Source organism: Bubalus kerabau, unplaced genomic scaffold, assembly GCF_029407905.1.
Source record: "Bubalus kerabau isolate K-KA32 ecotype Philippines breed swamp buffalo unplaced genomic scaffold, PCC_UOA_SB_1v2 scaffold_94, whole genome shotgun sequence".
NCBI classification, from domain to species: Eukaryota; Metazoa; Chordata; class Mammalia; order Artiodactyla; family Bovidae; genus Bubalus; species Bubalus kerabau.
In genome coordinates, this window is record NW_026577948.1 from 36,027 (window position 1) to 108,115 (window position 72,089).

Consider the following 72,089-nt stretch of genomic DNA (forward strand, 5'->3'; position numbering starts at 1 on the left):
TTAACACTAACCGAATAGCCAGTGAAGTCACAATATCGTGAAGGATTCATTATTATTTTCGTGTGTCATACAATCATATGCAATATACGAACTGCCAAGTCTGCATTCTATGCCTTCACAGAATCCCCACAAATCCTAAGACATGGCTTCACCTTTAATAACAACTTGGTTAATGTCAACTATTAGCTGGACCAACAAACAACGCATACATTATCTTTTTTTTTAAATGACCAAATTATAGGAAAAGTTTGGTCAGGAAAACAGAAACAATAAGGAATTAGAGCACAGATAACCACTGGATGAGCTGGGAGAACAAAGGTTATGATCTTTTGGCAATGGTGATGTCACTGAAACTGAAGAAGTCAAATACCAGGGGTCCACAGCCTCTGCTGGAAGCTGCTGGCTGTGCTGCTCTTATTTGGCTCCAACTGTCTGTCGCTACAAGCACTTCTGGAAACTGACGGTCTGTTCTCTTGGCCTTCCAAACTCATACCTGATGCTCATTGTAAACATTACTTTAATGATGAAAAATATGACATTGTATCTTTTTCAGAGTGCCATATTAAGAATGCATGGATATTGGATTCTCTTAAATCCATGGCAAAAATTACATTGTCTGCAATGTGGAAAGTGATTTGAAAATATAATTTTATAAAACAATGATGCGTAGCATCTTTATATCTCACACCTTGGGTAAACAATAAAGCACACATTTAAAAAATCTGAGTATTTTCTAATAAATACTGTTATTTCCTTTTCCTTTTCCAGTATTCTTCCTATCTTACCTTGCCAAGTAGTTTTATAAGGTCTTGAACTTCTAAGTTATTTAAACTTTATAACAATCCTCTTAGACAAGTCATCATTCATTTTATAGATTAAGACAATAAGCCATAGAGAGACTGAAGAATTTGTCTAAACTTATACAGTATGCAGTTCTAATTGACCAAGCAAGAAGTGAAGGTCAAGAAAACTTAAGAGAAGCCCCAGAAAAAGACTAAATATCAGTTATTATGTGTTTCCACTGTTTAAATGCCTGAAGATCATGCATGGTGAAAAGCTATATCTCTTGTATTAATGTCCAACACATTTAAATAGTTTGCTATGTTTTTCTTCCACTCAAGTGCCTTAATAATGATAATAATCATAACAATTTGGGTTTCCATGGCATTTAATTTTTTTACAAGTTATTTCATACTTTTAATGTGTGAATATACTCATAACAGCTCACTGTTATCAGTTTTGTTCACCTGGGAAATTAAGCTTTAAAATCAGAATTAGTAATATGGTATTTATATTCCCTTTCCTTTGGGAATATATATTTTATATATATATTTATCTATATATATATATAAAATTATTATAATCATATAGGCATGTACACTAATTACACATAAATATCCATGTTTTCCATAGGCTTCAAAGTTATGTAATTACTTATCGTTTTCTATGCCTATATACAGTGAATGGATTAATTATACTTTTAGATTAGTAACTTTTATAGACATTTAAAAATCAGAACGTAAGCAGTTTTTAACCACGTTTTTGTTTTTTGTTGATGTTGTTACTAAATAAACCAGAAATGTCACCTATTTTTATGTAGTTTTTAAGTGCATTGGCAGAAAAATGCCCCAAAGATATATACAATGAGGGAAAATGTATTTTTGCCTTTGGTTTAGCAAATAATACAAAGGGAAAGAACATGACATGCGGTATTTCTCAAAATTATTTAATATGTACCCATATTTTGGTGGAAAGAAAATATGTAAACTTAGGGTTCAGATCAGATCAGATCAGCTGCTCAGTCATGTCCGACTCTTTGTGACCCCATGAATCGCAGCACCCCAGGCCTCCCTGTCCATCACCAACTCCTGGAGTTCACCCAGACTCACTTCCATCGAGTCAGTGATGCCATCCAGCCATCTCATCCTCTGTCGTCCCCTTCTCCTCCTGCCCCCAATCCCTCCCAGCATCACAGTCTTTTCCAATGAGTCAACTCTTCGCATGAGGTGGCCAAAGTACTGGAGTTTCAGCTTTAGCATCATTCCTTCCAAAGAAATCCCAGGACTGATCTCCTTCAGAATGGACTGGTTGGATCTCCTTGCAGTCCAAAACTTAGGGTTACACCTGACTTAAACATGTATTTAATGTTACGTAAGAAGTTCAAAACATAGACCTGGATATAAAACCCATATGCTTTTACAGCTATATAACCAAAACTAATTTAAAAATTAATTATAAACACTGTAAAGTTAACGATATTCAAATTAAGAACATTGATTTAATGTCACAAATAATATTTTGCTGAAACTTAATTGCAATAACCAGCTATGCTGGGCAGAAGTTGTTTTTTAATTCAGCATACCTACAAGTTTGTACTCTGTGATAGCTAAGTTTTCTTACCAGTATTTCTATTCAAACTGTGGTGGACACTTCACCCTCCTAAATCACAAGGCAGAGTGCAGAATTTGCAATTAATATACCCTGTCATTGCCTCATTATTAGTAGAATGTGGCAATCTTTCCTTTTCTCATTTAAAATAATACTATGTAGATTCAAAATATCTTTAAGCGCAAAATTTAAACCAAGAGGCAAATAATCAGTTCATATTTTTCAGTATAGTTCTTAATAAAAATATAATATTATGTATTTATTCACTTATATATTAAAAATATTGATTAAATGCCTACTTTGTATCAGGAGCTGGATACAGAGGAAAATTTATACAAAATCCATTTTCTCATAGAGCTAGCATTTTATTGTAAGAAAAAAGGAATTAAAATAAAATCTATGTCTATATCTTTCTATATATCTATATCTGTATATTCCAGAACTTTTAAAAATCCAGAGTAGAGTCTCTCTTTTTCCTTGTAATATTAGATATATAAAAATATACAAGTGATGTATCAAGGTATAAACATGATGTCTATAAATAGTTATATTATGCCCATTTATAAATTATAATAATATTCTGTGGTATCATTTTTAACAGCAAAAACTGATAAATATCCTAAATGCCAATAAGGAGCAACTAGTTGATTAAACCTTAATGAAATGGAATATAACACAACCATAATAAAATGTACTATAACAAAATGGAAAGCTGTGCAAATTTTATTATAAGTTAAAAGGCAAGGACCAGATTATGTTATATCATTTGCTTAAAAACGGTTCATATCTATCAATTCATCTATCTAGATATTTAGAAGGAGCCACAGTGGCTATCTGCTTGCAAGATAGAGAATGAAATATAAGTAGAGACATTTCACTGCATGCACATTTCTCTACTTTTTGCTTTGTGACTCATGAGAATTTTCCAGCTATTCAAAAGTTGAATAAAAATATAGTTTTATAAAGATTTTAAATTGTAGGGTTCAGAAAGACCAGATGGAGCAACATTGTAGTGCTTGCATTGAAATATGAGGGGTGAATAAAAAAAAGAAGAAATATGAGGGGGATAGCAGTGGAGAACTGTTAAGAAGAGGTTTTCATATTCAAGATAGCTTTGGAAAACCTTCAAAGGCGTTGGCAGCCTATGGCCCTTGATTGAAATCAGGGTCAATGTCTGTTTTGTAAATAAAATTTTATTGGAACATAGCTACATCTTTTTTTTTTTTTTTTATAGATCGTCTGTTCCTGCTTTCACACTGTAACAGCATAGTTGAGTACTTGGACAATTATTGCCTGCAAACACTAAACATTTGCAGTTTTCGCTTTTACAGAAAAAAAGCTTGCTGGTCCCTGATGTAGAGTACAGAATTTTATAATGGACAATCTGTGTGGTATTGACTAATGATGAGAGTAAATACTGACTTCACCATTTTTAGTTGAAGCAAAGTGGTGAATAAATTTGCCAGTTATTGCCACATATTCAAATAGGGTAAGGATCACTTGGAGAGGAACAAATTCAGGGTGAGGAAGAATAAAACTCAGGATCTCAACAGGATATTAGTGAATTCCTTGAGTGCATCTGTATGATCATGTAGGTCCACAAAATTCTGCTGGAGAAGCAGTTAAGTAGTAGGATAGAAAGTGGATAATTATAGGTTCTAAAACTAATAACCTTTTGAGTAAATCACTTAATGTTTGCGATTCTCAATTTTCTCATGAATATAATAGTAGGTTCATCTTAATAATCACTAAAGTCCTTTCCTAAACCAAAATTTGTTAAATAATTACTGAAATTTTACTATATAAGTCCACTAGGTGCTGCTTTTAAGGATTTTTAAGTTAGTGAAAGATGCAAGATATCTAGTTAGGACAATAGGTAATCTGTCCACTGAAGGTCACAGGTAGATAACACTTCATTGTGAAGATTTTTATTCAAATAAATACATTATCAAGCATTTTAATTTGCTTTAAACTGTATCATATTGCACTTTAAAAATACTTACACTTACAACTCAATAAGGGAAAAAAGTCACCACTCCGGGAGGTGGGGCAGGAGATGTGTGTGGAGAGAGTGGGGGAAAAAAAAGGAAAAAGTAACCAATCTGGATGTCACATAGACTGCCATCAAGCTAGCATCACACCTCCACTTTGCATTTATTTTGATAACTTTTCATAAACAGAGGATTTTGATGGCAAGCAATTTCAAAGAATTAATTGGTGAAGAACATAAGGCATTCCTTTGCAAGTATAGCACCTTATTGAAATGTTTGTCTTAAAAAATAAATATAGCAAGAGTGTAATTAAAGCCAGAGAATTTCTCAGTGTTTCTTATCTTTTCTCTCTTTTCATTAGAAACTACAAATTCTTTTAAAAAGCCACACACTTAAAAGAGATTTGAACAGTTACAAAGACAAAGAATCATTTCAACATGTTTAATTGCCAGATGGTTTCTGTCACAACTAAATCTTCAAGCCCTTTTTAGGCCTTTCCAAATTATTGAATACTTTCAAATCCTCCTTGACCTATTTTGTAAAATTGCTGGTCATTATTTTTTAAGACCATGCTCTCTATGATTATTATGTGCCTGCACACATTCTCTTTCTTGTTCTACATACCATGATGAAGAAATCTGCTAAATACAGAATTTCATTATATTCAATTTCCATGAGAGAAGAAGTGAGTGTTCTTTATTAAGGTTCTATAATGACTAAATTTTCATCCTTCCAAATATAAAATGGCAGTGTCATCACTTTTCTACACCTTCATTGAAGTTCCATTTCCTCTGTAAACTTTCCCCCTTTTCTCTATTTGATCAGATTATGTTCTCAGATCAGTCAGGAACTGACTACGTGGAGCTTTATGTGATCACATTATATGAAATTCAAAGTTGCACCAGTTTGTTATCTGAAAAATTATCTTGCACATCTTAATAAGTAACATAAAAAATTTATGAACACATGTGAACATATCTATAACAGTTATTTGCTTTTCTCATCCAGTTCCCTTCTTTATTCTGCAGCACCTTATCATCAAAATTTCCTTTAGTTATATGTACTTCCAAATGTATTATTTATAAGTGCATAGAGAAATTCCTCCTTGGGCATGAGCAAATAATTTATATTTTAAAATTATGCAAAGATATCAGAATATTTAAATTTTGGGAAGCAATCTAAGGTAATGGCATAGTTGGTGACACTCTAGAAAGATAAGTTTATAGGTGAGTTATGAAAGAACAATGTGTTGGGACTTCCCTGTTGGTCCAGTGATTAAGATTCTGTGCTTCCAATGCAGGGGGCATGTGTTCAATTCCTGGTTGGGGAACTGAGACCAAACATGCCACATAGCCAAAAAAAGAAATGACTGCATGTTCTCTCCTGCCAGTGTCCACAGAGAACAGAAATACACCTGTAATAATTTTATAAACAAGTTCAGTTTCATCACCATAAATACTTCAAAGTACAATTATCTCATACTTCATTTCAAGATAGATACATGATTTTCTATAAATAAGCAAATATACCAACATCATATTTTCTTTCTTATGTTTTTATTATAATACTAAACAGGAAAATTTGTTTTTTACACCAACAAAAATATATAAAGATTTCTCAATTTCCTTTTCCTTGCTTTCTCCTGTCCCCTCCCAACCAATCTCAGCATCCTATTCCCCCTCCTTCAAGTTACAAGTATCCTAGAAATTTTGCTATGAATTCACATATCCATTTCCATACACATATTGAGCTATTGTCAACATATCATATATTACATTTTGCTTTATCTTTTTCCTTAGTAATCAATACATGGAAAGTATGTTTCTGTGTAGGTACATATAGGTCTGCCTTATTCAAATAACTGCAGTCTTCCATATTAAGGATGTAACATAAGTCATTTTACTGACCTTTGGTGAAGCAGTGGTAAAGAATCCACCTGTCAATGCAGGAAACACAGGAGATGAGGTTTGATACCTGGGTCAGAAAGATCCCCTGGAGAAGGGAATGGTTACCCATTCCATTATGGACTTACCTGGTGGCTTAGACAGTAAAGTGTCTACCTACAATGCGGGAGAGCTGAGTTTGATCCCTGGATTGGGAAGATCCCCTGGAGAAGGAAATGGCAACCCACTCCAGTACTCTGGCCTGGAAAATCCCATGGACGGAGGATCCTGATAGGCTACAGTCCATGGGGTCGCTGAGAGTCAGACACGACTGAGCGACTTCACTTCACTTCTTCACCCAATCCAGTATTCTTGCCTGAAGAATCCCATGGACAGAGGAGCCTGGCGAGCTATAGTCCACAGGGTCACAGAGTTGGATACAACTGAGTGACTAACACTTTCAGACAGGGCAAACTATGCTACACTTTTTTCTATAGTTCAGTGTACTGGCTAAGAGTATAGGTTCCAGATTCAAAGCTATGTATCAGTTTTGTTCCCGTAAAAATGAGGATAATGAGAGCATGTGTCTCAGACTTATTTTGACAAATGCTAGAATACAAGCAAAAGTATTTAAGTAGGACTGCCAAAACTGTAAGTATTCAATAGATGTGGTAATAGATAATAGATAGATAATAGCTAATAATAGATAATAGATAACTATTATCATATTCATGGTAATAAAACTGTTCATGAATATGAGGTACAGTTTGTTATACTACTGGAATGTTTCCAGTATGTTTCATAATCATTATCTCTCTGAGTCCTGAAAGTGGTACCTAACTCCCTCAGCTACTTCCATCCTAGGGACACTCAGACAAATATTGTCTGTTGAGATTTTTATCTTCTGCTCTTCTGAAAATCTCCCAGTTTCTGAAGTTCCTGTGTGAACCCCAGGTAACAGAGGGCTTTAACCCTGGAGGCTGATAAGAAAGATGACAAACTAGAGAGTGTAAATGTCTAGGCTCTGCTGCCTGTCCTGATACATCTCCATCAATCACTTGTCAAAACTACAGTGTAGTTGCTACCTTTAATAATATAGGGTTTCCGTGGTGGCTCAGATGATAAAGAATCCACCTGCAATGTGAGAGACCTAGGTTCAATCCCTGGGTTGGGAAGATCTCCTGGAGAAGGAAATTACAACCCACTCCAGTATTCTTGCCTAGAGAATTCCATGGACAGAGGAGCCTGGTGGGCTACAGTCCATGAGGTTGCAAAGAGTCAGACACAACTGAGAGACTTTCATCTAATAGTAATTTGTTTTTTACTATTTCTATATATTATTATTTATAGTATTTAAATATTAATTATAATTAACCAATATACATATAATTATAAAATATTGCTCTTATTATACAGATTTCATATAGATAATCTATGTGGGGGATTATTTAAATATATACTTTTAGTGACAGTTTGCTAGATACAAAATTCCAAGTAGGCAGGTGTTTTGTTTTCTTACAGCAGTTTCAAGGTAGCATTGCATTTTTTCCTTTCAGCTTTCACCACCCCCCCATTCCTTTGAGCTTGAAATCTTAATCTTGTTCCACTGAAAAAACCTTAAATCTACCCTTTGTTTTCTTTCTTTTAATTTTTTTCTCTAGTCATTTTACTTTCACCACTTTTACTATGATGCACTTATTTGCTGTTTTCTTTATATTTATATTTCAGTGCCATGGTCTGAATGTTTGTTTTCCCCATAATTCGTATATTGGAATCCCAACCCTGAAATTAATGTTATTAGGAGGTGGGGCCTTTGGAATGTGCTTTAGTCCTGAGAGTGGAGTGCTCATGAATGGGAATCATGCTCTCATAAAAGAGGCCTGAGGAGAGCTCAGCAACATAAACCCAAAAGAGGTTCCCCACCAAAATCCAGCTATGCTGACTTGGACTTCACCTTCAGAATGAGGAGCAATAATTTTCTGCTGTTTATAAAACACGTGGTCTATGATGATTTGATATAGCAGCCCAAACAGATTAAAGCATGTGCCTGTTTGTTTTCTTTTTATTTATATTTCTCACGTTTAAAATCTATGAATGGAAGTTTTTCAGCAATTTTGGAAAATACTTTGATATTACTGTTTCAGATCTTGATTCTGTTATTGTTTCTCTATTTCCCCACTTTGGGCTCTATTTTAAACAGAATTCTAAGACAGCTCTCATTGTTACTGACCAGTGTTCTTGGCCTCCTTAATCAATAGAAATTAATAACAGGCCAGACAAGAAATTTTGGCAAGACTTTAATGGGGCCCTGCTGTAGCAGGGGAGCGTGAACATAAGTAACAGCGTTTCCAAGCTCACTCCCTGAGGTGAGGGAGCTGGTTCCTCATATGAGGGGAGGGTGGAAGGTGGATCTAGGAGTTGGGCCAGAGGAGTGGCTTAGGTAGACTACCCACCACCTTGGTGATGCTGTGTGCAGGGAGCATGAGAAGCACTCTGCTTTTGCTCATGGCTCCTCAGAATTAGCCACTGGGTTTTGGGTCTTTTTATAGCTTGTTGTTCACAATTTGCCTGAACTGCTCATGCACAGTTATTTTTAGTCCTTTACAGTTTCTTTGCATTTTGCTGCTGGAGGAGACATTTGTTTGTCCAAGTGCAAGCACTGAAGCAAACGGTCCCAGGTCCCAGGTTTCAGGTCCCAGCCAGTCTCGGCATCATCTCCATTTCCTGTTGATACTACCATGGTTATATCATGTTTCATATTTACATTTTATACACAATTAACCTTACAATAGATCAAACCAGTCCATCCTAAAGGAGATCAGTCCTGGGTGTTCACTGGAAGGATTGATGCTGAGGCTGAAACTCCAATACTTTGGCCACCTCATGCAAAGAGTTGACTCATTGTAAAAGACCCTGATGCTGGGAGGGATTGGGGGAAGGAGGAGAAGGGCACGGCAGAGGATGAGATGGCATCACTGACTGGCTGCACATGAGTCTGGGTGAACTCTGGGAGTTGGTGATGTACAGGGAGGCCTGGCGTGCTGCGATTCATGGGGTCGCAAAGAGTCCGACACGATTGAGCAACTGAACTGAACTGAACCTTACAATAGAAAGATTATCCAATTAGGCTTAACTCATTCATATGAGCACATTAAAAGAAGAGTTTTTTCCCAGCTGGTTACAAATAGGAAGTCAGATATTAGAAGCCTGGAGGAAATTTGAGTCTCCTGCGGAAGCTGTAATGTGACAGAGCCTGTGAGACTGGCCCAAGGCACAACACTGCAAGCAGAATGTAGGAGCTGAGAGTATTTTCAAACTCATAGCCCGCAAGAGAAAGAAGCCCTCAGTCCTACAACCACAAGGAACTGAATTTTGCCAACTAACTCAATGAGCTAGTTGATGTTATTTTCTAGAATCTCCAGTGAAGAGTTTAGCTCTGCTGAGGCCACCTAGATTGCTAACCTACAAAACTGCAAGATGCTAAACAGATGCTGTCTTAAGGCTTCTAGATTTATGGTAAGCAGAAAATAAAATTAAAGATCTTTTTTGTAGTGCATAGTCTTTCTGTCCTTCCTCCCACAGACAGGGAGTGCTTCCCTGTGTTCTCCGCTCCCATAATATTTCATATCTACACAAACATCCATGCATTAAAAAGAATCATAAATAGATCATTGCTTTATCTTCTTCAGTCAAATGCAATCTCTTGAAAGATAAGAACCATGATCTTCACTTTTTTTTTTTTTTTTTTTAGCTTCCAGATATATCAGGTTGGCCAAAAAGCTTATTCAGGTCTTTCTGTAAGATGTTATGGAAAAACCAAATGAAACTTTTGACCAACCCAATAAATAGCCACACCTGGCCATAGAGGGAATTTTGTTTGAATGAAGTCTTTCAATTTCTTTACATAAACAAAATTTATTGAAATATTTTGTCTTTAAGAGATCAAATTTTAAAGTGGTAAGTTTTGTCATTAATGTAAGCTGAAAATCTTCAATAATTGGAGGGTTCAAGTACTCTAGGATATAGAGATCCAGAAAAAAAAAAAAAGATTTTCTTTTAGCAATTTAGGTTTGCACGCACAGTTATGCACCAAATACACAAATACACATATACAAAAGTAATTCCAAATACTTTTATTATTATTAGATAAATTATATTCTCTCTTTCCCAAACTTGCTAAAACAATTACAAAAGATATTTACTGGCCATCTTCTCCATATGTATTTTCTCTTTTAGTTGACACTTACTAACTGACTATTAGTCATTTATCAATATTTTTAACCTATTGGAAGACTCCCAAATTCAGAGCAATTTACCCTGATCATTTTCCCCAGTGCTGAATTATTTTGAACTTCTGAAGCATTTTTATGTGACTTTAGATACATAAAATACATCAAACTGAAACTTTTAATGAAACTTTAATGAAGTGATAAGATGACTTTTGCAAAAAAAAATGTAAAAGTACATTTGTACCATTAAATGATGTAAGAATCATATCTAGTCTAAATGAGTTGCTTGAAAAATCAAAGAATCATCAATCTAATACTTTCTTTAAAATGATTCTTCAAACTCTATTTTTTAAAGCAAAATAACATGTTTCAATTCAGTTGTGATTTTTGCAAGCATTGTTATCAGCAATCAAGGTTTTAAATAAAAAAAAAAGGTTTTAAATATACTAACTCTCAAAAATGTTAAAGTACAATTTCATATTTATTATTTTATTTTAAAATTTAATCTGTGCTAATGAAGCACTCCAATGCCATTTTTATTGTAAACTGATATTAATACTTTAAGAACATACATATCAACATTGTTAGGATCACTAGTGTGATCAAATTTGCATAAAACAGTGATTGATGGAATTACATTATTACATGCTTACTTTCATTGAAGCGTATATATAACCTTTGAGATTCAATATGCTTTTGAGGTTTTCAGGATTGCTGTGAAGATGTTGCTGTTATTATGTTTTCTTCATATATTTCCTCTCCAAAAGACCTATTGCAAAAGGACTAAGACATCTATTATTGAAAGGAATCTTTTTCCAACATGATTGGCAAAATAAATAAATAATTCACTCAAGTTAGCTTGTTCTCTTTTATATCCTGTGTATTAAAAAGGAATGAGAATGCATAAACTTAGGTTTTCTTGACACTCATTCTGGCTCTGTGTAAAGATTACTAGCATATATAACAAAATCCAATAGATTCAATATTTAAGTTGTTTACACAACTGTTGAATTCACAGTATGTAGTTATCTAAGGAAGTTCTGCACTGTCAGAAAATTCCTGGACTTGATTAGTGTGGTTGATTGTGATGAGAATCTGAAATTCTTGCTGGGACTCTATACCTAAATTCTTCCACCATCAAGATGGAGAAATGAGTTTCCATACCTGGAAGTGGCAACACTTTCCTCCATTAATACTGTATCAACACATATGAGGCTAAAGAAAACTTTCTTGGAGCATATGTATGCTCTAGAGTTAAAAAGATGATCATTCATTCTTTTGAAAATTGTTTCAGCAAAAGGGGAGGGCAGTCATAGATGGGTAAGATGAGAATTAGGGCATAACATTTATATCTCAAAAAATTCACTGCATCCAGTTGATTATCAACTAGGTTATTTTTTCCGTTTCAGTCCTTCATGAAGTCCCATCTCTAGATGAAGTGGGAATCCACAGCATGGCAAATCTCCAAGTCTACTGAACAGAGAGATCTGAGCTAGAAATCTAATACTCTTTACTTTATTCCCTATGGAAATATCCACTGCAAAACAGAAGAAAAAATGTCATTTCAATTGTAATAGCAAAATTTGTTTATTCATGTTTTTATATTTTTGTTGCTGTTTAAAAAGCATACCTTCTTCAGACAAATGCAATTCTCAAATTTAGAGAATCCTATCAAGTATATCAAATATTCTTTTTGTTGTCTTTGCCATACGTTATAGTATTGCTGTCTTGCTTTGTGATCTCGTTTCTCTGGTGAGTCATTCAATAAAGAAATGTTCTAGAGAATAACTATTATTAAAACTCTACAGATATTCTCAGGCATTATTTCCCTGATAGTAATTTGTAGAAAAACTTTTAGAAGCAGAGAGAGGTGAAAATCACCACTATAAACAAATTATATTTTAGCTCTTTAAATTTAACTAGTGAAGTGAGAGTGAAACTTGTTCAGTCATGTCCGACTCTTTGAGACCCCATGGACTATATAGTCCATGGAATTCTCCAGGCCAGAATACTGGTGAGTAGCCTTTCCCTTCTCCAGGGGCTCGTCCCAGCCCAGGGATCGAACTCAGTTTTCCTCATTGCAGGTGGATTCTGTACCAGCTGAGACACCAGGAAGCTCTAAGTTTAACCATGTACAGCATAAATAAACTGTGTGCTTGCGTGTGCGCCAGTCTTCTCTGTTTTCGACCCTATGGACTCTAGCCTGCCAGGCTCTTCTGTCTATAGGATTCTCCAGGCAAGAATACTGGAGTGGGTTGCTGTGTGTGGGTAGAGAGCAAATAAGCCAAGAGGCGTGTTCAGGCTCTCTCACCCCACGTTTTGTAAATAACGACTATGTGAAAGCTGAGCTCACTGATAGCACTGCACATGCGCGTCAGGAGGCACTGGCTTGGTCACGGGTTACTCTGTGCAGTACGCATATGTGAGCCCTGTCTAAAAACGGTTCCATTACTGTCGCATCATGGCTGTGTTGATGGGGTCAGCCATGAGAAGAGAGAATACAGTGTGTCCTCGGCTACGGCTGCTGTGCCAAGCAGGAGAGAGGTTGTGTTGTGTTAGGTTACGCCATGGCTGCTGATACAGCTGCTGCATTAGTCAAGAGAAAATAAACCTGTCTTCAGTCCCTACCGGAGCCTTTTAGCTCACGGCTGGCCTACCCTGGTATCAATGAACAATGCGCACAGTGAGATACCGTGAGACAACCGTCATCACAAACAGGATCGCCAATACACTGCCCTCCTCCAGGGGATCTTCCCGACTCAGGGTTTGAACCTGCATCTCTTGCATCTCCTGCTTTGACAGGTGGATTATTTACCACTAGTGCCACCTGGGAAGCCCCAAATAAACTGTGTGCAAATTATTACATTTAAATTATTTTGCTCTATTTGAGAAGCTATTAAATAGCAGTATAAGTTTAAACTTGTATCTGCTATTCAGCAGCCACTTGTATAGGGAAAAAGTGGATTTGAACAATATTGCATCACTATAAATATGTGGAAAGATTATTACAATGGTTAAGGAGTTGAGCCAACAGATAATTTTTCTGGAAGCTTTCAACCGTCTCTGGGATTGATTCACATTTGTGTTTCAATTTTATCATTCTACCATTTTAATATTAACCTACAGGAAATATATTTATTAAAATTTCAACTTTGTAACTACTAGGCGTTTGCTATTATTCTCACTTTCACTACTCTTAGCCAGAAAATAATGGAAGTTTTGTCCAAAGTTAGTTTGTTTACCTTAACTTCCAAATCCTACTCTTTTATAAATGTGTGCAGTTTTGAAAGTCTATAGCCCATGGGGTCACAAATAGTCGGACATGACTGAGCGATTTTCACTCACTCACTTCAAAATGGCAGGCAGCCATGAAATGACAACTGGTCCCTATACCTGTTATTTTGTCAATATTGTTAAAGAAAAAAATTATGCAAAATCATCAACTACATGCCAAAGAAATTTGGTAGACTAAACTTTTCAATGAAATTTTTAGGATATTTTTCCTCTTTTTTAATTAGAGGATTATTGTTTTAAGATATTGTGTTGACCTCTGCCATACATCAACATTAATCATCCACAGTTATACATATGTCCCCTCCCTCCTGAATCTCCTTCCCATTCTTCTATATGTCAGTCCAAAGACTACGTAATCAAATTAGACACAAACCACAAACCCAGAAAAGAAGTGAGCTATATATTTTAAATAAAAATCTATTAAAAAAAAAAACTTTATTTCCATAAGTATTACTTTCTGGAGTACTCGGTAAGGTAGGCTAGATATTCTATAGCACATCAACTAATATACTTTGAACACTAGTAAGATTTTGATCTTATACTTCCCTTGATATCTCTACAGTGCTGTAGACAGTATTTTCTGGGTTCCTTCCCCCCCCCAACTGTGTCCTAAGAAAGTGTACATAAGAATAATTTTCTAAGTTGTTTTAGGGCTAAAAATATTTTTATTTCTTCCTGTCTGATTAATACTTTCTCTGTTTATGTAGTTCTGGCTGGAAATCATGTTTCCTTAGAAATTTGAAGAGGCTGTTATATTTTATTCTAGTATCTAATGCTTGTGCCTTCTGCTTCACATGCTTCAATAGAGTTGCTAACCCTGAACCTATCCCTTTCAGAAGGTTTTAGCATCATTGAACCTCACTATTCTAAAGAGTGACAGTGATATGTTTTAGCCACAAATAATTTGTGATGTAAGCCACTATACTGTAAACAAAACAAAGCAAAATATAAGCAAAACAAGCAAAAGCCATAGAAAGCTAGTTTCCACTCAACATCCCATAGAAAATATGAGAGTGGAAATCATAATACCAGACGAATGGCTGATCTTCTCAGCATGCAGAGGCTTTTCTCATATTGTGAGAAAATCCTCTTTTGGTAAAAAGTTGAATATTGAATTTCCATTAGTTTTGTTCATTTTAAGAGTTTTTGAAAATGTATAGATCTTAGTTATGAGTTGAACATAATTACTGAATCTGAATTTTTAAAAGAAAAGTTGACTTCAATTTCTAGATCAATAAAAAATTCTTTTGTTTCTTCCAATTTAAAATTCACAGTTTGACTTTTTATCAATTTAACTGATATAGACATATTTGTCTTCCCTGCTTCCTTTTTCAAGGTACAAAATGATTATTGAAAACAAAGATTTCCTTCTCCAAGGCACACATGAAAATGTAAACTAGCAGATGTGTTAAATTCATTTTTTCCTGTAGCTATGTAAGTTTTTGCTATATTTTAGTTTTAAATAACTTTTCTCTGTTAGCAATAATTTCTACATGATATTCACATTTTCTAAATATTTATTATAGTGTCTTATTAATTTTCTCTAATTCTTCAAATATATATTTCAATTGCAGACTAATTAATAATTTCTCCAATCATGGACTATGTTTACGTTCTTAAAATAACTTTTGTTGCATGCCTTTTTGCTCATCTTAACATATTAAATGAGAATTATCTAAACTTCTTTAACGCTCTATGTCAAACTTTCCACATGATTTGGACATTACTTCATTTCCAAAATATATAGATATTATTTTCTTATGAACTTTATATTGCTTCAATTCAGTTCAGTCGCTCAGTTGTGTCCAACTCTTTGCGACCACATGGACCTCTGCACGCCAGGTTTCCTTGTCCATCACCAACTCCCGGAGTTTACTCAAACTCATATCCATGAGTCAGTGATGCCATCTAACCATCTAATCCTCTGTCATCCCCTTCTCCTGCCTTCAATCTTGCCCAGCATCAGGGTCTTTTCCAAGCAGTCAGTTCTTCGCATCAGGTAGCCAAATGAGTTTCAACTTTATCATCAGTCTTTTCAATGAATATTCAGGACTGATTTCCTTTAGGATGGACTGGTTGTATCTCCTTGTTATATTGCTTAGTAATACTATTACTCCAATTAATTCATTAAAAGGCATCAGAACTTAAGATATTGAGTGTTTTTTGACTGTTGTTGTTCAGTCACACAGTCAGGACTGCAGCACTTTTGCCTCCTTGCCCCTCACCATCTCCTAGAGTTTGCTCATGTTCATTGCATCAGTGATGCTGTCCAGCCATCTCATCCTCTGATGCCCTTTTCTCCATCTGCCTTCAAACTTTCCCAGCATCAGAGACTTTTCTAATGAGTCATCTGTTCACATCACGTGACCAACATACTGGAGCTTCAGCTTCAGCATCAGTCCTTCCAGTGAATAGTCAGGGTTGATCTCCCTTAAGATTGACTGGTTTGATCTCCTTGCTGTCTAAGGGACTTTCAGGAATCTTCTCCATCACCATAGTTTGAAGGCATCAATTCTTTTCACTGTTAAGTTTTTTCACTGTAACTATGAAAAATGATTTTTTAAAGATGCTGTATGTTTGTATTTTTTGCACTTAAAATGTGTCTAATAACATTAATGGCCAATTTTTGTTGCAACTATAACTTAGTCAAACTTACTTCCTCCTGAAGACATAAAGATACATACAATTTTATAATTTTCTTATATTTTTAATATAGGATGGTTTAGCATCCCTATAAAATATGCAATATAATACTTAAAATAATTACTTAATACTTTTTAAAACCCAACTATATATCCAAATTATTTAACAACTAAAAAGTGGAAAAGTTTGGCGTTTTAAATAGTAATCAGGTCAAATGGTGGTAGAACTTATAACCTGATATACACATATATATACACTATTTGGTTTGACAAGATGACATTTACTATGGATAAATTTTCCCTGTCCAGTAACTTTACTTCACCTTTGTGAAGTCAGATATTTGGCTTTTGACAACAGAATGACTACTTCATTCTCTAACAGGTGGACTTAACAAAACTCATAGACATTGATATAAAATCTATATTCTCTGATTATTAATATAAAACTTTAGAAAAATAAAACTCCCCTACATTTTTCTGTACTCCTTCAAAAAGCACTAGCTTCTGAGCCATGGAAATATATACTATATATCTTATGTTTATATAGAATAATGGTGGTGGTTTAGTTGAGAAATCATCTCTGACTCTTGTGACCTCATGGACTGTAGCCCACACGACTCCTCTGTCTATGGAATTCTCCAGGCAAGAATATGGGAGTGGGTTTCCATTTTCTTCTCCAGGGGATTTTCCTGACCCAGGGATCAAACCCATGCCTTTTGCATTGGCAGGTAGATGCTTTACCACTGAGCCTTCAGGGAAGCCTATATAGAATATATAGAAACATATATACTTACAGTATGTTTATATAGAATAGAGTGCTTTTTTTCCCCCCAAGAAACAGCTCACATACTCTAAAACTTATATTTGTAGTCATTTTTTTGGTTAAATTCTCTGATCAAAATGGTTAATGAAACTTCTCTGTCCATTTCTGGGACAGCCACGTTAAAACCAGGTGCCAGGAAGACTGGAACAATATCTATCTGGTATTTACATGTCAAAAAATCAGAGACTCCAGGGTCTGTCTGAGTCCTGAAGAAATGTTTTTGTATACCAAATAGTTGGAGTTAGAATTTGCAGTATTTATATTTCCTAAGAACTCCTTTAGGAAGGAAGAACAATTGCCTTCTTCTGCTTTAAAAGCAGAGAGAAATTTCTTTCTCATTCTTACCCTGTGGGGCCTCTGGCTACTCCTGTAGTTAATCTTGCTCTCATGACCCCACATTAGGCATAACCACTAGGGCAAGAGGAGCCAATACACTTATCATTTACTGTATGGTATTTCACTGGAAATCTGTCTCTGATTCAGAATACTAAAAATCTGGCAGTAGTCAGATATTTGCTGGTTGTCCAGTCACTAAGTCATGCCCTACTCTTTGGGATCCAGGGACTAGAGCTTGCTGGACTCCTCTGTCCTCCACTGTCTCGCAGAGTTTGTTGAAACTCATGTCAACTGAATCCTTGATGCTATCTAAACATCTCATCTATGCTGCCCACTTCTCCTTTTGCCTTCAGTTTTTCTCAGCATCAGGGTTGTTTCCAATTAGTCAGTTTTTCACATCAGGCGGCCAAAATATTGGAGCTTCAGCTTCAGCACCAGTCTTTCCAATGAATACTTACGGTTGATTTCCTTTAGGATTGACTGGTTTGATCTCTTTGCTTGTCCAAGGGACTCTCAAGAGTCTTCTCCAGCACCACAGTTCAAAGCATCATTTTTCAATAGTCAGAAATAGGACTTGAGTATTTGTGTTGATGAAAAAAAATGCACTTAGTTGAACATTCAAGCAAGGGGAATTATTTTTAAATGTTAATGACATCAAGACTCATTGCCAGAGACTTCATCTCCATGATGGGGATGTATCTGACATAGAGATGTCAATGTCTGAACTTATGGGACAGACACATCCTACACATTAGTTTTGTTTTGTCCAGATTGTTTTCTTGACTAGCCTAAGGTAAATTTATACTGTTTAAATCTTAGAATGTACCTTATTTTTCTTGCTTCAGAGTTTTTGTCCTAGTGTGAGATAAAATAATAGAGTAAAAAAACTCTATCTTCTCTCATGGGCTCCCCCAGTGGCTCATCACTAAAGGATCCATCTTCAGAGCAGGAGACACAGGAGATGCAGGTTCGATCCCTGGGTCAGAAGGATCCTCTGGGAGATGACATGGCAGCCCACTCCAGTATTTTTGCCTGGGAAATTCCATGGACAGAGGATCCTGATTGGCCATCAGGTCACAAAGAGTAGACATGACTGAGCAACTGAACACATTTTCTCTCATGTACCCCTTACAAATGTCTCTCCTAAATTTTCTTATTAACAAGTAGGCCTGAGTGACATTGGTATCATGGTGGCCTCCTTTTTGTCTCCATTGTAAAACAACTGGCATCCATCCATGAGCAAAAGTGCCTCAGTAGAGGCTATGGGACTTGGCACTATGCACCAAGAAGCCTAGGAGGAGTCTTGCCCACCTGTGTACCAGGTAATAGCAAACAGATTTTGGTAAAAAAAAAAAAAGAAAAGAAAAAACTTGAATAAAATCATAGCAATAATAATGCCAGGAACTATGTCTATCTGATTATGTTTTTTCATTTCAATTTGTATTTTATCATTTAATTATTGCTAAAACTGGTGCAATATTCACAACTATAATCATTATGTGATCAAGACATTAAGGCTCATTTTGGTTCACATATATTTCTTCAAATAATTTGTTTAGAATGAGGCGTAGTTAAGACTAAAGGTTTCAATTACTTTGTTTTCAGAAAAAGCCCTGACACAGTGAAATTATATCATAATAGAATTCTAGAACCTAGGTTTTGTCAACAACCATTAATGTTATCTAAAAGTTCACTTAACACCAAACTTTATAAAATGCTGTGTGTTTAAGTTCAGTTCAGTTCAATCACTAAGTCAGGTCCAACTCTTTATGACCCCATGGACTGAGGCACACCAGGCTTCCCTGACCATCACTGACTCCCAGAGCTTGCTCAAACTTATGTCCATCGAGTTGGTGATGTCATCCATTCATCTCATTCTCTGTCATCCCCTTATCCTCCTGCCTTTAATCTTTCCCAACATCAGGGTCTTTTCCAATGAGTCAGTTCTTTGCATCAGGTGGCCAAAGTATTGGAACTTCAGCTTCAGCATCAATCCTTACAATGAATATTCAGGACTGATTTCCTTTAGGATTGACTGGTTTGATCTCCTTGTAGTGTGTGCTTATCACCCTCTAGATCATTTCCTTTGGCACTTTCATTGACTCATGTATACCTTCCACACTCTTTCTTTTGGTCAATCAGTACATATTTATTAATATAATTATTTTTAGTTAATTTTATTGGAGTATAGTTGTGGAGACATCACTTTGCCCACAAAAGTCCACGTAGTTGAAAATATGGTTTTTCCATTTGTCATGTACGGACAGGAGAGTTGAACCACAAAGAAGGCTAAGCACCAAAGAATTGATGCTTTCTAATTGTGGTGCTGGAGAAGACTCCTGATAGTCCCTTGGACAGCAAGGAGATCCAACCAGTCAATCCTAAAGTAAATCAACCCTAAGTATTCATTGGAAGGACTGATGCTGAAGCTCTAACTCCAATACTTTGACTACCTGATACCAAGAACCAACTCATCAGAAAAGACTGTTATGCCAAGAAAGATTGAGGGCAAAAGGAGAAGGCGGTGACAGAGGATGAGATAGTTGGATGGCATCACTGACACAGTGGACATGAGTTTGAGCAAACTCTGGGAGATGGTGAAGGACAGGGAAGCCTGTAGTGCTGCAGTCCCTTGGGTCACAAAGAGTCAGACATGACTTAGTGACTAAACAACAACAGTTTGTACTATGTTAATTTCTGCTATACAGCAAAGTGAATCAGCTATACATATACATTTATCCTCTCCTTTTTTGTATTTCCTTTCCATTTAGGTCACTACATAGTACTGAGTAGAATTCCCTGTGCTATACAGTATGTTCTCATTATCTATTTTATACATAGTATCAATAGTGTATGGGGCTGTCCTGGTAGCTCAGCTGGTAAAGAATCCGTTTGCAATGTGGGATACCCGGTAACCTAGGTTCAATCCCTGGGCTGGGAAGATCCTCTGGAGGAGGGCATGGCAACCCACTCTGGTATTATTGCCTGGAGAGTCTCCCTGGACAGAGGAGCCTGGTGGACTACAGTCAATGGGGTTGCAAAGAGTCAGACACAACTAAGCGGCTAAGCGCAGCACAGCACATCGATAGTGTATATATGTCAATTCCAATCTCCCAATTCATTGCTCCCCTCTTTACCCGCTGGCTACCCTTATGACTGTTCTCAGTACTTCTCTATGTTCAGAAAGATGTATGCTTCCCCCCTGCCCATGGGTCAATATGCTTGTTCTCTACATATCTGTATCTCTGTTTTGCAAATAAGATCATTTATATAATTTTCTAGATTCCACATATATGTGTTAATATGTGATATATATATTTTTATTTCGTTGTTTACTTCACTGTGCAGCAGGATCTAGGTTAATCCACATCTCTAGATTTTTTTAGGGATGAGTGATATTCTGCCGGGGTCCAGCCCCGGCTGATCCAGGGTATTCGAAGGAGAGACGGCTAGGCGACCTATTCAAATGTTAATTAGAGATAATAAAGAGGAATAGAATGAGGATAGCTCAGTAGGAAAATTCAGTGGAGAAAAGAAGCTGAGTGGCTTGGTTTACGCGGAAAATCAATATAACCCGTGACACCAGGTTAGCTCTGACCACGGAGGCCGCAGGCGCCCTCTCGAATAGCGGAAGGTGCCCCACCTTAGACACCTTCTCGAGTGGGTCTTAGAAGCCCAGGCAAATAAATGGTCGCAGAGGATATCCACGCTCCAGATGGACACTCAGCTGGAAGTTAAAGGGAAGAATGACATGGGGAGACCAAGCGTTGGTGAGCAAGGCCCATAGCTTTATTTTCAACAGGGGCTTTTATACCCTAAGTTACACATAGAGGATAATAGGGGATGCAAAATCAGCAGTCTTTGATGCTTATCAAAAACCAGGGTTTCTTTCCTGCAGATTTATCGTATACAAATGGTTTAGGTGATTTACATCATCTTCTGGCCAGAGGCCTATTAACATTTTATGACTCTTGACAAGGACTTATCAACAAAGACTTATTTTCTCTAAGAGTAATTATTTTAAGGTTTGGCGCCATCTTCCGAAGATAAGATTATGTTCCTATAGGGTGGATGTGTAATGGGTTTACAAAGTAAAGAATTTACTACCTTAAGGGTCTAAAGTTACTAACACCAGGCCACTACTTATTTTTTCTACATACCAACTATATTAATTAATGCACATTCAAGGATACAATTCAGGGGATGTGAAAACTTGGCAACAAACATTGGCTCATCAATGAAATCTTTTACTAGTTTTATTCTGACAGTTTCTAATTCTCTGAGAGGCTCTAAGCTATTTGAATATCTTAAGCTTCCCGTGCCTCTGGAGGCTGGGAGACTGTAAACAATCGTATGCATAGCTGTAGGTGTCCGGGTAAACTTGTCAGGCGAGTTAGAGAGCCATCTGAGGGGTTTGGATTTAAACACTCCTAATTGCCCAGGAACTTTATTAATTGGAGCTGTAAGTTAACTCTTTGACAGAGAGAGTGAGATGGTGGTGGGGGACAGCCCCCAGTAAAGTCAGAGGTGAGAGCACAAAGCAATAAAGTAGGCAGACTCTGGTTTTTTAGGGGGTAGATGCTCGAGAATATCCGGGGGCACTCCCGAGGCTCGATCCCGCCTTTGCGTATGCCGAGCCCCCTTCCTCATGACCTTTGTCACGAGTGGAATGTCTCTCGCCGGCTCCCGGCAATATTCAGTAGTATATATGTACCACATCTTCTTTATTAATTCCTCCACCAGTGGGTATTTAGGTTGCTTCCATGTTCTGACTATTTTAAATAGTACTTCAATGAACATTGGGGTGCATGTGTCTTTTTGAATTATGGTCTTCTCTGGGTGTATGTCCAGTAGTGGAATTGCCGGGTCATAAGATAATTCTATTCTTTATTTTGAACACTTAATTTATTTTATACTAGAAAATAATATCCATCTAGTTAAAACATCTACTATAATATTTTTCTTCCATTTTCCCACTTGTTTTACATTTAAATAATTTTAATCATGCATCATCTGGTGATTTACCATATCTTTGCTAACTTACTATTTTACAGTTATTAGAAGTTCATTTAAGTTTTTATTTATACTCTGAAAGAATAAAAGAGTGGAAAACTCAATCCAAATTAAGAGAATATTTCCAGTCTCCATCTGGATGTCATTCATTGTCTAAACACAGAAATTGTCAAATGAAGCAGCAAAACACAGAACCTGGATAAAATACTATTTCCTGCTGAGCAGACTCTTAGAAGCACTGAAAGTCTTGAAAGAAAAATAAAGAGCGTTGACTTTGAAATAAGTATGATGTTTCATGCTGAGAGAAACCACATTCACAGGCTACATGAACATGGAAAATAGAATTGCAAACCAGAACCAGGAGATAATATAATGCTAGCTAGAGATTCTACCTCCCAGAAAAATAAAAAGCAAAATTTTAGCACTTAGAGAAATTTAAGACATGAGGTTAAAATAAATAGAACAACAGCAACAACCCCTAAGGGTTATACATGATTCCTTTAAAAAGAAGTAAATAAATTCTGTGTTGACAGGTGTATTCCTCTAAAGGTGGATGCCAAAAGTGTAACAGTTGCAAACCTAATTAGATGAGCCAGATGTGAATATGGTGAAAGTCATTTCAGCAAAAAAAGAGCTTGGGCATGCTGGCTTTTAAATTTTCTAATCTCCTCTTTCTTAAGTGAGTGCCAGTGCAAGCATTTTTAATATAAATTTTTCTATCTTATACATCTTTAGAACATTTTTTGTTTATGTTTTGCCCAAAGCATTGGTATTCATTTAGGTGACAGCAGTTTCACAAAATGCTATCTGCCCAGAATTCCATGTAACTTGCATTAATATTACACCCACATACTCCTACAAATAAAAGATGAAAAAGAAAAGCAAATCAAAATAGCTTGAAGATCAATCACTACATAGTAAATTCCCAATAACAATGATCAAATTAAAAGAGCAATATGTTTAAGGATACATTTATTTTCATTATAAATCTTCTTAAAGTGGGATAATATTACCATTCTATTTTTATTTTTCTACTCCTTTCACAAGCAAACCAGACTTCAGTATTAGATGGACTAACAGGTTGAAGAAGTAAAATCTAAACATAAGTGTTTAATATGTGAGATATTGAAGCTGTGAGAAATTAATTGTTGTGTTGTGCTGTATCTGAGAAATGATGCAAAGACTGCATATGAGTCATTTATTAGAAATGTCAAATTTGTAAAAAACTTACGATAAAAAAGTGAAAAATAATACAATTATGGTTTATATTTATGATATAAGCTATACAAGTAGAGCACTTTATTTTTACCTTTAATTGAACTATGCCATGCTTTTAAGATCATATAAATAAAGCAATAAAAATTAAGATGATCTAGAAACTATTTCAGCTTCTAACAGAATATAAGAACTGCTTATATATAAATTAGGTGCCTTTAAGGTGTTTCTAACAGAATCTTTCATATAATAGAGTTCAATCAGTGAATGAAGATAATATGTAAGATTACATAGCAAACAAATTATTGCTATGTAGTTTCTTAAGAATTGATATCTATTCACTTATCTAGGGCTTCCCAGGTGGGTCAGTGGTAAAGAATCTGCCTACAATGCAGGAGACCCAGGTTTCATCACTGGGTCAGCAATAACCCAATATTTTTGCCTGGGAAATCCCAGGGAGAGTGGAGCCTGGCGGGCTACCATCCATGGTGTAGCATAAAGTCGGACACGGCTTAGCAACTCAAAAACAACACTTATCCAATCTCTTCAGAATCTATAAGACATAATTTCTTCTAAAAACTATGAGAGATAAGATACAGCCTTATCCTCAACATACTTATGATAAAGTTGAAAGGACAGAATTTAAAACTTCATAATTTTTAAATAATGCTATATGGCTTGTTATGAATAAACATTTTCTTTAAATCATACAGTGTTTTGGAAAACCTTAAAGAAACTATAGGTTTAAGGGTATACGAGGAAGAATAGTTAATATTTACTAAGAGAATGCAGTTGAGACAATAAAGCATGAAAAAAAGGCATTGAGGACCAGTGTGATGGTCTGAAGATGAGTGATCTAGATGATACTAGAGATCACATTAGACCGAGTATCACATGTCTGAAATGGCAGTTTGAAAGCTCTGTATGATGACAGAGCATAGATAACGGCTAGTTGCCTGAAAACTGGAAACATATTTTTGGTTTCCAGTCTGTCTCTCCCACTTAGCTGTTGAACATTGGACAACTTGTTCAAGCTCTCTGTGGCTCTGTTTTCCAACACATAAAATAGGTGCAATAATGCCTTCTAGCTCATGGGATTGTTGTGAGGATTAAATAAATTTGTATGTGTGAAGTGCTTAAAACAGTATTTGGCATTAAGAAAGATAAATACTAGTTATTGCAATTATTTAGCACTCTATGTAAACATATAGCTGATTCACTTCGTTGTACAGCTGAAAATAACATATTATAAAACAATTCTATATCAATTTAAAAAAATAAACTAAAGATCTACTATTATACCAGGAAAAAAAAATTAAATATGTGTGTGCTTCACGGAAGCAGAACTTCCTTGAATAGAAATGTGAGGACTTCTGTAAATTCTTTCTTCCATAAAATTAATAATAAAAGAATCTTGAATGAAAATCAAAATGAACTTTTTCAGAACTCTGAAAATTAACCAAAATTTTATAAGAATTAGGACAGTATTTATTTATTTGAATAAATGCCCAACAGATGTTTTATTAAAGAGGATATGCAATGTTTAAAACATTGACCAACATAATTACTTATAGGGGAAATGAAAATTAAACCTACAATTAGATAACAATTTAACCTCTACTAAAATATCTATAGTAAATAAGGCAGATGATAGTCAAAGTGGGTGAGAATATGGAGAAACAGAAACTTACTTATTATTGCTTGATGGGAATGTAAAATGGTGCAGTCACTAGAAAGTAAGTCTGGCAGTTTCTAGAAAAATTAAACATAAAATGACCACATAACCTAGAATTTTGATGAATAGGTAGCTAACTGACAAGTGAAATTTTTGTCCACACAAAACTTTGTATGTGATTGTGAAGAAAAGCATTATCATAATAGCTAATAACTAGAGCGACTTCACTTTCACTTTTCACTTTCATGCATTGGAGAAGGAAATGGCAACCCACTCCAGTGTTCTTCCCTGGAGAATCCCAGGGATGGGGGAGCCTGGTGGGCTGCCTTCTATGGGGTCGCACAGAGTCAGACACGACTGAAGCGACTTAGCAGCAGCAGCAACAATCTAAGTGGAATGGAGAGATAAAATGTGTTTTGTCTATAAAATGGAAAATTATTCTCAATAAAAGAAAATATCATCATATTCCATGAACTTAAAAAATGTTAAGTGACCATATACAAGGTACCACATATTATATGATTTTATCTATATGTATATATTCTGAAAGAAGCAGATGTATAGTGACAAAAAATAGATTAGTGGAAGTCTGAGGCTGGGCATAGGATGGGGACTAACTGTATATGGATATTTGCAATCCCATGGACTGTAGCCTGCCAGGTGCCAATGTCCTAGAAAATGTGATTTTCTAGGCAAGAATACAGGAGTGGGTTGCCATTTCCTTCTCCAGGGCATCTTCCTGACCCAGAGGTGGAACCATCTTCTCCTGCTTGGCAGCTGATTCTTTACTACTGAGGTGTATAAGGACATGAGGGATTTTTTTTTCCCCCCTCTGGAGAGATAAAAATGTTCTAATTTTTGTGACAGGTGAAACACTCAGTAAAGGTAATAAAAATTACTGAAATGTAATACTCAAAATAGATGTAATTTCTGTTATGTTAAAAACCAATATATCTGCTTATAAAAATAATGTCTTAATAAGTTTATGGAAGGACATGAAAGCCAGAAGTAAGCTTTAGTTATATCTATCCTTATTTTGATACTATTTTAGAATGTGCACAACGTTATGATCTATCACATTTCATCTCACACTGCCCAGTAAGATAGAAATAGCATCTAACCAAATATCCTTTAAATGATTATTAAAGAGAAAGTAAATATAGACTGCAATAGTTGAACCCAGCTGCCTACCTGTACTTGGGTTTCATTATTATCTAGATTGTATTGGATTGAGTTGGAGCTAAATGCAAGATGTAAATTAAGAAAATATTATAGTAATTCGTATTTTCTGTGTCAACACCACCAGGAAAAATGGCAATACTCCAAAGGCACTGCTTTAATAATTAATAAAAATGACAACTTAAAGTCAATACTTGTATAATTAGTCATACAAAGTATTCGAATATTTATAGCTCTCCTTAGCACTCTTTGTGGACACGCTTTGTTCACAAACGAATAAGGATTTACCCTTATGGCTCAGTGGTTAAAGAATCTGCCTGCAATGCAGGAGCCACAGAAGATGTGGTTTTGATTCCTGAGTCACTGTATTCTTGCTTCAAAAATCTTATGGACAGAGAAGCATGGTGGGCTACTCATCCAAAGGGTTGTAAAGGATTTGAAATGACTGAACACAGTCCCTCTGTCTCTCTCTCAGAACCATAAAAATGAGCAATAGAATAACTGTCTGTATAAGGTATTTCAGAATGAATTTTACACAAATCCCAACATGGATGCCTATATTTTAATTTTGCACACTGAATTCAAAATGTGCAATTACTACTTTGATACTATTCCAATCATCATTAATTCCGTAAAATTTAATGAAGGTGCTGCTGATAACCCAAGCTTCTAAATGGAGGTAATATTTTAGAAGTAACCTAAGATTTCAGCTGGAGAGTAGGCAGATAAACACTCATGCAAGACTTCAGAACCTAATTGACTTGGTTATATTTCACTTTGAATGGTAGAGATTAGTATTTGTAGATCGTATGTTTAAGATCAGAATAATGAGAGGAAAAATTCCATTAGATTCAGGCATTATTTCTCAGTGAGTACAGTTCAGTGCGGAGAAGGCACTGGCACCCCACTCCAGTCCTCTTGCCTGGAAAGTCCCATGGATGCAGGAGCCTGGTGGGCTGCAGTCCATGGGGTTGCTAGGGGTCGGACATGACTGAGCGACTTCACTTTCACTTTTCACTTTCATGCGTTGGAGAAGGAATGGCAACCCACTCCAGTGTTCTTGCCTGGAGAATCCCAGGGATGGGGGAGCCTGGTGGGCTGCCGCCTCTGGGGTCGCACAGAGTCGGACACGACTGAAGTGACTTAGCAGCAGCAGCAGCAGCACAGTTCAGTGCTGCTGAATTTCTTTTCCATGCCATTTGAGTGAAGCTGCTGAATACAAAATGCCTTTCCCAATATACCTAAGAATTTGAAAGATTAAACTCTTCGTGATTTTAATGACTATATAATTGGACTATAAATAATATCCCTAATACGCTAATATGAAATTAATACTAAGCTAAATATTCTCAACTTTTTAATTTTTATTATTGTAAAAGCATTTTCATTAAGTATAATATGATTTGGAAAACTCATCAGCCTAGTTTTGATTTAAAATATGGCCAAGATATTTGTGTAAAGATAATTATATAAAAAGATAATTTTCTGAAATTTTCATTTATTTATTAAAATATAAAAAATAGTGTATGTGTACTTATTCCCTCAGTCATGTCTGACTCAAAAGTAGTATCTTCCCTAAAAAAATTTAAATGTTTTTAAGAATATAACAATAGGATGCAAAAATAAGTAACCAGGTGATTGGGCAAAACTTTTGCTTCTAAATTAAATATTTACCACAAAATGTATTCATAAAATCATTTCTGGATGTTCTTTAGGATTTCTGTTACAACAACCAATATTCACTGAATATCTACTATGTAATGAAGCATTATAATTGCTTTTTGTTAATCCATAAAATCATTGAACACATACTTATTTGATTTCTCCTATGTACCAGAAATTATTCCAGGGTTTGGGAATGCATGAGTAAACAAACAAGCAAAAAAAAATAACATCTCTGCATTCACGAAGATTATTTCTGGGAGAAAAGGCAGCTAAGGAAAAAAATAAGCATATTTTGAGACCTAGACCACTTTAATGCTGCTGCTTTCATGATATTAGAAGGCATAGCTAGAATATTTCTCACACAGTTGGGTCAATAATGATATTAGACTGACATTGATTGTTAGATACAGTAAGACTTCCATAATGTTAAGTGTGGAAAGGAAAACAAAAACACAAAAGCCCGCAGAACACTATACCGCAGACACATTGAAATAGTAAATAGGCCTATAGAATCAGAATGTAGTAAATGTTGTGGAAAATAAAACTGGACAATGTGACAGGCCTTGAGACTGCTGGGGGACTTAAGATTTCAGAAGGCACACTCAGTAGAAATATCCTTCTCAGAAGAGAAAGTGAGCCATGAAGTTGTTTGGAGGAAAATAGGAAAAATAGGAAGAAAAAAACTTGCTTTCAGAAAGCAGGAAGAGCCATTGCAAAACCTTTTTATATCAGAGCAAGCATAGACTGTTGAGGAATGATGAAGAGCTATATGAGGCTAACAGGAAGGGAAGTTAAAAAAGAAAAAAAAAAAAAGACAAGAGAGGAGTGTGGAGTCAGGTAGGGCGTCAGAGGTCATTGAAAGAACCATAGGGTGTTTCCATCCCAGAGAAGTTGTTGTTCTGTGTCTGACTCTTTGCGACCCTAGTGGCACCCCACTCCAGTACTCTTGCCTGGAAAATCCCATGGACAGACGAGCCTGGTAGGCTACAGTCCATGGGGTTGCTAAGAGTCGGGCATGACTGAGCGACTTCCCTTTCACTTTTCACTTTCATGCATTGGAGAAGGAAATGGCAACCCACTCTAGTGTTCTAGAATCCCAGGGACAGAGGAGCCTAGTGGGCTGCCGTCTATGGGGTTGCACAGAGTCGGACATGACTGAAGCGACTTAGCAGCAGCAGCAGCAGCAGCAGCAGGACAGTAGCCAACCAGCCTCCTCTGTCCATGGGATTTTCCAGGCAAGAATACTGGAGTGGGTTGCCATTTCCTTCTCCAGGGGATCTTCCCAAACCAGGGATCGAACCTGGGTCTCCCGCATTGTAGGCAGACGCTTTACCATCTGAGCCACCAGGGAAGTCACACATTTATAAAAATAATTGCATTAATATCCTGTGGTGGCTCTATCAAATCACCACACATTTTGTGACTTAAACAACATAAATGTACTCTTATGGTCTGGAGGCCAGAGTCTGTAAGTGTTCCCTGGGGTGACATCAGCATCAGCAGCTCCCTCTGCTGACTCCAGGAGAGAACACATTTTCTTGCCTTTGTCAGCTTCTGGAATGGCAACCCACTCCAGTATTCTTGCCTGGAGAATCCCAGGGACAGGGGAGCCTAGTGGGCTGCTGTCTATGGGGTCGCACAGAGTCAGACACAACTGAAGCGACTTAGCAGCAGTAGCAACAGCAGGAGCCTTGTTCACTGGTCGGTTCATGGCCCTACATCAAACCAGCTTTTTCCCTAGCTTCCATGGTCACATGGTTTTCTTCCTCTTCTACCTTCAAATCCCTCTCTGCCTCCCTCTCATAAGGACAATTGTGAGTACATGTATGACTCACCCTGAAAATACAAGATGATTTTACCACATCAAAATCCTTAATCACACCTGTGAAATCCTAGCTAAGATCTAAAATCACACTCATAGATTAGAGGAGTTAGGACCTGGGAAACCAAACTAGAGAACCAAAAATTATCAATAGACTTGAAGAACTCTCTACCAATCACTTCTAACTTTTCAATTCAATTTTAAATTAATTTAATGGATATGTAAGGTAGGCATATAAATTAAATATTTTCTGATGTCATGAGCCAATTTTCCAGCAATCTGAATAATTGCTGATCACTGACACAAACATATATACTTGTCTGTGCATACTATGTCACTTCAGTTGTGTCTGACTCTTTGTGACCCCATGGACAGTAGCCCACCAGGCTCCTCTGTCCATGGGATTCTCCAGGCAAGAATACTGGAGTGGGTTGCTCCACTCCAGTGGATCCAGTGGAACCACTCCAGAAGATCCTTTAGGGGATCTTCCCAACCCTGGGATTGAACCCATATCTCTATGTCTCCTGCATTAGCAGGCAGATTCTTTACCATTCAGTCACCAGGGAATCAGTCTTTATATTTTTGTCACTTCATTTTGGCTTAGAATTTAAAGTCAAGGATTGTAATGCAATACTTTTCTGGGCTAGTTTTCCTTCAAATTTTCCCTCTGAGGCTTATGTTCCAGACAGTCTAGAAAACTTGTTATTGCAAAGCAAAGAGTCTTTCATCTTTACTCGCCTTTGCTCATAATGTTTCATCTACATGGTGACATTTTCCCTTTCCTTGTTCCAGCTAGAAGAAATTTTACTCCTCCTTTAGCTGCAACTGACATCCTTCTCCAGATGTAGCATCATTCTCTTTTATGTTGTTGTTGTTCAGTTGCTCAGTCATGTCCAACTCTTCATGACCCCATGGACTGCAGCATGCCAGGCTTCCATGTCCTTCATCATCTCCCGGAGTTTGCTCAAACTCATGTCCATTGAGATGGTGATACCATCCAACCATCTCATCCTCTGTCATCCCTTTCTTATCCTATCTTCAATCTTTCCCAGCATCAGGGTCTTTTCCAAGGAGTCAGCTTTTTGCATCAGGTAGCCAAAATGTTGGAGCTTCAGCTTCAGCCTCAGTCCTTCCAATGAATATTCAGGATTGATTTACTTTAGGATTGACTTGCTTGATCTCTTTTGTGTTACTAGATGGTTAAGGTACCTAGCTTACCTTGCTTTTTATTAGTCTAAGGTTAAAAATGCATTTTCTAGACAGGTTTGGGTTCAGACTCCACCACTTACTAAGTGTGAGATCTTGGGAAAATTATTTTCCATTTTTACATCTTATTTCCTCCAACCATAAAAAGATGGAATTAATGACCTCCCATTTAACTTGGGCTTCCCCAACTGCTCAGCAGGTAAATAATCCACCTGCAATGCAGGAGATGAGGTTTGATCCCTGGGTTGGGAAGATCCCTGGAGAAGAGAATGGCAACCCACTCCAACATTCTTGCCTGGGGAATTCCATGGACAGAGGAGCCTGGTGAGCTACAGTCCATGAGGTCACAAAGAGTTGGACATGACTGAGTGACTAACATGCATTTCATATAGGTTAAATATATGTTTAATAAAAAAACAGATCTACTTAAATTAGATCTACTTAATTTCACCTAGGTCCTATAAATGGCAAGCTTTCAACAAACCTTTGCTATTCTTCTACTACTTTTTATATTCACTTTCATTATTGTTTAGTTTATGAAATTTATGATATTAGTTGCCAACAGGAAAGGCCTGCAAAACTCTCAGATACCAATCACTCAACGAACTTATATTCAATTCTACTAATACTCATATCCCTTTAAGTTGTCTGTCTTATAAAATAATCATAAACTTTAGAAAGCACAATCTTTCTCTATTTTTAGTTTATCTTCATTATCTAATCATATAAATATTTCTTTGTTTTAAAACTTTTTTTAACGTGGATCTTTTTTAAAGTCTTTATTGAATTTGTTATAATATCACTTCTGCTTTATGTTTTGGTTTCAAGGCATATGTGATCTCAGCTCCCTAACCAGGAATCAGACTCACACCCCTTGCTTTGAAAGCCCTAGTCTTAACCACTGGACCACCAAGGAAGTCTGAAAACTTCTCTAACTATCTCACTGCTATTTCAATGTCTCACCTTCCTTATAAATAATGTAACCCGTCAACAGTTGTATTCATCAAGGAAAAATGTGTAATTGTGTAGCTGAGAATTTAACTTATCACATAAATCTTTTGTTTACCCAAACACACTTCACAGTTGGCTACCGTATTTATGTTAAATGCTTTCAGAAAATGCATTATAAGATTGTGTTCTATCTTCAAACATACATTTATAAGCAAGTTTTCTTGCTAGATGAACACAATTTGTTGACTGGTTGAATTTCACTTTCAAAAAATTGTTTTTTTTCCTAAAATCATACTGAATTAATTTTCTATTTTAGTGTTGTAGTCAAGTATACTAACTGCCATACTCCTTCACCTGAAGCTTCCCTAATTTGTACTATTTTGCTTTTTCACAAATACAGCACTTGGCATATTTCTTTTTAATTAATTTTCTGGCAAAAGTATATTTTTTTGCAAAATTCCCTGTCATCTATAATTTTCTTTTACTTCTCTAGTGTAGGTTAAAAGAAAAAGAAGAAAAAAAAAACAAAATCCTTAGACTAAATAGCCGGCCTCAGGTATCCTATAATGCCTATGACTAAAAAGTACAGATAATTTGCTTGTTTTCCCAAGGAAGTGGGCAGGCAGCCAAACCTCACAAGTGAAATTAGTTCCCAATTTAGTGTTCAATGTCATTTCACAAGGACTAGAGTGAAAAATGAGACATTGGACATGTTAGCTCTGAGGAAAATGATCACTTCACCTTGTATAGGGCGTCTTTACTGGATGAAATCAGAGGAGATAAATCATCTCTCCCCATGACAGATCTGCCTGTCATCAGGGGAAAGATGTCCCACAGTGAGAGGGCAGGCTCTGAGGTTCCCTCCGGTTGCAACCAGATATATTTTGTGCCTCAAAATAATTATAGAAATGTGAAAATGTGGATGGTGTATGCAGGACACACTTCCCAAGTCAATTTTTCCAAATGACATCTTAAGCGAATATACACCAATACAAATAGAAATACATTCACATTTGTGAACTGCATATACCCTTGAAACAGTTACAGGGTAAAGAAAACATTTACCAAATGCTATCTGTGATCAGGTTTCCTAGTGGCTGGTGGTGATCAACATAAGTAAACTCATAAGCCCAAGTAAGATTCATGGGGTGTTTTGTCCCTCAAATTTTCCTTCAGAAAGCAGGAAATAAGCTTAAATTTAAGTACCTATAAAGGCAGTTATATTATGGTCAAATTTCTCATGAAATTTATTTTTAAATCTTAAGTGCCTCTTTAGGAAAAGAGGCATTAGCCAGAAATGATATCACTCATCAGATTTTGGATACATAGAGAGGTGACTTTATGGAAATACAAACAATCGAGGTAAAGATTTCATTCAGACTTTGTGTTTATTCTTGTGCTATGGCATTGCAATTCAGTTTTAGTTGCAGTCTTTAAAAAGGATTCTAAATAGTAGAGAATGTGTTGATGGTGAAGTTGAATACATGCCTTCAGAAATAATAATTACCCCAAATGTTTAATAAATGAGTCTTTGTGGCTACAGATAAAATACTGAATGGCAGCAAAATGAGCATTTTAAAAGGTCGCTCTCATTTCTGAAGGAAGTCAAAGTCTAAACTGATAGATAACTCAAAAATAGCTCTAGATTTAATAAAGTTAAAGCTATATAAACTCCTCAGATAAGATCAGATCAGTCGCTCAGTCATCTCCAACTCTTTGCGACCCCATGAATCATAGCATGCCAGGCCTCCCTGTCCATCACCAACTCCCGGAGTTCACTCAGACTCACATCCATCGAGTCAGTGATACCATCCAGCCATCTCATCCTCTGTCGTCCCCTTCTCCTCCTGCCCCCAATCCCTCCCAGCATCAGTGGCTTTTCCAATGAGTCAATACTTCACATGAGGTGGCCAAAGTACTGGAGTTTCAGCTTTAGCATTATTCCCTCCAAAGAAATCCCAGGGCTGATCTCCTTCAGAATGGACTGGTTGGATCTGCTTGCAGTCCAAGGGACTCTCAAGAGTCTTCTCCAGCACCACAGTTCAAAAGCATCAATTCTTTGGTGCTCAGCCTTCTTCACACTCCAACTCTCACATCCATACATGACCACTGGAAAAACCATAGCCTTGACTAGACGGACCTTTGTTGGCAAAGTAATGTGTCTGCTTTTGAATATGCTATCTAGGTTGGTCATAACTTTCCTTCCAAGGAGCAAGCACCTTTTAATTTCATGGCTGCAGTCACCATCTGCAGTGATTGCTCTTTGTTTTCTGAAAGTTGAGCTTTAAGCCAACTTTTTCACTCTCCACTTTCACTTTCATCAAGAGGCTTTTGAGTTCCTCTTCACTTTCTGCCAGAAGGGTGGTGTCATCTGCATATCTGAGGTTATTGATATTTCTCCCAGCAATCTTGATTCCAGCTTGTGTTTCTTCCAGTCCAGCGTTTCTCATGATGTACTCTCCATATAAGTTAAATAAGCAGGGTGACAATATACAGCCTTGACATACTCCTTTTCCTATTTGGAACCAGTCTGTTGTTCCATGTCCAGTTCTAACTGTTGCTTCCTGACCTGCATACAGATTTCTCAAGAGGCAGATCAGGTGGTCTGGTATTCCCATCTCTTTCAGCATTTTCCACAGTTTATTGTGATCCACACAGTCAAAGGCTTTGGCATAGTCAATAAAGCAGAAATAGATGTTTTTCTGGAACTCTCTTGCTTTTTCCATGATCCAGTGGAGGTTGGCAATTTGATCTCTGGTTCCTCTGCCTTTTCTAAAACCAGCTTGAACATCAGGAAGTTCAAGATTCACATATTGCTGAAGCCTGGCTTGGAGAATTTTGAGCATTACTTTACTAGCGTGTGAGATGAGTGCAATTGTGCAGTAGTTTGCGCATCTTTGGCATTGCCTTTCTTTGGGATTGGAATGAAAACTGACCTTTTCCAGTCCTGTGGCCACTGCTGAGTTTTCCAAATTTGCTGGCATATTGAGTGCAACACTTTCACAGCATCATCTTTCAGGATTTGGAATAGCTTAACTGGAATTCTATCACCTCCACTAGCTTTGTTCGTAGTGACGCTTTCTAAGGCCCACTTGACTTCACATTCCAGGATGTCTGGCTCTAGGTCAGTGATCACACCATCGTGATTATCTGGGTCGTGAGGAGCTATCCCACGTTGAAAGTCAGGAAGGGTGGTGGTGAGGAGATACCCCTCAGCCAAGGTAAGGAGCAATGGCTGCACTTTGCTGGAGCAGCCGTGAAGAGATATAAACTCCCGGATCTAAAAAAAAAAAAATTGAATCTATTATTACAAAGTTAAAGCTTTGCTGTAAGATGTCCAAATGAAATATATTTTTCTCCTAAAATTCTATTCTAGTTTCACCCCAAACATCCTTTTGAAGTGAACTTATAAAATAAGCACTCAGTCACCTTCTATTTTCATCTATTTGATTTTTAAAAAATGAAACTTTAAAAATAAATTAATACTTCCATTCAAATTTGATGTAATTCTTTAAAAATTGCACTATTTCTAACATCAAATAATATATTTAAATTAAATAATTAAAATAATTCAGAATAGTCATTTGAGTTTACTTCTCCAAAGAAAGTCAAACATGTGATAATCCTATTTGTGATTTTCTATAAGGTTTTATTAAATCTTTTTTTCAGCTTGTAGTAATAATACATCAGGGCTCATTGACAATTTGTTTATTGATTATGCAAATATTGAGCTTATCCTCTTGTCTGGGTCTTGTCTGGACATAAGATGTACAAGAGTAAACAAAACAGACTTGTCTTCTCAGACACTGAATTCTAGTGATCACAAATTCAGTTCATATTGTTAATGAAGTAACTGGAACACTTTAGGGTCAGGTGAACCAGACAGAGAAAAGTGCAGACTGGGACCAGTTAGATCAGGAGGAAAAAGAAAATCATAAGAGATGCTCAAGGCTAAGACGAGGCAGGCCATCAACACAAAAAGAACTGCATGTTTCAAACAAAATAATCTGGATTTAGGGATTATTATTTAGAGTGCATGTTAATTTCAATAAAGTTGATAGAAGCAGTAATTTAGGAACTGTCTCCAAAGTGATCTAGGAGAAAATACATTTGCTGGCTCTGTCCATTAAGGGTAAAGCAAAACCTCCATCTGATTTCATTCACACATTCATTTCTTCATTCTCTTGCCCATTTCTTCATCAAAAATATATTAAGCACTCTCTATATACCAGGAATTTTTCTATTTCATGGGCATAGAATGTTAAAACAGAGTCCTTGCCCTCATGGAATTTACAGTTAACTAGAAAAATAAAGGACAATAAAATATGCCATATATTTGAAATGTAGTAATTATATGTAAATCTACAGATATGGATTATGTGTAGTATGCCTATTATACATATGTATAGATGACATTGTCTATATCAATATCTCTTTCTGCCTCTCTTTATTTCTAGAAATATAAAGTAATAATAAAAAAGAAACCTGAGATATAAAATGGAAGGAGATGAAGTAGAGATTTGGAAGGTTTTACAAGTCATTCTGATTTGTTTTTTTAGATGAAGCTTTTTTCTAGAAACATTGAACACGATACTATATATATTCCCAGTTTTTCAAATACCTTACTGTCCCCCTCCTCCATGCCTTAATTATCCTGCTCTATCTACTAGGATGCTATTCCCAAAGTTCCTTAAGATTAAAATACAAAAACCTGACTTTTGCTTCAAAGCCTTCGTTAATATGACCCCCTCATACATAATGTATCCTTTCATCCAGGCAGTCAGTTACTCCTTCCTCACTGGTGTCTGAGAGCCCTAAAATATGCTCTCTAGTCCCCTTACTTCACTGCCATGAAGGATTCTCCAACTCACCCTTCAACATTAAAACAAAATAAATTTTAAATGCTACTAAACACTGAGAGTCCCTTGGACTGCAAGGAGATCCAACCAGTCCATTCTGAAGGAGATCAGCCCTGGGATTTCTTTGGAAGGAATGATGCTGAAGCTGAAACTCCAGTACTTTGGCCACCTCATGCGAAGAGTTGACTCATTGGAAAAGACTCTGATGCTGGGAGGGATTGGGGGCAGGAGAAGGGGATGACAGAGGATGAGATGGCTGGATGGCATCACTGACTCGATGGATGTGAGTCTGAGTGAACTCCAGGAGTTGGTGATGGACAGGGAGGCCTGTCGTGCTGCGATTCATGGGGTCGCAAAGAGTCGGACATGACTGAGTGACTGAACTGAACTGACTGAAACATTTATTGATTGCTTAATGTCATCAAGTTCTCTAGTAGATGTGTGTGTGTGTGTGTGTGTGTGTGTTTTCCCATTGTGTAAGTTCTTAGTTCAATGTCAAATGTTTGGAAAAGTGGGCTATTTTAAAGGACAGTAATTTTATATCAGAAATCATCATAGACAAACATTATACTACCCAAACCTGTGGCAAGGAAGAAGAATCCAGGATACAGAAGACTCCCTTGATGAAAATTTATGTTCTTCATTAGTTACAAGTAGTTGGAAAGTGAAGTCACTCAGTCTTGTCTGACTCTTTGTGACCCCATGGACTGTAGCCAACTAGGTTCCTCTGTCCAAGGGATTTTCCAGGCAAAAATACTGGAGTGGGTTGCCATTTATTTCTATTTATGTTGTTGTTGTTCAGTCACTGAGTTGTGTCCAACTCTTTGCAACCCCATGGACTGAAGCACACCAGGCCTCCCTGTCCCTCACTATCTTTAGGAGTTTGCCCAAGGTCATGTCTGTTAAATCAGTGGTGCTATCCAACCGTCTTATCCTCTGCCACTCTCTTCTCCTTTTGCCTTTAATATTTTCTAGAATCAGGGTCTTTTCCAATGAGTTGGCTGTTGGCATCAGGTGGCCACAGTGTTGGAGTAAATCTTAAATGGTACTATGGATATTGATAAGAGGATTTGACATTGAAAGAAAGCTATAAAATTTCCTCTTACCTGCAAGATAATGAATATATGGCATAATAAAGCCACTCATGACCATTATGGACAAAGGTAATTATTAGTAGAAATTAGGAATTGGATGGCTTCCCCTATGGCTCAGCCGGTAAAGAACTTGCCTGCAATGCAGGGGACACAAGAGACATGGGTTCGATCCCTGATTTGGGAGGATCCCCTGGAGGAGGAAATGGCAACCCACTCCAGTATTCTTGCCTGAAAAATCCCACGGACAGAGAAGCCTGGGAGGCTATTGTCCATAGGGTCACAAAGTCAGACAAAACTGAAGCGAGGCAGTATTTGCTCATATAAAGAAAAGAAAATGATTGCTGTTAATTACAATAACAACTTCAGCAAATAAGACTAGAGTTAACATAGGGTAAGTGATTTTTGCTGTAAGAATGCTTTTTATAAATAATATTAAGCCAAAATCGTATTGCTTCGCATCACTATGCAAGTGAGATCTCACGGCAGTTTATTTCCCTGCCTTCATAAACACACTATCTTAATGTAAAATCTGCTTAAAAGACAGATCTAAAATGCAGATTTGATCATTGTACAATTTTATGTAAAAACTATCTTTAGCTTCCCCAAATCTCAGAGAAAAAAAATCAAAACTCCCTTCCCTTCAATGCCTATCAATGTAACACCTGTGTACTTACCCTGCCACCTGCATTTCTTTTCTATGTCAGAGAAACAATTCTATTTCCAGGACCACTATGGTTTTGTAACTACACTGACTTCAGAAATTTTGGATTTTTCACATGCTATTTTCTGGGCTCATAAAACTTATTCTCTCCTTCTTACTATCTTGTCTCCAACTCTGTATATTTTAATATCATCTGACACTATTTCCTTTAGGATTAGCAATCTACCTTCCACACTAGCAATCTGTTATTTCCAGGATGGGAGAAGTAATTAAGCTCCCCCTGTATCTTGTGTGTAATCTCAGTTTAATTGTTGTCACGAGTACCATTTCCATGTTATACTTGCATATTTCCCCGTCTGTTTCCAGCATTGTTGCGTGACATCCCATAGCTTTAGCTTACGCATTTTTTAGGATTCATGACTCAGTTTCATCCCCAGAGATTTTTGCTTAACCAAGTCTTAAATTATACCTGAGTCATGAATTTAAAAGAAGAAATGAAAGAACCAAAAAGGTATTTGATTACAGTTAATTGTATCAAATGTTTAGAACCATTGTCCTAAAAGGAATTCTGTAATCGTAATGCATTACTTTGTTCCTGGAACAGTGTAAGAAGAGAAAGAAAAAAAAAAAATCTGAAAAAAAGACCTTCTTCAGTACAAGTGTCAACTATAAAAAAATTATTGTGTTTCTGTTGAATTAAAAATATTCAAAATATTGGATTATCTTATTTCCCTCCTTTATCCAAAACTCTGTGGCCAAGAGTGCCTACAATCTTTGTGGTTTTCAAATGTATCTTAACAAGACATGATAACAAAGGCAACACAATTTCTGATAAGGTCATTCTAAGGCAAACTGGGCTCATGGGTTTAGGGGATCTTGGAGAAGGCAATGGCACCCCACTCTAGTACTCTTGCCTGGGAAATCCCATGGACGGAGGAGCCTGGTAGGCTGCAGTCCATGGGGTCACTAAGAGTCGGACATGACTGAGCGACTTCACTTTCACTTTCCACTTTCATGCACTGGAGAAGGAAATAGCAACCCACTCCAGTGTACTTGCCTGGAGAATTCCATGGACAAAGGAGCCTGATGGGCTACAGTCCATGGGGTCACAAAGAGTCAGACACAACTGAGTGACTGAGCATGCACTCACACTCTCTCTACTTCTTACTGAAATTCACCTGTCATAAGCCCATCCCCCCAGGTTCTGTCTTGGCTTAGATAAGCAGCTTATGTTATTAAATACAGAGGTAAAGAATATCAAAGGTTTATGTAGGATATGCTTCTAATCCTATGTTTTTATCTTCTATTTATACTTTAACAGGGGATTTTCTGGACTTAGAATAACGTGATGGAAATCAGAAACATCCATCAAACAATTCAGAAGTGAGATAAATTCTTGAGGTTCTCCTCCCCACCTTTGGAATGTAGTTAACAATGTTGTGTTACTTTCACGTGGACAGCAAAGTGATTCAGTTATACATACACATGTAATTTTTCTTTTGCAAATTTTTTCCTATTTAGGTTTTTACAGACTATTGAGCACAGTTCCCTGTCTACACAGTAGGTCATTATCCTTCTTGGTTATTTCTTAATATTTTAAATATAGTAGTGTATATTTTGCAAGAAAAACATTTAAACAGCTATTATATGGCCACAACTAAAATGTGATTGAATGTTCATGATTATTTATGTTTTTAATAGATGAGATTAAATTTAAATTATATATTTATAACTTCTTGATTATTTTGCATTTTATGCAACTATATATTGACTTTTTTGTGTGGCACCATTGTTTGGTATTTGATTTGGCAGAAGAGTAACATAGCATAGTAGATAGTACAATAAAATGCTAATGACCTTTTAGCCACCTTGTAGAGATTAAATTTAATTTAATTCTGATCTAGGGAATTCTAAAATGTCTCAATTAACTTAGCATTGAGTAATTAAGAATATGAATATTTTTAATATAAAAAACACCAGGACCCATTTTATAAAAGTTGTTTAAATATAATAACAATCAACATTAAAATAGATTATCACATAGAAAGCATGCAGAGTATACTAGTAAAATACAATGATAATGTAATGACCACAATGCTGTAAGACTAAAATGTTTTAAAATTAAGAACATAAATTTATTTTCTAACATATTGTAAAATTAACATATTCCACAATGCTATCACTGGTTTATCTTTTACTTTTGCTAAAAGAAAGGTCCAGAATTATAACATTTAATTACAGTAATCCAATAAACATTAAAACAAAAAATATACTGACAGTTCTATTTTGATGAAGTTATCATATTAAACAAATATGGTACCTCTCAGAGATGGAAAATGAAAAAGAACAAGCATTGCATTAAATCATGGAAACAGATACAGACTCCTTGGATCAAAATACATTATCTGTCAGAACTTCAGCAATTCATTGCTTTGTTAGAAACTTATGAAATTGAAAGGAAACCACCTAACTCTAGTGCTTGATATTTTAATTATCAACGTTTCACTATTCACCTTAAAAAGAGAGATTTTTCTGATTTTGCTTGCTTGTTGATTTGCTTTTTAGTGTTCTCAAAAGTATTGTACCCAGGTTATTGCAATTTCCTTTGGACCTGGTAATTACATATTAGATCACCAAGGTCAAATTTTGCCACTGCCAGCTCTTATTAACTCTAATTTTTTTCTTCAAACATCCCTCAGTTCATATTCTGCAATAAGCTGCTGCAATTTAAAGCTGTAACCTAATGACTCCCCTGTGATATAGGCCACCTTGCCCAAATGGCTCTTGGAATCAGATAAAAATTTGTTAAAATTATTAATCCAGAAAATAGCTTTCAGTCACACAAATGTCAATCAGTAACCTGAATTCCTTAACCAAACACTGTAGTAAGTAATTGTCTTCTGCTTGTCTTGTCACTCACAACATCCCACTCTGCATTCAAAATACTAAAATTTCATTATCAAAAATTCTTCTCAAATAAACAACTCATCCTTAATATTTACATTGTATATGCTGCATAAAAGTAACCTGTAGAGAATTTTCCTTTATAGCTGGACAGAGGTGTCTCTGCTGCTGCTGCTGCTAAGTAGTTTCAGTTGTGTCTGACTCTGTGCAACCCCATAGATGGCAGCCCACCAGGCTCCCCCCTCCCTGGGATTCTCCAGGCAAGAACACTGGAGTGGGTTGCCATTTCCTTCTCCAATGCGTGAAAGAGAAAAGTCAAAGTGAAGTCGCTCAGTCGTGTCCGACTCTTAGCGACCCCATGGACTGCAGCCCACCAGGCTCCTCCGTCCATGGGATTTTCCAGGCAAGAGTACTGGAGTGGGGTGCCACTGCCTTCTCCAGAGGTGTCTCTAGGTATTTCAAAAAATATGTGGTTCTACTGGTGGTTTCCTCTGATAGCTCTTATACATTGCTTGCATGACACATTTCAACTTCTTTTCTTTCCTCTTATTACTACAGATAACATACATACCTGAATGTTGTCTAATAGTTTGCATCTAGCCACTACTTCAATAATGTTATAATTAAATATTTTAGCTTGGCGTTTTGGATTTCAATTTTCAGAAATTAACTTGAGCTGGCTTAAGAAAAACAGGGCATTTTTTTTTAAGTACAAAAGGATGTGTCATATCTGGACAGAAAAGCCCCTGGGCTTAGGAAGGACTGTGAACAAAACAGGGAGAGCAATCAGAAACACAGAACCTGGGAGTTTACTTTTTTTTAATATCTAATTATTTAGAGTTGGCTTCTTTCAGTTTTTCTAGCACAATAGCATTCTATATTATTTAATGCACATGACAAGAAAAATAGAATCATCCAATTCTAGGCAAGTAAAAGGATTTTTTTTTTCCCTTTTCTCCAATCCTACTTTTCCAGGGGAGGGGCTCTGTGGCCATTCTTGAGTTGGGGACTCCTCAACTGCACCAACTCCAAAGGGGCCATATTTCATAGCAACAAAACATGCCCCATTCTAGATGTAAACTTCTGACCTTACCTCTTGACCAGAACTAAGCATGGAAAATAGGGACCAATTTTCTGCACTGAAATTTATTCTCAGAGTGAAAGTAAATTCAAAAGTAGAAGAGTTATCAAAGAAAAAAAAAAAAAAAACAGAAAACGGGACCACAGAAAACAGGGCAATGTATAAACAATAGACTATCATCAGTTAAACCTATAGTCATATCCTGGTTATGCTACTTTATAGTTGCACATGGCAAGGCATTTAATTTATCTGAGCATCATTTCCTCAATTATACAAATGTAGATTAAATAGCATGAGGCATGTAAGTTTAATGGATGATACAGTGCATTAATTCAGTGAGTCAATATGGCTAGTCCTGCTAATGGTTTATGTTTCTAAGTCTATGAAATCTTGTTAGACAATCATTCCCAGGTTATCTAATGACTTACTTCACCTTATATTTCTCACTGCATATTTTATTCTTTAAATTATGTCATCTCTATGCATCTTTACTTGTTAGCTATCTCTTCCATCAGATTGCAAAGTTTTTGAAGCAGGGCCTCGATCCAAATTGTTCACTAATGTAGTCCCAATTTCTGGAACAATGTCTAGTAAATACAACATTTTTAGTGAAGAGAAAGTATACTAAATACAAGATGGTCATTCTATTTCAGTGAAATTGTAAAGCATGTAGTTCATCTTACAGATCTTTGACTATATGTTGATATGACAAAAATTACTCTTTAATAAAATTCTGATAGTTTTGAAGGGACTTCTTAAGGTTTTAAATGTAAAGAGAATGTCTGATAATAAAAAAGAAGAAAAAATATAATTATATTAGAAAATTGAGCTAGTATGATCTTCATTATTTCAATGATGTAAGAGGCAAAATAAAATATCTAAAAATGCTTTCTTTTTCTAAAGTGAAAGTGTACAGTGAAAAAGTTGGCTTAAAACTCAAGATTCAAAAAACTAAGATCATGGCATCTGGTCCCATCATTTCATGGTGAATAGATGGGGAACAATGGAAACAGTGAGAGACTTTATTTTCTTGGGGTCCATGGTGACTGCAACCATGAAATTAAAAGACACTTGTTCCTTGGAAGAAAAGCTATGGCCAACCTAGTTCATTTCATTTCAGTCACTCAGTCCTGTCGGACTCTCTGTGACCCCATGGACTGCAGCGCGCCAGGCTTCCCTGTCCATCACCAACTCCTGGAGCTTACTCAAACTCATGTCCATCAGGTTGGTGATGCCATCCAACCATCTCATCCTCTGTCATTCTCTTCTCTTCCTGCCTTCAATCTTTCCCAGCATCAGGGTCATTTCAGATGAGTCAGCTCTTCACATCAGGTGGCCAAATTATTGGAGTTTAAGCTCAACATCAGTCCTTCCAATGAACATCCAGGACTGATCTTCTTTAGGATGGACTGGTTGGATCTCCTTGCAGTCCAAGGGACTCTCACTAGTCTTCTCCAACACCACAGTTCAAAAGCATCAATTCTTCGGCACTCAGCTTTCTTTATAGTCCAACTCTCACATCCCTCCATGATTATGGGAAAAACCATAGCATTGACTAGACAGACCTTTGTTGGCAAAGTAATGTCCCTCCTTTTTAATATGCTGTCTAGGTTGGCCATAGCTTTTCTTCCAAGGAGCAAGCATCTTTTAATTTCATGGCTGCAGTCACCATCTGCAGTGATTTTGGAGCCCCCAAAATAAAGTCTGCCACTGTTTCCATGGTTCCTCATCTATTTGCCATGAAGTGATAGGACCAGATGCCATGATCTTAGTTTGCTGAATGTTGAATTTTAAGCCAATTTTTTCACTCTCTTCTTTCACTTTCATCAAGAGGTTCTTTAGTTCTTCTTTGCTTTCTGCCATAAAGGTGGTGCCATCTGCATATCTGAGGTTACCTAGAGAGCATATTAAAAAGCAGAGACATTATTTTGCTGACAAAGGTCCATCTAGTCAAAGCTATGTTTTTTCCAATAATCATGTATGGATATGAGAGTTGGACTATAAAGAAAGCTGAGCACCAAAGAAGTGATGCTTTTGAACTGTGGTATTGAATAAGATTATTGAGAATCCCTTGGACTGCAAGGAGATCAAACCAGTCAATCCTAAAGGAAATAAGTCCTAAATATTCATTGGAAGGACTGATGCTGAAGCTGAAGCTCCAATACTTTGGCCACCTGATGCAAAGAACTGACTCATTGGAAAAGATCCTGGTGCTGAGGAAGACTGAAGGCAGGAGAAGGGGATGACAGAGAATAAGAAGGTTGAAAGGCATCAGCGACTCAATGGACATGAGTTGAGCAAACTCCAGGAGTTTCATGATGGACAGGGAACCCTGGTGTACTGCAGTCCATGGGGTAGCAAAGAGTTGGACATGGCTGAGTGACTGAACTGAACTGAATCCAAAGAAGCTATTTCTGGATGTTGATTGCACGCAAAAATTTAAACTAATTTGTAGTGTCCTGTACTATGGTCTCAATAAGGAATATATAGTACCAGTTTACATTGAAATAAATGTTCTGTTTAAATATAACATGGTACCTGTGGTGGATTCATTTTGATGTTTGGCAAAACTAATACAATTATGTAAAGTTTAAAAATAAAATAAAATTAAAAAAAAGTTATATGACACAAAATAAAAATAAATAAATAAAATAAATATAACATGGTATTTTTGAAATAATGTTTAATCCATATAAAAGCTATTAAATCAAACAATAATTAAATTGGAAGGGGTTAATTGAGATGCTATGAGTTATTGCTCACCAGATGAGATGAAACAAGTATACCAATAGGAGAGAAGAATTTCTATCATTAAGGAATGAGTTAGCATCTTTTTAATGAAATAAAAAAAAAAAAGAGTAATGGATTAGAGATAAAAATAGAAACTAAAACAGAGAGATGAGCACTGACAGGTAGATAATATTACCTATAAATGCATGAAAGTCTAGTTACTCTGACCTGAAATGTGAAAGATTCATTCTAGAATGTTCCCTAAGTTTCTCTTTAACAGGCAATTCAGTGATTCTATATTTTTAAAGGTCACAAAAGTTTGATGAGATTAGTGAAAGTATAAATATCTGACTAGCAACAAGAGCATGTGAGAAATTAGTGAAACAATTGTTTCTTTGAACATATGAAGTCAATCATGCAAAAATATTATTGAAAAGTAATTTTATAGTTTCCTCATGGTATCCAACTTCATTCTTTCTGAATCTGATCTTCAAACACCATTCTTTTTCAGGTTCAATATGGTTATCCTGAAATGTTTCCATGTTCTGACAGAGAAGTAAGGCTTTAAGATAAAAATTCATTGGATTTCCATCTGCTATATCCAAAAACAGATGAAGAATAGGAAGACGTGATGGAATCAGTCTTCAGAAATACATGACCTAAATGGGATGACAAAAATATACATTATGTGAAAAGCACTCATTGTGCAAATAAAAAAAATATAGGCAGAATTTCTGAAATTGCATGTAATCATATACTAAGGATACTTTATGATGAAGTTCAATCTATGTTAATTGTATAAAGAAAAGAAGAATGACTGTATTAAATAATTTGTAATGGCCAATACCTTGGTTTTATTAAAAAGGTAAATTAAGTTATTTAAAATCATATCCTATCCATGTAATGTATATAAAGCAAAAAACTATTTTGATGACCTTAGAATACTTTTTGTTTAATTAAATAACATAGTCTCTCCTAGACAGAGAACACATAACATCATTGAGGCTCCTTTTCAAAATTATTCCCCACTCTACCTATACAGAATGAAAATGTATGCTGAGGTATAAAGATTAAGATAAGTAATATCTACAAGCATTCCCTGAAAAAAAAAAATGCTCTAAAAAAGAAATAATGTGGTTTGTCTTAAAGAAGTGTTGGAAGAAACCATCAAAAAGATAGATCAGTAGACCCAAGTGCTGGACCTTATGAATTAAAGACTCCACCACCCCTCTTTCCTTGTAGCTCCAATTCTGCTGTTCTTCCCATTTCCAGGAGTTGTTCAAGGATAAGTCCTTGACACAGCAATGTGGTATTGAAGCCACCTGGACTGGTTACCTGAATGAGCCCTATTAAGTTCTCTATATAAACTTTTAAGATGCTGTGGGCAGGTGGAGAAATCTACTCATCTTGAGCTCCTCTAAGACAGAGCCCCTAACCTGAGGGATCTAATACCTGATGATCCAAGTTGGAGCTTATGTAATAATAATGGAAACAAAGTGCATAATAAATATAATATACTTGAGTCATCCTGAAATTATGCCCCCTCCTGTCTGTGGAAAAAACGTCTTCCATGAAGCTGGTCCCTGGTGCCAAAAATGTTGGGGACCTCTGGCCTGAGAGGAGCCTGGTAAGTTCCCCTGCCTATTAAAAACTTCTGCCTATCAAGCCGAAGCTGCATGACTCTTTATTTGATATCTCCCTTCCCTTCACGGCACCCCCTCCCCATCCCATACCTCTCTCAATAACAGGGCTGGTTTCAGATTACACTGAAGAAGATATAAGGAGGTTGCAAAATGAGAAAGTGAAGGTGATGCAATGAGCCAAACATGAAAGAGCTAAACGTTGATGAAAGAACAAAGTTACACTATGTCTGAAAAGTAATAATGCTCCTTTTGAATATCTATGTCAACATTCATCTTCGGCACAGAAACATGTGTCAAGCTTATCTCTGTTCTACCAGTATTATTTTTCCAGAAATCATAATTAGCAAGTCCCAAACTATATTTACACTAACCAGCCTTTTATTTAGGTGCTTTACAAGGATAGTATTAGAATAAAAGAAGCTTCAGGCACTTCTGTTACAATAATGGATGATTCCTGAGATGTGATGGTGTCCAAGTTATATCATTCTGATCATAATTTCTAATGCATTACAGAGGAGTGGGGACCCTTGAGAATCAGATGAAATTCTCTTTCATCTAGATTACATTTTTTTCACTGTCCCAATGTGCTTGATATGAACTGACACAGCCATAAATATGTTTATAAGAATGGCATGCTGTCATATTAGATAGAGAAATATATAGCCCTGTGTGAAGAAAAATAATTTCAGATACCTTTCAAGTGCTTTCTTGGTTGTTGTAACAGTAATTCTTGCAAATCACATAGTAGACTATGTAAAATAACAATTCTGCCTACAGATTTAGTGAAATGTGTATTCTTCAGAAAGGTTGAACATTTGTGTTCTAATAGTACCTATGGGTAGTATGTAGGATAATTTAACTTTCTGGAGGTTTATAGATCTCCAAAGTTCCTGAACTACCTCTTGAGAAAGAAACCAAGTGCTCTTGCCCTTCTAATAATTTATGAATGTACCAGTGATCACTGAATGTATACCCAATTAACTAGAGAAATAGGCTCACAATATTCTAAATATATACACAGAAGAGATACCTACACTACCTGTGTTGTGGGTAAAGGAAATATTGATTTCATTAACACTCACTGGGTTATTATCAATGCTAGTGAAATTGAAATGGATCAAGTGATTAGCACAGTGCCTGACACTTAATAAGTACAGCACAAGTTTTTGAAAATTGGAAAGAGTTACTACATGAAAGTTACAAATATCTTCAAAATTATTACATTACCTGCACAAATAATTGAATAAAATTTATTTCATATTTTTGGTATGACTTTCCTTTTTTTCTTTTTTTTTAAAGGAAATTTAGTTTCCTTTTGTTTTAAAATTTGTTTTGAAGCAGATAATTTTTAGACTCTTTATTGAATTTGTTACAATATTGTTTCTGTATTGGTTTTTTGGCCATGAGGTATGTGGGATCTTAGCTCTCCAGTCAGGAATCAAACCTGCACCATCTGCATTGAAAGGGGAAGTCTTAACCTCTGGACCACGAGGGAAGTCCCCTTTTGTTCTTTTACTTCCCCTAAATAACTAGTGGTGTTAGGTGTGATTGAGTCCTGTGAATGATTTGATTCACTAAATGTACTATTCAGGTTTTTCAAGCAGTAGACTGGTATTCTGGAGGATTTTGCCATGTTGTATGATGGGCACAATAAAAGACAGAAATGGTATGGACCTAAAAGAAGCAGAAGATATTAAGAAGAGATGGCAAGAATACACAGAAGAACTGTACAAAAAAGATCTTCACGACCCAGATAATCACGATGGTGTGATCATTGACCTAGAGCCAGACATCCTGGAATGTGAAGTCAAGTGGGCCTTAGAAAGCATCACTATGAACAAAGCTAGTGGAGGTGATGGAATTCCAGTTGAGCTATTCCAAATCATGAAAGATGATGCTGTGAAAGTGCTGCACTCAATATGCCAGCAAATTTGGAAAACTCAGCAGTGGCCACAAGACTGGAAAAGATCAGTTTCATTCCAATCCCAAAGAAAGGCAATACCAAAGAATGCTCAAACTACCGCACAATTGCACTCATCTCACACGCTAGTAAAGTAATGCTCAAAATTCTCCAAGCCAGGCTTCAGCAATATGTGAACCATGAAATTCCAGATGTTCAAGCTGGTTTTAGAAAAGGCAGAGGAAGCAGAGATCAAATTGCCAGCATCCGCTGGATCATGGAAAAAGCAAGAGAGTTCCAGAAAGTCATCTATTTCTGCTTTATTGACTATGCCAAAGTCTTTGACTGTGTGGATCACAATAAACTGTGGAAAATTCTGAAAGGGATGGGAATACCAGACCACCTGATCTGCCTCTTGAGAAATTTGTATGCAGGTCAGGAAGCAACAGTTAGAACTGGCCATGGAACAACAGACTGGTTCCAAATAGGAAAAGGAGTACATCAAGGCTGTATATTGTCACCCTGCTTATTTAACTTATATGCAGAGTACATCATGAGAAACGCTGGGCTGGAAGAAACACAAGCTGGAATCAAGATTGCTGGGAGAAATATCAGTCACCTCAGATATGCAGATGACACGACCCTTCTGGCAGAAAATGAAGAGGAACTAAAAAGCCTCTTGATGAAAGTGAAAGAGGAGAGTGAAAAAGTTGGCTTAAAGCTCAACATTCAGAAAATGAAGATCATGGCATCTGATCCCATCACTTCATGGGAAATAGATGGGAAAACAGTGGAAACAGTGTTAGACTTTATTTTTCTGGGCTCCAAAATCACTGCAGATGGTGACTGCAGCCATGAAATTAAAAGATGCTTGCTCCTTGGAAGGAAAGTTATGACCAACCTAGATAGCATATTCAAAAGCAGAGACATTACTTTGCCAACAAAGTTTCGTCTAGTGAAGGCTATGGTTTTTCTTGTGGTCATGTATGGATGTGAGAGTTGGACTGTGAAGAAGGCTGAGCACCGAAGAATTGATGCTTTTGAACTGTGGTGTTGGAGAAGACTCTTGAGAGTCCCTTGGACTGCAAGGAGATCCAACCAGTCCATTCTGAAGGAGATCAGCCCTGGGATTTCTTTGGAAGGAATGATGCTAAAGCTGAAACTCCAGTACTTTGGCCACCTCATGCAAAGAGTTGACTCATTGGAAAAGACTCTGATGCTGGGAGGGATTGCGGTCAGGAGGAGAAGGGGACGACAGAGGATGAGATGGCTGGATGGCATCACTGACTCGATGGATATGAGTCTGGGTGAACACCGGGAGCTGGTGATGGACAGGGAGGCCTGGCGTGCTGCGATTCATGGCCTCGCAAAGAGTCAGACACGACTGAGCGACTGAACTAACTAACTATGACTATTCAAATTTCTTCAGTATTTTAGTATTATGATGTAAGTTGTAGCATTTGAGATGAATTTTGTATCAAACAATTTTTCAGGGTAATTTTTTTTTCATACTCATGGCCACTGTGCTTGCTCTATGTCTCTGCAATTTTAAACGTGCCATTGTGTAGAACTTGATTAAAACACCAACTTCTTCATAAACTGTTCTCCAAATTCTGTACTAATTTTCTTCTTCCTTAAACTAGGGCTAAATGTAAAGGCAGAAGGAATATTTTTGAAAAATCTGTACCTTTTCTTATCCAATCTCTAATTTTATTTCCACCCTAGCTGAAAAATTCAAGAAAGTTTGTTTGGGAAATTTGCAAATGAACTCTAGAATTTATGTGAAAATTCAAAGGTCCAATAGTGTCAAAGGAAATCAGGATAAAAGAAGAGCAAAGTTGGACATAAGTTATTGAATTTCAAGATATATGTGCAATAAAGGATATGAGTATGCATGCTCAGTCACTTCAGTCAGTGTTCAACACTGTGTGACCCTATGGACTATAGCCTGCCAGGCTCCTTAGTCCATGGGATTCTCCAGGCAAGAATACTGGAGTGGGTTGCCATGCCCACCTCTAGGGGATCTTCCGAACCCAGGAATCAAACCCACATCTCCTATACTGCAGGAGGACTCCTTACTAACCGAGCCATCAGGGAAGCCCCTCAATAAAGGATAAGCATTGTCTAAAGTAAGGTTTGGCCTTTTGTCCTCATGTCTTAGAGGGTAACCACTAAGCTTACCTAATAAACTTTTTTTGTTTACCAGGACATCTTGGGCCTTGCCACTTAATTGAATTGATGCCAACAACATGATTTATAGTGAGGATTTTGGGCCATTTGGTGTCAGCTCCATCTCTGGAGGGGTACAAGATTAGCATCACCTATGGGGTTGGTCAGCCATGTCTACCTGTACAATCTCTGGTACTTCTATTGGCACCAGGACTTGTATGATCTCTCCTGGTTGGCAATACTCTACAGGAAGTGTCAAACATCATTTCTGGGAGAAATACAGGCTGTTTGCACCACTTTTGTGGGAGATGACAACAGATAGTCTTGTATCTATTCTGTCCTGGACTTTGCCCAATATGCCTTTTCCTATTGCTTGTCATAATCTGTATCCTTTCACTGTAATGAACTGGAACCATGAGTATAACAACTCTACTGACTTCTGTGAGACTATTATTTATGCACCTGAGTATTATCTTGGAGGCCTCCTCAACCATATGGTAATTATGAATTTGGTGTGAAATTCAGGAAAATGGATCAATGAAACAGAACTCATTATGTGGTCCAATATGGTAGCCACCAGCCACATGTAGTAGTTTAAATTTCAAATTCAATGAAATAAAACTAAATATTCATTTCTTCAAATGTATTATACAGTGTGTGATTATTGTACTGAGGCTAAACAGATATAAAACATTTCCATCATTATAACAAATTCTATTAAATAAACACTCAAATAGGGAGTCCAATAAAAGACCCAGTTAGGTAGACAGAGAGATATGTCTTGGGTAACTTGTACATTAGAATTTGAGAAGTAAAACTATAAAACTTCTAAAAAGTCACATATGAAACTGTCTTCATGTCCTTTGTGTAGTGAAAATCTTCTTAGAACAAAAATACTAATTGTTACTGAAAGCTATAAATAATTAGGCTGCATTAAATAAAAATTCAGTTCATCAAATGACACCATTAAGAATGAAATGTAGAGAACAGATCTTTGGAAACAAGGGAGGAAGAAGGAGGGTGGGATGGATTGGTAGACTGGGATTGGCATATGTACACTACCATGTATAAGGTAGATGGTTAATGGGAAGCGCGGGAAGCTCAACTCTGTGACGATCTAGAGGAATGGGATATGGAGATAAGATGGCTGCTCAAAAGGGAGGAGTTATATGTATACTTATGGCTAATTCACTTCATTGTACATCAGAAACTAACACTGCAATAAAATAAACAAATATTTTTTTAAATGAATGAAAAGTTAAAGAGCGGGTGAATAAATTTGTAATACATATAATTGTCAAAGAGCAAATATGTAGAATATAAAAGAAATTTTAATGGCTGAGTAATACTCCATTGTGTATATGTACCACAGCTTTCTTATCCATTCATCTGCTGATGGACATCTAGGTTGCTTCCATGTCCTGGCTATTCTAAACAGTGCTGCGATGAACATTGGGGTACATGTGTCTCTTTCAATTCTGGTTTCCTTGGTGTGTATGCCCAGCAGTGGGATTGCTGGGTTGTATGAATCAGTTCTAATGAGGTGGATGAAACTGGAGCCTATTATACAGATTTAAGTAAGCCAGAAAGGAAAAACACCAATGCAGTATATTAACGCATATATATGGAATTTAGAAAGATGGTAACAACAACCCTGTATGCGAGGCAACAAAAGAGACACAGATGTATAGAACACTCTTTTGGACTCTGTGGGAGAGGGAGTGGGAGGATGATTTGGGAGAATGGCATTAAAACATGCATAATATCATATAAGAAATGAATTGCCAGTCCAGGTTTGATGCAGGATACAGGAAGCTCGGGGCTGGTGCACTGGGATGACCCAGAGGGATGGTATGGGGAGGGAGGTGGGAGGGGGGTTCAGGATGGGGAACACATGTGCACCCGTGGTGGATGCATGTTGATGTATGGCAAAACCAATACAATATGGTAAAGTAAAAAATAAATAAATGAAATAAAATATCTGCAAATAATAATAATAAAAGAAATTTTACAAAATGAAAGGAAAAAAAGTCCAGTAGAAAAATAGAAGGGACTATGGGGCATTCCTCAAAAGAGGCAACCTGCATACTCCACACACACACACACACACACACACACACACTTGTACACAACCTCAGTAGGAGTTAGGGAAAAGCCATGCTAAAAATACAGTGAGATACTACCATACACCACTGACCAAGAATAATGAATAATATTGAGTGTTGGTGAGGAAGTAAAACTACTGGAATGCTGGAGAGATTGTAAATGATGCTTAGATGCTAAAATGATGCTTAGAAAACTTTTAACATAATTTTCATGTTCAGTTCAGTTCAGCCACTCAGTTGTATCCAACTCCTTGCAACACCATGAACTGCAGCATGCCAGGCATCCCTGTACATCACCAACTCCCAGAGCTTACCCAAACTCAAGTCCATTGAGTCGGTGATGCCATCCTACCATCTCATCCTCTGTTGTCCCCTTCTCCTCCTGCCTTCAATCTTTTCCAGCATCAGGGTCTTTTCAAATGAGTCAGCTCTTCACATCAGGTGCCCAAGTATTGGAGTTTCAGCTTCAACATCAGTCCTTCCAATGAATACCCCCAGGACTGATCTCCTTTAGGATAGACTGGTTGGATCTCCTTGCAGTCCAAGGGACTCTCAAGAGTCTCCTCCAGCACCACAGTTCAGTTTCAGTTCAGTTCAGCTGCTCAGTCGTGTCTGACTCTTTGCGACCCCATGAATCGCAGCACGCCAGGCCTCCCTGTCCATCACCAACTCCCAGAGTTCACTCAAACTCATGTCCATCAAGTCGGTGATGCCATCCAGCCATCTCATTCTCTGTCGTCCCCTTCTCCTCCTGCCCCCAATCCCTCCCAGCATCAGAGTCTTTTCCAATGAGTCAACTCTTCACATGAGGCGGCCAAAGTACTGGAGTTTCAGCTTTAGCATCATTCCTTCCAAAGAAATCCCAGGGCTGATCTCCTTCAGAATGGACTGGTTGGATCTTCTTGCAGTCCAAGGGACTCTCAAGAGTCTTCTCCAACACCACAGTTCAAAAGCATCAATTCTTCAGCGCTCAGCTTTCTTTATAGTCCAACTCTCACATCCATACATGACCACAGGAAAAACCATAGCCTTGACTAGATGGACCTTTGTTGGCAAAGTAACATCTCTGCTATTTAATATGCTGTCAAGATTGGTCATAACTTTCCTTCCAAGGAGTAAGCAACTTTTAATTTCATGGCGGCAATCACCATCTGCAGTGATTTTAGAGCCCCCCAAAATAAAGTCACCACTGTTTCCCCATCTATTTCCCATGAAGTGATGGGACCAGATGTTAAACAAATAAATATACGTGTACATGTGCACGTGTGTGTTCAGTCACTAAGTTTTGGCCAACACTTTGTGGCCCCATGGACTGTAGCCCCCCAGGCTCCTCTGCCCATGCGATTTCCCAGGCAAGAATATTGGAGTGGGTTGCCATTTTCTTTTCCAGGGGATCTTGCCAACCCAGGGATCGAACCCACATCTCCTGCATTGCAGGTGAATTCTTTACCACTGAGCCACCAGGGAAGTCACTATGACCAATAATTCCTCCCATGGGAATATGTCAGTGACAGAATTACCCTTCCATGTACATCCAAGAAATATACAAGAATATTTATTGCAACATTATCATTAATAGACCAAAACCTGGAAATAGGATGAATTCTAATATTATTTATTCTAGTACAAACTTCATATTGCGTTGTAGTGGTGAGATGCAGAAAAATATATTATTTATTTTTTCATATGAGGCTCACTATAGAGGAAACTAATTTATACTATTAGAAACTATGAAGGTTATTTTCTTTGAGAAACAGAAGTATATGGATTTGGGGAGCCTACATATGAGGAGCCTCTTGATGAAGCCGCTTGATGAAGCCTCTTGATGAAGGTGAAAGAGGGCAGTGAAAAAGTTGGCTTAAAACTCAACATTCAGAAAACAAAGAGCATGGCATCTGGTCCCATCACTTCATAGGAAATAGATGGGAAAACAGTGGAAACAGTGTCAGATTTATTTTTGGGGGCTCCAAAATCACTGCAGATGGTGACTGCAGCCATGAAATTAAAAGACGCATGCTCCTTGGAAGGAAAGTTATGACCAACCTAGATAGCATATTCAAAAGCAGAGACATTACTTTGGCAACAAAGGTCCATCTAGTCAAGGCTATGGTTTCCAGTGGTCATGTATGGATGTGAGAGTTGGACTGTGAAGAAAGCTGAGTGCTGAAGAATTGATACTTTGAACTGTGGTGTTGGAGAAGACTCTTGAGAGTCCCTTGGACTGCAAGAAGATCCAACCAGTCCATTCTGAAGGAGATCAGCCCTGGGATTTCTTTGGAAGGAATGATGCTAAAGCTGAAACTCCAGTACTTTGGCCGCCTCATGTGAAGAGTTGACTCATTGGAAAAGACTGTGATGCTGGGAGGGATTGGAGGCAGGAGGAGAAGGGGACGACAGAGGATGAGATGGCTGGATGGCATCACTGACTCAATGGACGTGAGTGTGAGTGAACTCCGGGAGTTGGTGATGGACAGGGAGGCCTGGCGTGCTGCGATTCATGGGGTCGCAAAGAGTCGGACACAACTGAGCAACTAAACTGAACTGAACTGAACTGAACATACGAGGAGGTTATATATTGCTGGTCATGCACTATTTCCTGATCTGGGGGTAGTTATAAAATATGTTTACATTGTGATAATTTATCAAGCTATACACATGATTAAATGTCCTATGATGCAAACTATGTTTTAATAAAAATGATTTTAAAAACTTATAGTCTAAGTAAAAAGAAGTATAAAACCTGTTGAATGATAATCATACACATTCTGGGAAGATACTGGTCCCATTTTAACATGATAAAATAAGGTGAAACAAAATGATCCTGGATAACCTTAGCAAACGAAAGAACAATTGATTATTAATAATAACTACTTAAGTATTTAAGGCAACCTAATAAGTTGTTCATTGGTTTAAACTAAATTTCAGCTAAACTGCTTACCTAATTTATGAATTCACTCAGCCAATTATTTATTGAGCAACTACTAAATGCTAATTGAAAGGGAAAGGGAAGTTGCTCAGTCATGTCCGACTCTTAGCGACCCCATGGACTGCCGCCCACCAGGCTCCTCCATCCACGGGATTTTCCAGGCAAGAGTACTGGAGTGGGGTGCCATTGCCTTCTAATGCTAATTACTGACCTATAAATATAGAATGTCATAATAAATTAGACTGACACTTTGCATATTTTAGTGAATTTAACAATATAAAGGAAATAGAAGAAAAATTTAACTCCTCTGAGTTTTTAATGAAGATTGTTATAATACCATCACATTTATCAACCAATATGTCATTGATGTATTTATTATCCTATAAAATAAGAAAGTCATAAACCATTATGTGCCCTGGTAAAAATATATTTAAAAATTAATTATTTCAGACATGACAATTTCAACTTGAGCAGTACAGTTTTCGTGGCACAGTCAACACAGCTCAGGACCTAAGATATACAAAAGGCATGTGCTTACTGTGTCAGCCACTGAATTGATAGCCAAAGACAAAGGATTGGGCAAAATATTCCATGATCCTTATGGGGTTTGCAACCTGACAGTCTACATACACATTTGACAAAAATAATAAACACAGAAATAAATCTACAATAGTGATAAATGTTATGAAATAAAAGTTTGCTGTGAAAGCACATAATAAAAACACGTACTGATACTCGGTTTAGACTAATCGTGGAAAAAGAAAATTTCCCTGAATTTATCAGTGTTCTTGTAAAAAGTCCCAGCTTCCTACAACATTTTCACATGCCATGAGTTGTGTGGACATTTGTCTAGTTAATTGCTCTGATCCAGAAGAGTAGTAAAATATCTCTCTTTATTTTTCCTGGAAAGGCCCTAACTGTTACAGGCATGAACTAGGCCCTTAAGTTAAATACATGAGGTGGCCAGGGAGACTGGTACTTTATCTTCTTTGGATTTATATATAAATGAGGAATAAGGCCCAGACACTTGGAGATAACTCTAGGTCTTAAAGGCTGAGACACACAGAGTTATTAGACATTTGCCGAGATTCTACTCCCATCTCAAAGGGCTTAAGGAAGGAGGAGAGCTTTTCTGGGGCAAAGGAAACTTTATAAGCAGAGAGAAATAATTTACTCATGGTTTGCTATGGGATTTCCAGTTACTTATGCAGGAAAATTCCCATTATTGGCTCTGGTGATATCCCCATGGGGTAAAGACTGGCGGGGGAGGAAGAACACATATATATTTGCTGTAAAGTAATAATAAATCTGTCTTTGATCTGGTACAGCTTGTGTGTGCACTCTGGATAAAATTAATAAAGGTGAATATTAAAAGTTCAACTGGGTCACTTACAGAGATGCAGATGGACCTACAGTCTATCACACAGAGTGAAGTAAGTTAGGAAGAGAAAAGCCAATTTCACATATTAATGTATATCTATGGAATCTAGACAAATGGTACAGGTAAACATATATGCAGGACAGAAAGGGAGATGCAGACATAGAGAACAGATGTGTATGTGTGAGGGGAGGGGAGTGGAATGAATTAAAAGAGTAGCATTGACATGTATACCCTACCACGCATAAAATAGATAGCTAGTAGGAGGCTGCTGTATGACACAGCAAGCCCAGCTTGGTGGTTTGTGTTGACCTAGAGGGGTGGGATGGGAGGGTGGGGGAAGGTTCAAGAGGAAATGGATACACACACACACACACACACACACAGCTGATTAAATTTGTTGTACAGCAGAAACTGTTATTAACACAACATTTATAAAACAGCTACACACCAATAATAAAATTTTTCATAGTTGTAGAAAAAAAATTAAAACTTTGTGAATGCTTTAAATGTACCAGAAACATATGTTAAGTTCTTTACATGTGTTAAGTCACTGAATAGCCACAGTAACAACATATACCTTTTATATGCTAGAGGCATAGAGAAGGAAAATGTCTTGCCTAATTAATGTGACTATCTCATAAATTGTCTTAAAAAAACTTCTGATTTCAGAGTCCAGTGATTAAAATTGATGATGTAGGTTGAAAAGACCTCCTTGAGAAAGTTTCATTGAAGATGGTACTTGAAAGAATAAAACAAATTTAAATGGTAGAAATGTTGGTTCCAGCAGAAGGAACATTGTCCTCTATAAGATGATAAGGCCATAAGAGTTTAAGATATATAAAAAAAGAAAGAAAAAGGTAAAGATGGAGGAAGAAAACTATGAATTATTATAGACCTCCTGACATTGCATTTTTATTTTTCAGCCCACTCCTAAGAATCGTGTACAAATATATATATATATATAATATTATATATACATATATATATATATGCTATAACACTATATAGGTGTTCCTGAATAATCTCACATTTTGCTAAATTGCACACTAAAATTGGAAGACTTATGACAAAAAAAGAGATGAGGTTCTAAACAGACCACTTAAAACCCACGCAACTCTACCACTGCAGAGCCCTATAGATGCAACAAGAATTCAAAGAAAAACAACAACACGGGTAGCACCCTGCTAGCATTCACAACAAGCATCACATCCTTGTGTGCCTGTTAAGTCACTCAGTCATGTCCGCCTCTTTGTGACCCTATGGACTGTAGCCCACAGGGCTACTCTGTGTATGGGCATTCTCCAGGCAAGAATACTGGAATGGGTTGCTGTACCCTCATCCAGGGGATCTTTCCCAGCCCAGCGATCTTCCCAATCCGGGGATTGAACGCTCTTCTTTTAAGTCTGTTGCATTGGCAGGCAGATTCTTTACTACTAGAGCCAGCTGGAAACCTCTATCACATACTTAGTAGACTTAAAACCTCAATTCTGTTACCCTCATCAAATGTGGGGCCTTAAGAGGATTCACTTCCAAAAGGGACCAGTGTCATCAACATTTTAAACTATCAGATCCCAGATATGTACGGCTCTTTCATCTTTTTTTTTTTTTTTAAACATGGAGTAAATATGTTCACATCATCCTCATCTGTGTAGATTCCCCAAATAATTCAACAGAATCAAAGATGATCATGAAGCAATAAAACAGATAGATTTATATGAAACAAAGGCACTTCTGTAGGATTTTTAGCCGTTTATTAAGGTTTTCATGTTAAATACTTGACCTTTCCTTGTAAGAAGGTCTGGCAAGCTCAGTTTTAAAACATTAATGTCCCTGAAAAAAGTTCCTATACAAGTTGACTTCTGATTTATACTAATTTACCAATCATGTGTGAGCTAATTTGCCTGAGAGTAATATACTTCGTGGCAGAACAGGATGGACTCAGAATAAGTCTTAAATGTTATTAGTCTTTTCCAAAATAATTTATGTATTAGGAAATTACAGCCTTTTAAATTTTTATGACTGACAGTTTATTTTCCAGATAAAATTTATGTTATTACTCAGTAATGGATCTTTCCTCACCCAGATGGGAACTGTTAAAAACAATTTCAAGTCTTTGTCCTTATTCTTTACTGGGAGTTTACTTCTCTGTGTTTTACAGAGGTAAATTCAATGAACTTCTCAGATCCTCTAATTGTTCATCTGTAAATTGAAGAGGTTAAAATAGATAGGTGTTTTCTACATTTTGATCAATTCTGGCCCAAACTTAGGAGAGGACAAATGTACATTTACTTTTTGAACTCACTTTAGGAAAGAAGAGAAATAATCAAATTATATATGTTTAATATAGATATTCTAAATTATATATATTTATATAACCAAATGTATATAATGGGTTTCCCTGATAGCTCAGTTGATAAAGAATATACCTGCAATACAGGAGACCCTGGTTTGATTTCTGGGTTGGGAAGATTCCCTGGAGAAGGGAAAGGCTACCCACTCCAGTTTTCTGGCCTGGAAAATTCCAAGGACTGCATAGTCCATTGGCCGCAAAGAGTCGGACACAACTGAGTGACTTTCACTTTCACTTCAAATGTATATAATGGCTCTATGTAAGTTAGCAGAGGGGTGGTAACATAGGCTTGTTAGGTAATTAGAATAGGAAAAAGGAGTCCAAAATGGCGGTGGCTAAGACACAAAGAAGAGAAAAGCCCACAAAAATAGAACAAAGGAAGATCCAAGGACTGGAGTGAGGACCTTTGATAAAACAAACAGCCTTCCTAGCTAGCCGAATTTACATAGGGCAGGCTCAGGGGGAGGAGAAAAAGCATATAACAATATGGGCCAAAATTGAGCTGGGGGCTTCTCTTTTCTTTGCCTCGTTTGGGTTAGCCCATCCTCTTGCCTCAAGGATGTATTTTCTTTTGCTTGCCAATAAAGCTGAGCTATAACACTGGTCCATCCGTCGCTTCAGGGAGACAGAAGCTGCAGGGAGACAGAACCGAGGAAATTACACACTCCCCTGACATATATGGTGCCACTTCCCAGATTTGACCTGGCTCAAACAACCTCAGCTCGGCCCCTGTGAGGCGGAGGCCAAGCACAGCAGAAGCTCAACTCGGAGAAAGCTCTTGGGAAGGAAGCTGAACGCGAAGAAAATCCAGCGCAGTGGAAGTGACAAGAAGACCACCGTACTGGAAACCAGGACAACAAAAACAAAGTCAGCAGAAAGCTCACGCGGCTCAGTCTCCTATTCCAGAGCTCCGGTTGGGGTAGGAAGTCCTCGTTCCTACAGCTGGAAGGACATATGGCTGACAAAATCTTAATTCCTTTACAATCCCTCATTTGTTGTTTCCTCAAACCACCTGCAAATAAGTGAGCAGCAGTGGGTGCCCCAGGGTGTCCTGAAGCCTCCACTATCTGAGGTGTCCTAGTAGCTGTTGCCCAAGTGAGTAGGGGTTCTTCTGTTTTTAATCTTCTTTGTGCCAAGGATCAGACCAATGAGAATTGTGGGCACAGGTCAGGGTATTTAGCATATTTTCCAGCAGGTTATGAAGGGGATTGCTCAGCATGTTTTTCCCACTGCTTTTTCCTCCAGTCCTTCAGCTCTTCTCTCTTGGCCAAAACCCTCAGTGCCTAGTTTCAGGGCCTAATGAAGCTCAGGTTCTTGACGTCTCATTGAAAAAACTTCAGCAAAAGACACAGCAATAGTTAAGAGGTGGATTTGTTTGGATTCAGAGAGAAGCACACTCCACAGGGTGTGGGCCATCGCAGAGGGCGAGTGCAGTGCGTTGGCCATAGAATGTCCTGTGGTTAGTTTGAGTTGTGTGATTTCATATGTTAATGAGTGAGAGGATCACCCCAACAATTAGGGAACCACACACTTCTGTCTTTTGACAGTGCCTTGGAACTGTCCTGGAGCTTCTGGGTGTGTCATTCATCTTGCAGATTGAGAATCAAGGTTTAATTGAATTTGACTTGTCATCTTGGATCCATTTGATTTTAATCAGTTTATGTTATGCTCTTGGGCTATGTCATTCTTTCAAAAGTTGTGCCCTGCCCCCTTTCCTTCTGCTTCATGCTCTTGTCCTGAGCCCCATCTGGGCCCACAGTGTTGCCTCTACAATCTTCTAGAGGGACAAACAGAAAATAGCTGTCCCTTGGGAGAGAAATACTGTATAATATCCAATCACTCTATATATTCAGGCCTTCATTTTCCATGTTTCTTACAACATGTGCAACAATAGCATCTCTCAGTGAATACCCTAGGGCTGGTGACAGGCACACAATGCCTGCCAGAAGTCCATCTGTTGGTGGCATCCTTTCAAGGGCAATTTGGCTTCTGGCGATAATGTTTACCACTTTGGGAGTTAGCTCTGCAGGCCCTTTGGGCCCAAATTCTTACCACCCTTCTCCTAAAGTTACAAACATACCCAAACGGATCAAATCTCCACTCCACTTTTATGGAACATCTGGTTTGTTGTCTCTTGTCAATTTATTCTTAAGCCACTTACTAACTCCTACAAATAGGACCCTGCCCCCCTTGTAGGCAACATCGCTTCACCCCACTTACTATTAACATACTCCTAATACCCTAACAGAACCAGATAGCCCACTCTTTTATTATTACTTCTGTTATTACCTAAAGTGGGTCTATGACAATGAAATGTTTACCATTGGAAACACCCTAAACTGCTCTTATTGGAGGACTAGGGGAAGAAATCAGTGACTAACATTCTCTCAGAGCAATAAGAGGATAAGGCTTATAGCTGTTTCCCCAGGTTTCCAGTCTCAGGGCACAGGCTTGGGTTACTTTACATCATAGTACCTATTCTCGTCCGTAGTGGACAAACCAGAAATGAGTTAAGATTACAACCCCTTAATCCTACCCAGCACTGGTCACGTTGGAAACCTCTGAGATGCCCAACTCCAGTCTAGGGGTCCCATAAGGTCGACCTGCCTCTACCTTCCTAGGGATCTGGTCCCTGGGAGGTTGTCACACTTCAACCTGCTCAGGGATCTGGCAGTCTGGGGGTCCCAGGAAGTCGATCTACCTCGACCTGCCTAGGGATCTGGTCCTCAGAGATTGTCATGCCTCAACCTGTTTGGGAATCCACCAGTTCAGGGGTTCTAGGAGGTCTACATGCCTCGACTTGCCCAGGGACCCAATTCTCAGGAGGTTGACATGCCTTGACGAGCCCAAGTATTCAATCTCCTGGAGACTGTCACACCTCAACCTGCCTGAGGATCTGCACCCTGACCCGTGGACGCCTGGCTCTCAGGTTGCAACAGTACAGGGTAGGATAAGCTTCAGAAAGACTCACCCCTAACCCAGTCCACCCACAGAAATAGAAGGAAGCCTATTAGTTGTGGGACTGTGCCCAGTCTCAGCAGTAACTCAGGAGCACAGTGAGAACCCCACTGCCTTTCTGGAAAGGCTAAAAGAGGCCCTCCAAAAGTTTACCAATCTGTACTTAGACTCTTACGAGGGACGGGTGATTTTAAAGGACAAATTCCTGTTGCAGTGTGCATCAGACATCAGGATAAAGTTACAACAGCTACAGCAGCAGGACCCTCCTGCCTCTTGAAATGAGATGGTCCAAACAGCCACCAATATCCTTTGTAGCAGAGAACAGGAGAGGGAAGACAAGGCCCAGGAAAGGGAGAAAAGGAAAGAGACAAGGCATGCCCAGATCCTGGCCACCCTCCAGGCAAACCCTGAGTCTTTAAAGGACAAGGCACAAGGCAAATGCCTAATCTGTAGTCAGGTGGGACACTGGACCAAAGAGTGTCCAAACTGTGACAAGTCTCCTAAAATGGATTGCTACAAATGCCATCAGTTGGGACATTGGTTGGCACTCTGCCCTGGGGACCCAAGAGCCTCAAGGTCAAGCACCAAACCTTCCTTCAGGGTGGTTCAACAGTACTGAAGTGGCCTGCTACATCCAGCCCATCTGTCACAGATAACCAACATGGGGCTGGAGCCAAGGGTGAAACTGGATGTGGCAGGTAGGTCCGAGAATTTCTTGGTTGACACAGGGGCTACCTACTCTGTCCTGACCTCCTACTCCGGAGCCTTCTCCTCCCAAGCCTGTACTATTCTCAGTGCTACAGGAAAAACAATTATGAAAATATTCACCCGAGCACATCTTTGTTGCTGTGATGGACAAATATTTCCCCACCAGTTTCTGGTGATCCCTGAGTGTCCTACTCCCTTATTGGGAAGAAATATTTCCCTGTCTTCAAAATCTTGCAGCTTTTGAAGTCCTGATAGAAGATGCTTTAAGACTCTCTTTTGAGGGAAAACTATTTTTACCAGCCCCCAAGTAAAACAACTCCTGAATGGGACAGGCCATTTATGGGTGTCTGATTCCTCAGATATCAAGTAGTGCTGATGGAAAATCCAGGCCTGACTATATCCCCTTGTGAGGTTCTTAACCCTGCCACTCTCCTGCTTACCCCCAAAGGCTCTCTCCCCTTTCAGTCTTGCCTAGAAACTTTGGACCACTGGACAAAACCCTGAGAGGGATTGTCAGATCCTCTGACCAGTCCTGAGGATATCTGGTACACTGATGGAAGCAGCTTTGTGTTGGATGGAAAAAGAAGAGCTGGATACACAGTTGTCTCCAATTTTGAGACCATGGAAGCTACACCTTCGCCACCAGGTACCAATTAACTGAACTCATAGCCCTGATTTGAGCATTAGAGCTGGGAAAAGGAAAAGGAGTAGCTATTTACACTGACTCCAAGTATGCCTTTCTGGTGCTACGTGCCCATGCTGCTGTTTGGAAAGAAAGAGGTAACTTGACCACCTGAGCGTTTCCAGTCAAATATGGTGATTAAATCCTTAGGCTCTTGGAGGCAGTCCATCTGCCCGCTGAGGTTTCAGTCTCCAACTGTAAAGGACACCAAAAAGGAAACACAGAAGTGGCACGAGGGAACCAAGCAGCCAATCAGGCAGCTAAGAGAGCAGCATTACAGAACAAGGATGTAATAGGGGTTGCCACCTTAGTTCCACAGACTAATTTGCCAGAAACTCTGTCATATACTGAAGGTGAGATTCTTAAAGCTAAGAGAGTGAGGGCTTTCAAGAAGATCATATGGGGTGGTTCCAAAAGGAGGGTCTCCTTTTTCTGCCTGGGAACCTCCAATGGAAGTTGGTTAAGTCCTTACATGCCACCACTCATTTAGGGGAGAAGGCCCTCCAAAGATTACTAGAAAGGTCCTTCAGAGGAACAGGCCTCCAAATGACTATAAGGCAAGTGGTCTCCTGTTGTCCCACCTGCCAATTGAACAACCCCCAAGGACCTTGAAGACCCCAGCTGGCCCAGCCCATCCAACAGCATGGGACCTACCCAGGGGAGGACTGGAAGATGGACTTCACCCAGATGCCAGTTTCTAAAGGGTATAAATACCTACTAGTCATGATAGATACATTCACAGGATGGATCAAAGGTTTCCCCACCTGGACTGAGAAGGCCAAGAAGGTGGTACAAAAAACCTGCTCCATAAAATCATTCTGAGATTTGGCCTGGTGATGAATCCTTTATTCAAAAGAAATAAGACTCAGAGCCTCGAGGAGGAGAAGATACGGAGTCAGGGGCCAGAGAACGAGGGACTGGAAGATGGCTTCATGGGAACTGAGGCAGGAAAGGCGTGAATCTCAGAGGTGGGGACTCAGCGTTCATTTGCATAACCAGAATGCACTGCATGCAATATAGTTTCAATTCTTCAATTTATCATAGATTTCTTTTAAATGTAGCATTTCGAAGAATGAGCCTTCATCCACTTACCTGAAAAGAACTGCTGCAAAGTCTTGACCAGGACTGACCCTTGATGCTCCTCAGCCTCAGTGTGTTAGGAGTATATCTCTCCTCATGAGTATGTACACAGGTGATAGTATGGGATTCTTACCTTTGTTCTTGCTCCTGCTTGAACTGAGTCTTTTGTGTTGCACTTAAGATTTGGTTAGGTAGGCCCAAGGGATAAAAAAGGCGAGCTACCCACAATTTTTTGAGGTCTTGTGAGATAAAAAAGGCCAAATTTCTTGTGTGAAAAAGTAGATCTTGAAAAGAGGGTGACTTCGGGCAGTTTTTCTAGGACTTCTGCAGCTAAGAGTTTTTCTGTGTGGTTGATCATTTGAAATCACAGGTTTTATCTTTGGCCAGTAAGACTCCCATAACTCTGAACAGGGTTTTCCAAGAGATTTTTCAGCTGTACCTTTGGTCAGTAAGATTCCCATAAGCCTGCATGGGGTTTTCCCTTAAGTTTTTCTGCTGTTCAGAAAGACTGAAGGCAGGAGGAGAAAGGGACAATATTTAATAAAATGATTTGATAGCATCACCGACTGGATGGATGTTAGTTTGAGCAAGCCCGGGTGTTGGCGACTGACAGGAAGTAAGGCTGGTCAGATAAGACTGAGCAAATGAACTGGACAATATACACAACCCAGGGGTGGAACCAGATCCTCCTATAATAGCAGACAGCTTATTATTATTATTATTTTACTGATTAGAGCCATCCTGATGGCTTAGACAGTAAAGAGTCAGCCTGCAATGCAGAGACCCAGGTTCAATCCTGGGGAAGATTCTCTTGGAGAAGGGCATGGCAACCCACTGCAATATTCTTGCCTTGAGAACCCCATGAACAGTATGAAAAGGCAAAAAGATAGGACACTGAAAGATGAATTCCCCAGGTCAGTAGGTGCCCAATATGCTACTGGAAAAGAGTGGAGAAATAACTCCAGAAAGAATGAAGATCTATCTATGTCCATTTCCAAGGCAAACCATTCAATACCACAGGAATCCAAGTCTATGCCCCAACCAGTAATGCTGAAGAAGCTGAAGTTGAATGGTTCTATGAAGACCTACAAGACCTTCTAGAACAAACACCCAGAAAAGGTGTCCTTTTCATTATAGGGGACTGGATTGCAAAGTAGGAAGTCAAGAGATACCTGGACTAACAGGCAAATTTGGCCCTGGAACACAAAATGATGCACATCAAAGGCTAACAGAGTTATGACAAGAGAACGCACTGGTCATAGCAAACACCCTCTTGCAACAACACAAGAGAAGACTCTACACATGGACATCACCAGATGATCAATACCAAAATCAGGTTGATTATATTCTTTGCAGCCAAAGATGGAGAAGCTCTATACAGTCAGCAAAAACAAGACCAGGAGCTGTGGCTCAGATCATGAACTCCTTATTGCCAAATTCAGACTTAAATTGAGGAGAGTAGAAAAAGCCATCAGAGCATTCAGGTATGACCTAAATCAAATCCCTTATGATTATACAGTGGAAGTGACAAATAGATTCAAGGCATTAGATCTGATAGAGTGCCTGGAGAACTGTGGATGGAGGTTCATGACATTGTACAGGAGGCAGTAATCAAGACCATTACCAAGAAAAAGAAATGCAAAAAGGCAAAATGGTTGTCTAAGGAGGCCTTACAAATAGCTAAGAAAAGAAGATGAGCTAAAGACAAAGAAGAAAAGGAAAGATACACCCATTTGAATGCAGAGTTCCACAGAATAACAAGGAGAGAAAAGAAAGCCTTCCTCAATGATCAATGCAAAGAAATAGAGAAAAACAATAGAATGGGAAAGACTAGAGATCTCCTCAAGAAAATTAGAGATGCGAAGGGAGTATTTCATGCAAAGACGGGCACAATAAAGGACAGAAATGGTATGAACCGAACAGAGCAGAAGATATTAAGAATAGGTGGCAACAATACACAGAAGAACTATACAAAAATGATTTTCAAGACCCAGATAACCATGATGGTGTGATCACTCACCTAGAGCCAAACATCCTGGAATGGGAAGTCAAGTGGGCCTTAGGAAGCATCACTAGGAACAAAGCTAGTGGAGGTGATGGAATTCTGACTGAGCTATTTCAAATCCTAACAGATGATGCTGTGGAAGTGTTCCACTCAATATGCCAGCAAATTTGGGAAACTCCGCACTGGCCAGAGGACTGGAAAAGGTCAGTTTTCATTCCAATCCCAAAGAAAGGCAATGCCAAAGAATGCCCAAACTACCACACAACTGCACTCATCTCACACGCTAGCAAAGTAATGCTCAAAATTCTCCAAGCCAGGCTTCAACACTATGTGAACCGGGAACTTCCACATGTTCAAGCTGGATTTAGAAAAGGCAGAGGAACCCGAGACCAGATTGCCAACATCCAATCATCACTGAAAAACAAAGAGTTCCAGAAAAAAACAACAACAGCAGCAAGTTCCAGAAAAAAGGTAACATAGTTCTGCCTTATTAACTACGCCAAAGCCTTTGACTGCATGGATCACAACAAACTGTGGAAAATTCTACAAAAGATGGGAATACCAGACCACCTGACTTGCCTCTTCAGAAATCTGTATGCAGGTCAAGAAGCAACAGTTAGAACTGGACATGGAACAACAGACTGCTTTCAAATTGGGAAAGGAGAACATCAAGGCTATATATTGTCACCCTGCTTATTAACTTACATGCAGCATACAACATGCTAACTGCCATGCTGGATGAAGCACAAGCTAGAATCAAGATTGCTGTGAGAAACATCAATAACCTCAGAAATGCAGATGACACCACCCCTATGGCAGAAAGTGAAGAACAACTAAGGAGCGTCTTGATGAAAGTGAAAGTGAAAGAGGAGAGTGAAAAAGTTGGCTTAAAACCGAAAATTCAGAAAACGAAGATCATGGCATCTGATCTCATCATTTCATGGCAAATAGATGGGAAAACGATGGAAACAGTGACAGACTTTACTTTCTTGGGCTCTAAAATCACTGAAGACGGTGACTTCAGCCATGAAACTAAAAGACGCTTGCTCCTTGGAAGAAAAGCTGTGACCAACCAAGACAGCATATTAAAAAGCAGAGATATTACGTGGCCGAAAAAGGTCCATACAGTCAAGGCTATGGTTTTTCAGTACTCATGTATGGATGTGAGCGTTGCACTGTAAAGATAGCTGAAGGCTAAAGAATGGAGGCTGTTGGGCTGTAGTCTTGAAGACGCTTGAGAGTCCCTCGGATTGCAAAGAGATGCAACCAGTCCATTCTCAAGAAAACCCATCCCGAATATTTGTTGAATAACTGATGCTGACTCTGAATTTCCAATAGTTTGGCCACCTGATGCAAAGAACTGATTTACTGGAAAAGACCATGATGCTAAGAAAGACTAAAGGTTGGAGAAAAAGAAAAAAACAGAAAATGAGATGGTTAAATAGCCCCATGGATTTAAAGAGTATGAGTAAAAATAACCTCCATGAATGGGTGATAAGAAAAGCTGAAAGGTTGCAGTCCACGGGGTTACCACATAACCGGATATGACTAGCAGAATCAATTTACGAGACCAAAGCCTCACACAGTAACCGAACACACGAAAAACCCTTATATATAACAACCCCAGGAAAAGAAGATCAGTCTCAAAACTTTTCCTTTGTAAAGTCTGTTTTTGTATACAACCATATTGGCTTTGTCCGGTTGACAGAGCCTCCAAAAATTATGACCGCGCAGCTTACACCCCTTTGGTCGCGTAAGTGCATACTAAGTGCAACACAAAAGACCCACCTTAGGAACGAGCACTCCTAAAACAGTTAGGGTGAGCAGTGTCAAGGGTAACTCTGGGTCAAGAGTTTGCAGCAGATCTTTTCACTTAAGTGCATGAAGGTTCATTCATCGAAATACTACGTTTAAAAGAAATCTACGATGAACACTAATAGAAAATTCAATCTATATTGCGTGCAGTGCATGCTGGTTATGCAAACGAACGCTGAGTCTCCGCCCCCGAGATTCACGCCTTTCCCCGCCCCAGCTCCCCTGGAACCCAGCTTCCGGTCCCTTGTTCCCAGGCCCCTGACTCCATGTTTTCTCCTCCTCGACACTCTGAGTCTGATTTCTTCTCAATAAGGATTTTGTTGACGGCTTAAGATAATGATATATGGGTGCTGGATTTGACATAGAGAAGGTTCACTATAATGTCGAATGAAAGAGAGTGCCGCACCTACTCAGTCGTGCCCAGACTATTTGCAAATCCCATGGACTATAGCCCTCCAGGCTCCTCTGTCCGTGGAATTCTCCAGGCAAGAATACTGCAGTGGGTAGCCATTCCCTTCTCCAGGAGAAGCTTCCCCAGGATTGAATCTGGGTCTCCCACTTTGTAAGCAGACTCTTTACTATAAAAGCCATCAGGGTGACTCGAATCACTATTTAAAAAAAAAAAAAAAAAAGTGACTGCCAAAATAGGAGAACTGAATCGTAGGAAAAGACCCTGATGCTGGGAAAGAGGGAAGGCTTGAGGAGAAGGGGACAACAGAGAATGAGATGGTTGGGTGGCATCACCACCTTGATGTACATGAGTTTGAGCAAGTTCCAGGAGTTGGTGATGAACAGGGACCCTGGCGTGCTGCAGTACTTGGGGTCGCAGAGTCTGCCATGACTCAGGGACTGAACTGAACTGAACAGGGCATGGATCATAGTTTCATTGAGTTAGACAAGGCTGTGGTCCATGTGATCAGTTTGATAAGTTTTCTTTGACACTGGTTTTCATTCTGTCTACCCTCTGACAGATAAGGATAAGAGGCTTATGGAAGCTTCCTGCTGGGAGAGACTGACTGTGGGGAAACTGGGTCTTGTTCTGATGGGCAGGACCATGCTCAGTAAATGTTTAATCCAATTTTCTGTTGATGGGTGGGGCTGCCTTCCCTCCCTGTTGTTTGACCTGAGACCAAACTAAGGTGGAGGTAATGAAGATAATGGCCACCTCCTTCCAAAGGTCCCAGGCAGGCACTGCTGCACTCAGTGCCCCCAACCCTGCAGCAGTCCACCGCCGACCCACGCCTCCACCAGGGACTCCTGGACACCCACAGCCAAGTCTGGGTCAGTCCCTTGTGGGGTCCCTGCTTCTTTCTCCCGGGTCCTGGTGTGCACAAGGTTTTGTTTGTGCCCTCCAAGAGTCTGTTTCCCCAGTCCTGTGTAAGTTCTGTAATCAAAGCCCACTGGCCTCCACAGTCAAATTCCTTGGGGGTTCTCAGTTCCCTTGCCAGATCCCCAGGTTGGTAAATCTGTTGTGGGTCCTAGAACTTCCTTAACAGTGTGAGAATTTCTTTGGTATGATTGTTTGTGGGCCATCTGCTTGGCGGCTCTATGCTTGGGGTTAATGGCGACCTCCTCCAAGAGGGCTTATGCCACAGGCTGGGTGACCAGGGCTCCTGCACCCAGAGCCCCTGCCCCTGCGGCAGGCCACTGCTGACCCACCGTCCCTCCACAGGAGACACTCAAACACAGTTCTGGCTCAGTCTCTGTGAGGTTTCTGAGCTCTGCTATGCACAAGGTTTTCTTTGAGCCCTCCAAGTGTCACTGGCAGGTATGGGGTTTGATTCTAAATGAAATTTCACCACTCCTACTATCTTGTTTGGGCTTCTCCTTTGCCCTTGGACGTGGGATATCTTTTTTTGGTGGGATCCAACATTCTCCTGTTGATGGTTGTTCAGCACCGAGTTGTAATTTTGGACTTCTCCCAGGAGAAGATGAGGGCACGACCTTCTAGTCCTCCATCTTGTATGGGAATCTTTGGTCAGATTCCCATAACACTGAATGGGGATATCCAAGAGATTTTTTGGTGCCAGGAAAGATTGAAAGCAGGTGAAGAAAGGGACCACATTGCAAAAAGCAATTAGATGGCATCACCAACTGAATGGACATGAGTTTGAGCAAGCACGAGTGTTGGTGACAGACAGGAAGGCTGGTCAGATAAGACTCAGCAAATGAACTGCACAATTTTCATGACCCAGGGATGGAACCAGGCCCTCCTATATTGGAAGTCACCTTTTTTTTTTTTTAATAGTGATTAGAGTCACCCTGATGGCTTAGACAGTAAAGAGTCTGTTCACAAAGCGGGAGACCCAGGTTCGATCCTGGGGAAGCTTCTCCTGGAGAAGGGAATGGTTACCTACTGCAGAATTCTTGCCTGGAGAATTCCACGGACAGAGGAGCCTGGAGGGCTATAGTCTGTGGGATTCGCAAATAGTCTGGGCACGACTGAGTAGGTTCGGCACTCTATTTCATTCGACATTATAGTGAATCTTCTCTATGTCAAATCCAGCACCCATATATCATTATTGTAAGCCGTCAACAAAATCCCTTGAAAAGAAATCAGACTCCGAGTGTCGAGGAGGAGAAATCATGGAGTCAGGGGCCTCGGAACAAGGGACTGGAAGCTGGCTTCCCGGCTGCTGGGGCGGGGAAAGGGGCGAATCTCAGGGGCGGGGACTCAATGAATATTTGCATAACTAGCATGCGTTGCATGCAATATAGTTTCAGTT

The 72,089-nt window shown here is 38.3% G+C and overlaps 1 non-coding gene across 1 annotated transcript; it reads right to left on the bottom strand.

Annotated features, from left to right (window-relative positions):
* Positions 1–29,612: 29,612 nt before the first annotated feature.
* Positions 29,613–29,684, bottom strand: TRNAC-ACA (transfer RNA cysteine (anticodon ACA)). Its single transcript has one exon. It is a non-coding gene; the product is annotated as a tRNA-Cys (tRNA).
* Between the last annotated feature and the right edge of the window lie 42,405 nt (positions 29,685–72,089).